This window comes from Maniola hyperantus, chromosome 5 (assembly GCF_902806685.2).
Source record: "Maniola hyperantus chromosome 5, iAphHyp1.2, whole genome shotgun sequence".
NCBI lineage: Eukaryota > Metazoa > Arthropoda > Insecta > Lepidoptera > Nymphalidae > Maniola > Maniola hyperantus.
In genome coordinates, this window is record NC_048540.1 from 16777831 (window position 1) to 16849919 (window position 72089).

Here is a 72089-nt window from a genome sequence, read left to right on the forward strand (position 1 = left end):
AACGGAAATGACAACGGGGACAACGGGATAAGTTTTTAATAATTTTATTCAAATCCCGATGTCCCCGTTAACGGGGATACGGCTAACGGGGACAACGGGACTACATGAAAAAAGTTATGTGTGATTCTGACAATACCTTCTGATACTAAGTATATTATTATTGCACATGTCTTATCGTTTCTATTGTAAATTTTAATGCCAAATGACTACTAGCAATGACTTTCAGAAGTTAGCTCTGGCAAGTCACAGGTAGATACGGTCGGTCTTAGAATTCGAGTAGCAATTCCATACAACAATTGCATCATAAACCCGTCGCACTTATGACCTTTTTCTATAAAGACGCTACACAAACACTCAGATGTGCGCACAACCACGCCGTGCAGTGCAAGTGAATTTGATCATTAAGTTGCTAAGCGAGTTTCGGTCTTTGACTGTACATTGAGTAAACACAAGGATTGAATTAGTTTCTACGAGATCGATTTTGCAAGCTATTGAAAAGTTTATAAGTAACTTCCGCGATTTCTTGCAGGTGGATTACTGGGGCGTTACTTTATGGTATATCAGTTAATCTGCTTTTCAAATGGTAGCTAAAGTAGCATTTTTCATTTAATTTAAATTTTTTTGCGTTCATGAAAGATAATATTCTACAGAACCAACTCAACACAGGCAATCTGCCGTTGGAGGCGTATTATATCTCATTGCAATTTTCAGTTGAGGTGTATGTTTTAGCTTACGACAGGAAATGTTATATGATTTCCTCAAGTTCGTTTAAATATATTTTACTTTACTATAAATTATGAATGACATGTTTAATATATCAAATCGCTTAATACCCTATTTTATATAATGATAAGTAAATCTGATCATATGTATTTCTGTATTTGACTAAGAATGTGGGTATTTAAAAGTTCCCGCCAGCTCTGCTACTACGTTGGTCTCAGGCATTGTTTGCTTAGTGCTGCACGTGAAACATGAAATGTTAAGGTGAGTGCACAATAATTAAAAGCATCGCATCGCGGAAAATTACCGACCATTTCGTAAAACTGAACTTTGATATAGTACTAAAACATGTTTAACAGATAGTTATGGACGTGTAAAAAATACGTAATGGCAGATGTTTAAAAAAAAAAAAGAATATTAGCTATTTTAAATGATTAATATTCCCTTTCCTATCCAACTAAGCATCGAGCTTGTGCTAGGAGTAGGTACGACAATAGTGCAACGGGCGGGGTTTGAACCGTCGTCGACCTTTCGGTTTTCAGTCCACTCCTCTAAGGGAAACGCTGGTATAGTCGTCAGTGTACCGATACCCGTCAGATTGTAAAAAATGGTCAGCTATTAATTTCTAGCAAAAACTAAATGAAAACTTTTTATGGCAACATATTTGTGATAGTATTTTCCATAAATTAGTATAACAACATTTAATCTAAACTATAATAGCGTTGGAGAAAAACGCATTCAAAGTTAGCATTTTCAAAATTTGTGTTTTTAGCCAGGTTTAGTCACTCAATCGTAGTCCTACATGCTAGTATTCGAAGAAAGTTTTGAAACATCTATTGGCCACTCTGGTAAATCTGATTATTTTATACAACAGTCAAGTTAATTTTCTAACGAAATAATCTATAAAACTGTGTTTATTTTATTATTATTTATGATTTAACGCATGTGACATCTATTGGTACTTTGAAATCCCTACTTGACCCAATACTCGTCAAAATTCATACTATTTTGACGGTAACTGAGACACACTAGAAAAATGAACGTAATACCGACACTGTTCAATTTTAAACCTTATTGCAACGTGATAAGAGTTTCAGTTGCGGTACACAGACAGTGACTGTTTTGGACAGTTAATCTGTACTTAAATTGACCTTTAATTTAAAGATGCAATGTTTTTATTTTTTAACCTGACTACGACGAAGTTAAAGTTTTATAATTTTAGCATGCTGTGTAATGTTTATCTGTTCCCGTATATATTTGACCGAGCGAAGTGAGGTCTCTGAGCCTACTTGAGTGAAATTGCACTTGTCCGTCTGTCCGTCAGAGCCTTATAACTTCTGAATTACTGACCGCAATTACTTCAAATTTAAACATAATATGAAAACTGACGGCCTTCAGCCGAATATTACAAAAATACATACAAAAATATAAAAGCTTTATTTCAGCGGGGCTCTCATATGAAATAGGGAGTTTTAAAGAGGCGATTGAATTCGACGCTATATGTCAAAAACGGTGACATATTAGAGATTGAAACGTGTGTATAATTTCAGTTATATCGTGCATGGAGACCAATAATTAATCTATGATATCGTGTAGGTACTTGAACATCAAAAATTAAAATCAGATATATGTTATAAAGAAACGAAATTATTTCATTTTAATGGGCATCAGTATTTTTAATATAACTTTACAATAATCTTAATATTAGGTTGGGGAAAAAGTTTCTTCGCATTTTTAAGAAAATTCAAAAAAAAAGAAATAGTATAGTTTATTTCCATTTAACTAAAGTATGTAGGTACCATTTTGTTCGATAACTTTTTGCCATCTTGTAGGTAGGGACATGATCCCATTGCTATAGAAATTTTGGGACTTCTGATCAAAATACCGCGACAAGTGGTTTTGGCAGTCCTCTAGTGATGTTGTAACCTGACACTGCCTAAAGAATTCTGAAGAAACCGAAACAGCTGGAAATCTGAAGGTGCAAGGTCAGGACTATATGGCGGATGCATTAACACCTCCCAGCCAAACTTTCTTAACTTTTGCTGAGTGGCTAAAGATGTGTGAGGTCTAGCGTTATCATGATGAAAAACCACACCCCTTAACTGTTGATTAATTCCAGCCGCTTTCTCTCAACTTCTTGCTTTAATCTTATCAGTTGTTCGCAGTAGAGTTCAGAATCGATGGTCCTGCCTGGTGATAACAGCTCATAATGAATAATGCCCTTCCAATCCCACCACACAAACAGCATCACCTTGTTGCGAGTTAACCCGGGTTTCACCACAGTCTGTGAAGCCTGACCGGCCTTTGACCACGACTTTCATCGTTAAAGCAAGTGATTTAATGATTTCAAGCTTATTTCGTGGTTTAACGACATATTATTATGTAGATAACGGCTACATTCCACGATTCGTTTATTAATTTTATTTGTCGATATCTCGACCCAATTGCACGATCTTTGCAATTGGGTCTGGGCGATGGAGAGACTCTGAGCTTTTTTATGAAGTTCATAGTTAGCAATTATGTCTCAGAACCATATGTCAACAGGTATACATACCTGCTCGTCTACAATGTCGAGTGCAGAGCTCTTAATGATAACTGGGTGGGGCAGGACATGAGCCTTAGTCATGATTTTTGTCTTACTCATGTCCATTTCTAGGCCCACCTGTTCTGAAGCTCTGCTGTCATTGAGCATTGCATTAAGGTCTTCCAGAGTCTCTGCAATAACGACTATACATTGTCATCGGCAAATCAAAGGTGAGTGATGTACTCCCCATTAGTGTTAATGCCAAGACCGTTCCAATCCTGAAACTTAAAACAGTCTTCTAAAGCAGCGATAAAGGGCTTCGGGGGGGTTACGACTCCTTGCCTGGTCCTCAATGCGGACTGACATCGTGGCGGTTTTCGTACAAGCACTTCAGCACTTGAATATGCCAGTAGTCGATTTGGCACCTCTATGGTGATCTCAATACAGCCTATGTTTCCAAGGAATCTAAGGCTTTTTCATAAAAACATTAAACAAATTGGCCGATTATATTCTTCAGTCTTCTGTATAACCTGCCGCAGCGTGTGGAAGTGATCCAGGTCCTGAAGCCCTTTCGGTATTTTTTGCTATCGAATTGAGTGGAGTTTCAAATGAGAGAGCGAGAAAATTTGGGGCTCATAAATGTAAATATTAAAATATAACAAGCAACAGAAAAACAATTTTAAAAAGATGCCTATTTGACTAGTAGTCATCATCCCTATTTGAACAATATCTAAAAACAACTTGAACAATATAGTAGGTAATGCTACCTAATACTCGTAGGTGGACCCCCCACTACGTGGACGGACGATATCAAACGAGTCGCAAAGAGCCGCTGGATTCAAGTGGCGCAAGACCGTGGCGTGTGGAAGTCCCTACAAAAGACTTATGTCCAGCAGTGGACGTCTATCGGTTGATGATGATGATATATTATAGACAACGTAAACGGCCAAGGACGAGGCGCGGATTTCCCGCCATGGCTTGAAAGCCCAGAATCCAATAGTTTTTCATTTAAAACGACTAGTTAAATTTATATTTTACACATTTTCTCAGCTCGAGTGGCGAGGTAAAAAAAAATCACAACTTGAAAATGAAATTAAAATAAACCTTATGTCTACGGCAATAGAGTTTAAATTATTGTTAAAAATTGACGAGTTCTGGGACACATTGACGATAATTAGGACAAATCTGACGGATACTGGTACAAATCACTCATTTTTGTATTTTTTAATTATTTAATAACATTAATGAAACTTATTAATTCCAAAATTATATTTAATAAATACATTATAATATCTGCTTTCTTGTCATGTAATTTGTTTTGTTCTAAATTCACTAACAGCAACGTGGCAAAGCTGCAAAGTCAGCTAAATTGAGAAACCGACGAGTATTGGGACATTTCCCTTACCCGTTGAGCTATTGAGGCTCTCTATTTTAGTTTTATATACGCATGCGCACATTTTACTTACTTACTTTAAACTCTTGAAAGCTTCGATGTTTCTATAGTTTCAAAGATTAACTAATTTATTCATACAATAAAACTGTAATTTATAAAAGATCAATTTTGAATTAAGAATTTTTGTACTTGATTAACCGTAAAAATAAGTTAAGCAGAGTTATAATTAATATAAATAAGTATATGTATTAAAAATTACCTACTTGTAACTCTTAAAAATGTATCTATTTTTATTCACGCACCTCTAATTTTTCAAAGTTAATTGTGTGTTTGAAGCAATCAAATATAATCACCTGCCTGCCTGAGCGTTCTCCATATGGGTACCTACCTAATATTCTCAAAGGTGTGTGAAGTCTACCAATCCGCACTTGGCCAGGTGGCAGACTACGATCTAAAACTCTACGCCCTTTTCATTTTGAGAGGACACCCGTGCTCAGTAATGGGCCGGTGATGGGTTGATAATGATGATGATGATGATACGGTACACTGGAGAGATATTTTATTCAATACAAAAACAGATAAAAACAAACGTAATGGTGTTTTAAAAGTCAAAGTTGGATAGTTAAACTTTTACTTTGGCAAACGAAATAAGTAGCAGATTAAAAGACAGAATTATCGTAAACATAATTTGTAGTAAAATCTAAACACGCCTTTAAGATGCACTTGATAGCGAATAACTTGACGATTGATCGATCAACCGTGAGGCGTTTAGCAAAAATAAACCAAGAATTTAATAGAAACAACATATTTTCTAACACTTAACTAATATTATAGAAGTTAAATGTTTTTGTACCAAAACCAGCGATTGGTACGGAATTTCGGCTCACTACTGAGCACGGGTTTCCTATCCTCTCAGAATGAGACCCATCTCATGGCCGTAGTCCGTCACGCTGGTCAATTGATTGGCAAACTTCACACACCTTTGAGAACATTATAGGTAGAGGTTTTCTCACGATGTTTTACTTCACTTATATTCATGCAAAAAATCTCGTCAATCCATTCTTCCGTTGCAGCGGCCTGATTGAAGGACAAACCAACAAAAAACAAACTTTTGCATTTATAATATGGGTAGGGTAACGAAGTATGGATGAAACACCAAAAACTTACACTTGGCCAAAATTCATTTATCGATTTAACAATTGATTTTTTTTTCCTAGATTTGAAATCGTGAACCTTAGAAGCAGAGAAGAATCGTGACCCTTGCGTAATAGGGTCGCTAAGTACGAAATGAGTTGTTCTGTGGTTGCCACTACACTGTAACGAATATGTAACCGCTCAAATATGTCCTGCACCGATTGTGTCCAAATCCATCGCTTCATTGTGCCACATTCGTCGAGGCTTGACTTGGTGACAGCTCTTACACTACTCACAGACGAACCAACTCGGCTGCTGCCAAACGCCGACATGGAGCTGCGGTACGGTGTATTCCTCATTGCTGAGGGTCGTGACCCCTTTCCATTTATGACATAATGGTAGGATTTTTTTGGATAATAATGCGGTAAATTCCAAGATTCTTCCGCATGACATTCTACTAAGATTTTATTTTATGAGATTTCGACTTAGGTTTTTTAGTTCCTAGGCAAATGTATGACTGCATATCCATTGTAATAATGGGGAAAATAATTATTTTCAAGTACATTACGTTTTCAACCATGTTTCCTTCTCTTGAGAAGGACACATGGCCGAAAGACCTACCATCTGTCGCAATGTTTTTCAGGAGATGGAGTTTTTATGGATTTCCTTGCAACGACAGATTTTTAGCCGGTAAGAGTCCGGCACTACCCTATTAGGTGTCCATAAGGATTTTCCCCTTCTGTATAAAAAAAAAGTATAGGTACGATTTGATTTTCGTCCCTAACTAACGTACATCTCTAGTAAGTAGCAGTCGGGCTCGGACCAGCTCGTACATCCTCACTGCACATGGGGTAGCAACGTTCACAATATACCAGCAAATTGAAGAGAAGATATGACAGTGATTCGTGTTGCCGGCTATATTCATCTTGCCCTCCCTTCCACGGGCTAAAGCCGACCCTGGCTACCAATTTGCGTTGGGTACATAGGTCGGGTAGTGTGTGTCGGCTCCACGTCGAAGGCTCGCTGTGACGTCAGCAGGATGGGAGGTCGTTCACATCGAAGCAGATTGATGAGCGCGACGTGCCTCAGTTTCCTACTTGGCAACGCGCAGCGACGCGCTGTCGCCTCCGACTTTCAATACAAGCCATTGTCTCTTAAGTCGACCATATATTGTATTGTATGTACTGTGGCTGTTTCAATACTTTAGGAGATACTAGGAAAATGGTTTATTTCAAATAATTTGTGTTAACAGTAACACAAAGAGGTTGGAGCCTTGTTTTAGGAGTACGAGAACTACTCCTGGGTCAGAAGGCTCCGCTCTGCCATAACCATATCAGCATTAGCACGTGTGTGTGTTAACAAGTGTATGTAAACATGTATTTGAGCACTTGAGTGTGTATGTGTGTGTGTGTGTATGAGTGTGAAACAAAGTATGAGCCAAATAATTTATAGTCAGTGTTCACAAACTTGATTTGTCGCCGACTATAATTACAAAAGTTTTTATGCATCTTCATAAATTTTAATATTATGATAGCCTAGTGGTTAAGACGTCGGTCTCCTAGTCAGGGGTGCGGGGTTCGATCCCAGGCATGCACTTCTAACTTTTCGGAGCTATGTGCGTTTTAAGCACTTAAGTAACACTTGCTTTAACAGTGAAGGAAAACCTCGTGAGGAAACCTGCATGCTTGATAGTTCTGCAATATATCCTCATTGGTGTAACTATGGTCTAATCCCTTCTCTATCTGAAAGGAGACCCGTGGTTAGGTATAGTCTGCGACAGATAGAGATGGCAATCGGGGTATGAGGTAGGGAGACACCCTGCATACCCGCACGTCCGCACCGTACCGGGTTAGCGCAGGGACTTTGCGGATGTGCGGGGCGTTCCCTCCCCAATTGTCATCTCGACCTGTCGCGTACTATACTAGCGAGTCGGCGATAGGTTGATCATGATGATGAACTAACCAAATATTTATATCCAATACTGAATACTACAATAATTAGTTGTATTGCTAGCACGTGATAATTGAGTATAATTACAAGTTCTTATGCGCCACGAGATTAGCGTTTAATGGCCGATTAGCCTTTAATTACGCCTCGCATAATTGTCCGCGACACTTGCGGCGGGCGCGGCTCTCTAAACATGCTCATGAATTCATGATATCTCATATCTTGGGACAGCTTGGAAGATTTATTTTGCAGTTTATAAAGCTCGCGGAAGGTTAAATTAGTTACTTTAATACTATATATTTTTTAACAATATTGAAAAGAAAAATATGTAGATACCCTAAATTTAGTTTCGAAAAAGACATCAGAATCGACGCCTTACTAGCTTATTCCCGTGACTTTGTCCGCGTGGACAACACAAATTTCAAACCTCTATTTTACTCCCTTAGGGGTTGTATTTTCAAAAATCCTTTCTTTAAAAAAAAGTATCACTTATTTAATTTGGTGCAGTCGTTAATTTTTATGTATAAGAAGATATTGCTATGATTAATCTTGTTCATTGTTAAAAAGAGCCCATAATTAGGTTATCGCTTATGCGATCAAATAAAGGTTCATTAAAATTTGAGAAACCATATCGTTTAAAATATGTATGTGGACTTTCAACAGAACATAAAATAGAAACTTTTCATTTTTAGGGTTCCGTACACGAAGGGGGCCAATTACTGGACCCTAGTACTACGCCTCCGCTGTCTGTCCACATCTGCGGTCTGTTACAATTGCGGAGAGAGCTGAAATTTTCACAGTGTACTTATTGCTTTTGCCGCTTTAACAACCAATAATAAAAATTTCGAAATTTCCGACATGCAAATTAAAATATAATTAAAAAGTAAGTACACACACAGTACAGAACCCTTGTTGTGCGATTCCAACTCGCACTTGACATAATTTATTATGCGTAAGCGGCCCTCACAAAATCGTTTTCATAAAATTAAACAATTATTATGTTTAATTAACATAATAAATTAGCATTGTGATACTCTCTAAACATATCATATCAGTCACCATTAAATAAAGTATTCACAGTAATTTTAATAAAAAATGATAGCTAAATGCGTCCTAAAAAATTATAATTTACCCAATACAAGAAAAGTTAAGTTTTCAAACTCAAAATATTCGCTCAATAAACAGCTTTATTAATTAGATATTGGAGGCTGTAATCGCTTGAAAGTTCTCTAGTGTAGTGAGTACACTGACATGTAGGTGTATCTCGGAGGTAAGATGAACATTGGGGTCGCACGAGTCAACACATCTTACTTTTCACCTCTTCATGAGGAATCGAGAGCTGCTTCAATCTGCTGATTATTACTGTACATAATATAACTCAGTTTTATATATTGTGGTGTTTTTATAGACGATATAGCGATGTTTTTTTGTAAGCAGTTAAAAATGTAACTCAGAATAATTAAATTAAAACATAAGACTCGCTCAAACTGATGTTATAGCTTAGCTTAGTTATGTGTAGCTTATTTATTTTCTATAAAAGATTACTGCTAATACTTAGCTAAGTATATTTTTATTTTTTAGGGGTCCGTACCTCAAATTTAAAAAAGGAACCTTATATGAAAAAACGTGCATTTTAATTTTTAATACAGGCACTGATTCTGAGCACACCTAAATTTTAGAGTATTCGCATCCTCTTCTTACTAACGTAATATGAAAAGGACAGACACAGTTTGACAGTTTTAAAGTTAATTTAGAGCTGTCAAACGTCGTGACGTTAGCTGCCAGTCGCGAGCCTATTGTTTAAATTTGTAGCGTAGGTACACTAACATTTAGAGTCTATAAATGTAAAATTCATGTTCCGTCCTTTTTAGCTGTATTAAAAAGAAACAATAGGAAACAATACTCTAAATTTAGTTCAGAGAAATACAAGAGAATCGGCGCCACTGTACCTATAAAACAAAACTATTTATAATAATTACTGATAATACTACACCTAAGGTAAGAAGATAAATACCTAAGTGCGAAACATGCTAATAAACAAATAACTGTAATCACATAACGCAATTAAAATCGATTCAACAAAACAATGAGCATTCATTAAATATGCGCATAATCGAGTTTGTACTGCATACATTACGTTTCAATAACCGTGAGTTTATTAATTGTGTTCATAGAAAAGCAGCAATGTATATGATTCTGCACCTAGTTTGCTGGTGTTATAATCTAGCAAGGGTACGCCCGCAATGATTATTATCATATAAATGGCAATTATTGTATAGATTTGAGACTCGTGTTTGAAATTCTATTATCATGCGATCGTTAAGAAATCTCTATAATATTTATGAAATTATGTTTGTTTATGACGAGATATTAAAATAAATAGACCTTTATCTCCTTTTAACTGCTAGTGTTTTCAGAGTCCAGAAAATTTTCATTTTTTTTAACACGTAATATGCTAAAACGCTGTAGCGATGTAGAAGGCTATGCTTGGAGTTTCTCTACGTGATCAAATCAGAAATGAGGAGATCCGTAGGAGCACTACAGTAACCGACATAGTTCAGCGGGTTGCGAAGCTGAAGTGGCTGAAGCTGATCATCCGAGTGGACTACACAAACAAACCTCTATTTTACCCCCTTTGAGGTTAAATTTAAAAAAACGCTTTCATAGCGGATGTCTACGTCATAATAGCTATCTACATGCCAAATTTTAGCCCGATCCGTCCAGTGGTTTACTGTGCGTTGATAGATCAGTCAGTCAGTCAGCATTTCCTTTTATATATGTAACAAGATGAAGCTACACACAACACAACACATACCTACGAATACATGATTTAGATTTATCACTTCGAGCGTAGCCGGATCAAACTTTCCTGTAAAAGAGTTCAACGGGATCCTTAGCTGTTATACTTTTCAGATTGACATTTTAGGTCCTTTGTTGTTTCAGTTATAAGATAGTACCCACTACATTAGTTATTCATATTCAGGTCTAATGATAAGCTTATGAGGTCTCGGATTCGATTCGCGACAGAGAAAATTTTCAAAAAGTGATTTACGTTTCGGTTTAAAATTAAGTGGGTGTTTTCCCGCACGCGGATTCTGTCTGATTGATTTGTGATTCTTGATTTTTTAGTGTGGTAAATATATTCTTTGTGACACATAGTAAAAATAAAATGCTTTGCTTAGCTACTTGGTATTAAAATTTTGTGTTAGGGCTCAGTTCGTGTGGTTCCTTGCAAAAGTTACGCAAAGGTTCGCAGTGGGCCGCATTCCCAAAGGCTTCAAGGCAACCGACTAACTACTCCATAAACTACCTTGTAAACATCGACACGTGGTCTCTTCGCACTGACTACCTCACTAACTAAACAATGTGTTTACTTTAATAACCTCCTGTAGACTTGAATCTTTCTATATTGCTTCTTGCAAAGGTAACGCAACGGTTCGCGTTGAGCCGTATTCTTGAAATCTTCTAAACATCAAGATGGTCTCTTCGCAGTGACTAGCTCACTAAAAACAATTCTTTCTCCAAACTCAGTGATTTGACAACTCGACGATTGACTCGAATGGGGAAATGTGTTATTGATCTGCTGGTTTATGTGAAACGTCCTCCGATCCGATCGGATCAGCTACCAACAGTGGTCGCTAATGGAAATCCCCGACTTGTAAATAACAACAACTAACACCTAGTTTATTTGAGCTGCCTCTCGCTCGAGACATTCATTGTAACACGCTGTATATAAACTCGTAAACTACAGGATGATAATATCTAACTATAATTTTATGTCATACTTAGGTATAGTGTAGGAATTACCTACCTAACTGAGAAAAATCCTACGGAAAAACTGTCTCACTTTTTTATTTGGTCAAGTCGTATCTTTCGATATTTTTCTCGATAAATCAATAACTATTATGCATAAAAATTAAAAAATAAACCTGTTTTAGAATGTACAGTCAAAGCCCTTTCATATGATACCTCACTTGGCATGATAATCTTACTTTGAAAATTGAAAATAAGTAGATACTAATTATTTGTTCATGAATACATTTTTTTTTAGATGTAACCATAAATTCCCAGTTTTAAGACTTTTTCCTTTACTTGTACTATAAGACCTACCTACGTACCAAATTTCATGATTCTAGGTCAACGGAAAGTACCCTGTAGGTTTTATTTTAATGCACGAAAGACCGACAGACAAACAGGCAACAAAATGATCCTATAGGGTTCTTTTTTTCCTTTTGAGGTACGGAACCCTAAAAATGCAAGTATATCATGATACTCGGCAAAGTAACGCCTGCTATCCCACATTTATAACACACTGTACATTCTCAGGTAGCACAGGATTGACACGTTGTTTATGACGCCAGCGTTGCCTTGTTACGCTGATCGCATTGATATGTCTCAACTTGTGATTATTGTCTGATAGCTTATAGCGCTGCCTGATTGACGGCGGACTGATAAGAATTATTATGGTTTTGATATTTGATTAATATACCAGTGCCCACTAAATATACCTACTCTTTTGAACTAAAAACCTACCATGGCACACTTTTTTAAAATAGAGCAGTCCACCGAATCCACTATTCGGTGGACTCATTGGTGACGAAGCGCTGGTCAATTCTCAAAGTTTGGAACTTCGGCGCAAAAGTTGCCTGTCTCTCGGTTTTTTACAGGATAGGTATATTTCGTACCGCATCGCCAAGGTCTGCACCCGTACGTTATTCCAAGGATACGTATGAAGCGATTTGCCTCCTCATTTCTAATTCAAACCACTAAGATTTGAAACACCCATCCAGCATCAGTTTTCCCCTCCAATTATAGTATGGGTACCTTCAAGTCAAGAGTGAATAGGCATCTCCTAGGCAAGCGCGCTCCATCTTAGGTTGCATCATCACTTGCCACCAGGTCTGATTGCAGCCAAGCGCCAGTCTATAAATAAAAAATTAAAATAAAAGTATATGTTTCGTCGGCGAACTCAACGACGAACACAGCGATGAGCATAACAAATCTACTAGTTTGTACGTCCGTCAGCTTCTGTTGTTCTTATCAGTCAATCCTAGTTTTAGTTTGCATATTGTACGACGTGTCTGTGAGAGTTGTGAGTCGGTGATTTATTGTCGTCTTACATCCGACTCGATTGTCATGATTTGAGCTGAGATTAGAACCAAGACACTCTATACAATCCGCGGAAGCTACGCTAACGACCACTCTGGCTCAGCGATTTAAATCCAGCTTCTCTACCGAAAGTTCATAGATTCAATTTTTTTTTTTTTTTTTTTTATTAACTATCAAATATTGAACATTTTACAAATACTTTTAACACAACAAAAAAACCACTATGGTTTAGTATGTTGCTTATCATTCCGTCCATTAATCGATTTTGGGTATAGTGCTTCCATAAATAATATATACTTACATTATGTATAGAAGCACTAGGGAGCGTTACATGATAATAATTTGTTATATTTAATTTTTCAAAAATGGGAATTGTTAATATTTGTTTTGAAAGTATGATTTTAACTTGTGTTTAAAGTTAAATTCGGTTAGTCCTGACCTAAAAGTATTATCTAAACTATTTATTAGGCGAGGGATCATGTACTATTTATTTTTTGCAGAGATGGTAACTAGTTTTTTTTGAGTTACTTTGCGTGTTGTTTGGTTTAATTCGTTGTTTGGTGAATGTAAATATAATAAAAAAATTGTAGGTAGGAAAATTAACTGTTTTGACTTGAGCCAAAAAACCACTGCTAGATTTATATTGTAATGTGAGATGTGTTTTATTTCGTAATCGAATATTGCAGCTGATCTTTATACGGGATTCTAACTTATAGGACTCCCAGTTGTATTTCTTGTAGGTTTTTATGCAGAACAGGTTGCATTTGGAACTCTTGTGTCCTTAGGTTTTACAGTACGCGGCAGAAAGTAGTATCGACCTTTAGAAGGAGATAGCAGATTTGTAGAGCGTTGTCTCTGTTGTTGAGACCGACAAAACGTCATATAGGTATGAGTGACAGAGACAACGCTCTACAAAGCTGAAATGTCATTCTAATGGCCGATGTACATTCTGCCACGTACTGTACGAAAATGTTGAACACCATATACTTACTATGACTACTTTTGTTTTTAAAGGTGATCTTAAAAGCCTGATCTGATTAAAATTGACTTTGACTTTGATAATAAGAAAACATAACTACAAGCATGTTTCTCTTGAAGTTACCAGTCGCTATAAATTGATTATATTCATTAGATCCATAGATCACATGAATATGAATTAACTAGTTCACTTTCGGATACCGGTGTAGTTGTCATAATATAATTTAACATTACATATTATAACATAGCATTTTATATCCCTATCAATCTTAGTCAGCTATTGACATGTCGGCAGGTAGCTGTGCATTAGACGCTCGCTAGATCTTAATCTAGACCTCGCGTGACGTCACCTCCTGCGGTTGGCACCAGGCCTTATATGGTGTTCCTGGTTCAAGTCTGCAAGCAAATACTCATTTTGTATTGATATTTTTATTTACAACAAGGATTTAAAAACATAGTTATAAAATGATGTAGGATAAGTATTTATATAGCAACACTAGGACCTACCGTGGCTGCGCTCGGTAAAACTATATAAATTCTCTCTTTCTCTCTCTCTCTCTATCCTGTGGGAATTTTAAAAAATACCTTGTAATGTCTACATTATAAAGGGAATCTCTGTACAAAATGTCAACTGTCTAGGTCTAAGGGCGGTTATGAACTCATCCGATCCGAGTCCGTGAAAATACGTACGTTCCGAAGTCATAATAGAACTACATATTTGTATGGTAGCTTATGACATATGACGTAGATATTTTTTATATGCGTATTTTCACGGATTCGGATCGGATGAGTGCGTGATCGCTCTAATAGTTTGGGCTGGGCGTTGAGGAGTTTCTACAAGAGACCTATGTCCAGCAGTGGACGTCTGATAACGATGATGACGTGGATAATTAATATTTAGTAAATCTATAAGCTGTGATATCCTAGTGGTTAGGACGTCCGCCTTCTGATCGGAGGTCGGTGGGTTCGATCCCGCACCTCTTACTTTTCGGAGTTATGTGCGTTTTTTAAATCAATAAATATCACTTGCTTTAACGGTGAAGGAAAACATCGTGAAAAAACCTGCATGCTTGAGAGTTCTCCATAATGTTTTCAAAGGTGTGTGAAGTCTACCAATCCGCACTAGGGCAGCGTGGTAGACTATGGCTAAAACCTTCTCACTCTGAGAGGAGACCCGCGCTCTGCAGTGAGCCGGCGATGGGTTGATCATGATGATCAAATGTAAAACCTACTCTACAACACTGTGTTTACTAACAAAACAAGCGCTGAGTAGCGAATCACCTAACACGTAAATAAGGGCAATACACACAACAATAAGTGCAAGTATGCAGGCAGGCAAGCAGCTCTACAACACAAGTATGCAGGCAGGCAAGCAGCTCTACAACACAAGTATGCAGGCAGGCAAGCAGCTCTACAACACAAGTATGCAGGCAGACAAGCAGCTCTACAACACAAGTATGCAGGCAGGCAAGCAGCTCTACAACACAAGTATGCAGGCAGGCAAGCAGCTCTACAACACAAGTATGCAGGCAGACAAGCAGCTCTACAACACAAGTATGCAGGCAGGCAAGCAGCTCTACAACACAAGTATGCAGGCAGGCAAGCAGCTCTACAACACAAGTATGCAGGCAGGCAAGCAGCTCTACAACACAAGTATGCAGGCAGGCAAGCAGCTTTACAACACAAGTATGCAGGCAGGCAAGCAGCTCTACAACACAAGTATGCAGGCAGGCAAGCAGCTCTACAACACAAGTATGCAGGCAGGCAAGCAGCTCTACAACACAAGTATGCAGGCAGGCAAGCAGCTCTACAACACAAGTATGCAGGCAGGCAAGCAGCTCTACAACACAAGTATGCAGGCAGGCAAGCAGCTTTACAACACAAGTATGCAGGCAGGCAAGCAGCTCTACAACACAAGTATGCAGGCAGGCAAGCAGCTCTACAACACAAGTATGCAGGCAGGCAAGCAGCTCTACAACACAAGTATGCAGGCAGGCAAGCAGCTCTACAACACAAGTATGCAGGCAGGCAAGCAGCTCTACAACACAAGTATGCAGGCAGGCAAGCAGCTCTACAACACAAGTATGCAGGCAGGCAAGCAGCTCTACAACACAAGTATGCAGGCAGGCAAGCAGCTCTACAACACAAGTATGCAGGCAGGCAAGCAGCTCTACAACACAAGTATGCAGGCAGGCAAGCAGCTCTACAACACAAGTATGCAGGCAGGCAAGCAGCTCTACAACACAAGTATGCAGGCAGGCAAGCAGCTCTACAACACAAGTATGCAGGCAGGCAAGCAGCTCTACAACACAAGTATGCAGGCAGGCAAGCAGCTCTACAACACAAGTATGCAGGCAGGCAAGCAGCTCTACAACACAAGTATGCAGGCAGGCAAGCAGCTCTACAACACAAGTATGCAGGCAGGCAAGCAGCTTTACAACACAAGTATGCAGGCAGGCAAGCAGCTCTACAACACAAGTATGCAGGCAGGCAAGCAGCTCTACAACACAAGTATGCAGGCAGGCAAGCAGCTCTACAACACAAGTATGCAGGCAGGCAAGCAGCTCTACAACACAAGTATGCAGGCAGGCAAGCAGCTCTACAACACAAGTATGCAGGCAGGCAAGCAGCTCTACAACAGAAGTATGCAGGCAGGCAAGCAGCTCTACAACACAAGTATGCAGGCAGGCAAGCAGCTCTACAACACAAGTATGCAGGCAGGCAAGCAGCTCTACAACACAAGTATGCAGGCAGGCAAGCAGCTCTACAACACAAGTATGCAGGCAGGCAAGCAGCTCTACAACACAAGTATGCAGGCAGGCAAGCAGCTCTACAACAGAAGTATGCAGGCAGGCAAGCAGCTCTACAACACAAGTATGCAGGCAGGCAAGCAGCTCTACAACACAAGTATGCAGGCAGGCAAGCAGCTCTACAACACAAGTATGCAGGCAGGCAAGCAGCTCTACAACACAAGTATGCAGGCAGGCAAGCAGCTCTACAACACAAGTATGCAGGCAGGCAAGCAGCTCTACAACACAAGTATGCAGGCAGGCAAGCAGCTCTACAACACAAGTAGGTATCAGGTAAAGTACACCTTTCTAAGGACGGCCTTGAGCAATCATCGCGGATTAGCGACTCGCGAGCAGATTGTATCGCCACTACTGATATATAAACCTGTTTGTGATAGATGGGATACAGAGACTAAAAGAAAATATAATTGGGCTTTTAAATCTTATCAGTACATCAAAGGAAACCACAGAGCAGAACACAGATAGTTTGGTACAAATAACATAATCTAATTATATAAAAGAGGTGACTGACTGACTGATTGATCTATCAACGCACAGCTCAAACTATTGGACGGATCGGGCTGAAATTTGGCATGCATTATTATGTCGTATGCATCCGCTAAGAAAGGATTTTCGAAAATTCAACCTCTAAGAGAGTGAAATAAGGGTTTGAAATTTGTGTAGTCCACGCGGACGAAGTCGCGAGCATAAGCTAGTCGATTATACTTTGATGTCGTCGGTTCAAGTAGGGGAAGGTCTGCGAATGCTACGCTTTCCATTGCAGGTTCCATTGCGATGCGAACAACTTGAATCGAACTTGAGCATACTTCCAAGAACCGAGAAATGGCCCGAATGTGCTGTCCCAGGGTGCTGGTTGTTAAGTTATAGGTACATTATCCTTTGAAATTACTACCCGTATAATCTAAATATATAAAAGGAAAAGGTGACTGACTGACTGACTGACTGATCTATTAACGCACAGCTCAAACTACTGGACGGATCGGGCTGAAATTTGGCATGCAGATAGCTATTATGACGTAGGCGTCCGCTAAGAAAGGATTTTGGAAAATTCAACCCCTAAGGGAGTGAAATAGGGGTTTGAAATTTGTGTAGTCCACGCGGACGAAGTCGCGAGCATAAGCTAGTTGTAAACATAAAAGTCTGTTTGTGTGTTGGTTTGTCATTCAATCGCACTGCAATTGAGCAACAGATCGCTGTGACTTTGTGCATGGATATAAAGATTTTATCCCGCAAATTAAAGAGTTTCTTCAAGAATTCAGAAACTTAAATCCACGCGATTGAAGTGACGGACATCATCTAGTGTTTCATAATCCGTTCTGTCCTTTAAATCTCTTCGATTTCGACTCCCAGCCTACTCGCGCCTACTTGTCCTCGCCGACCAAAACAACAGGTGTGGCACCTACTAAAACACTTAATGTATTAACTTACTATTTAGTAAATAACCTAAATAAATAACAGGCTCTCAAATGTTCTATGATAGCCTAGTAGTTAAGACGTCCGCCTCCTATTTGGGAGGTCGGAGGTTCGATCCCGGACACTTACCTCTAACTTTTCGAAGTTATATTATGCATCAAGTTATATAAGCAATCACTTAAATATCACTTGCTTTAAAGGCAAAGGAAAAACATCGTGAGAAAACTTGCATGCCTGAGAGTTCTCCATAATGTACTCAAAGTTGTGAAAAGTCCAATCCGCATTTGGCGTGGTAGACTATGTCCAAAACCCCTCTCGTACTAAGAGAACACCTATGCTCTGTAGTGAGCCGGCGATGGATTGATCGTGATGATGATGTAGTAGTAGGTAGTAGTTATTCGTGTTTAATAGAAAATAGTTGCCCCTACTTGCCCCTTCACAAATTATCTCATCCCAGCGTCATCGCTCTTTGTACACCTTTCAAATAATAAATCAAAATATGACAGATTGAGCTGTCAATATTTTAACATCTCCGACGCAACTCTCGTACATCCAAAAAGTAATTTGACCCTTCCCCTCGGTAAAGAGATGTTATACTCATCGTTCCTGTACTGCCAAAGTATCGGACCACTACCAGTTCACTCTGTCGTAGTGGCAAAACTAAAACGTAAGCGCCATCGTATCATCCAATCGTTATTTTCTTCGATTCGTATAGTGCATCAATTCTTGATGCTTTGTTCTGTAGTTTATTGTTATTTATAGTTGAGTTTTCATACACAGATACATATACGATAAAAAAGCTTATTCGGACTGTATATATTCAATCTTACTTGCTTCTAATGATAAGTAAAGAGCGTACTCACAAGACCTTCCAGATTGTGTTTTATTGTCAACTACAAAATCAAAAAATCACTACACCGTTTTGTGTGCAACTGAAAGCTCAGCCAGTAGCGTCTACGCAACTTTGTCACTAAGGAATTTGTCAATTGTATTGTAGCCTCCACTTAAAAAGTGTGTTTTTACACAATGCTTAAATTTGTGAATTGGCAAAAAACTGTTTACGTATCATCACTTCCCCTATTATAAATGCGAAAGTGTATTTGTTTGTTGGTCTGTCCTTCAATCACGTGGCAACGGAGTAACGGATCGATGTGATTTTTTGCATTGGTATAGTTTAAGACCTGGAGAGTGACATAGGCTACTTTTTATTCCGAAAAATCAGAGAGTTCCCACAGGATTTTTAAAACCTAAATCTACGTCATCATCTAGTAATGGTAGTCATCAGCTAGTATAAAAGCAAATACCTACACCAAAATGCTTTATCAAACGAGAGCGCCGCGTCTCCTCGTAGGCGTGTAGCTTGTCAACCCGCAGCCAGAGCGCGGTGAAAGAAATATCACATTAATTATGTACTTAGCCCGCGGCAAGGTAGTATATAATGGAGGAATATCAATACGCGCTCAATAATTAATAATTTCAATTACGTTAGTTACAAGTCATTAAAAAGGCAATAAAAATATTTAGATTTAATCGGTAGTGTGTGCCAGTCGATCGCAAATTGCACCAGTGACCCTCATTTGTAACTGGATGGGAAACAACACTTTGAAGGTCCAAAAAGCTTTTATGATTTCAATGTCATATCATTAACTAGCTGATGCCCGCGACTTCATACGCGTGGATTTAGCTTTTTAAAAATCCTGTGGGAACTCTTCAATTTTCAAATTTCGTCAAAATCGGTTGAACGGTTGAGCCGTGAAAAGCTAGCAGACAGACAGACAGACACACTTTCGCATTTATAATATTAGTATGGATTGGTCGTTCTCATGTAAGTTGACTGGTATATAGGCAGGCGCAGTTGCCCGACCGCCAACGATTAGCGACAAACGAGTTGACTTCAAAACTAGAAACTAATTGCTTTTAATAGGTAAGTAAATATACCTAAGAATTATATCGAGTGGACGAAGTCGCGGGTATCATGTAGTAGTATAATAAGTATAGAGGAAGTGTAATATTTTGTTGGGTGTCGACTGTCGTCGTGCCACGCGGTGGGTTGGTGGTGTGGTGGCGTGGTGGCGTGGTGGCGTGGTGGCGTGGTGGCGTGGTGGCGTGGTGGCGTGGTGGCGTGGTGGGCTCATCAGACCTGATCGATCACTATTGTGACAGCGGCTGGATTCCACGCTTTGTTGGGGTTACGGAGGGTTAGATATCTCGTCAAAATGGAGCTACGAAACTAGTTGACAAAGTTTTTATTTTATTTTGGTTAGCAATATTTTAAATTGACGATTCACTAACACCAATTATTGTTCCTGCAAAAAAAACACTTGAAATGATTAAGTTTTAAGATTAAGCAGGTATTTTAGGATTTTTACACAAAAAATACTCATTGTAGCAATGGGTATTTTTCTTCTGATATTTTTGTTACGGAAAACATAAAAAATCTCATTATTATTATTAACTTAAATCTGAAGTAAGTAGGTATATTATCTCAAAAAAATCCACAAAAACAACTTTATCACGTACCTATTCTTGTGCAGTTACTAAAAAATTATAAAATGTAAGTAACTGCTTTAAAATCTTCCATTTCAATATTGTCATAATATAAAAAAATATATAAGAGCAATTTCTTCAGAATTCATCTTATAACGAATAACTTGTAAAGTGTGTAGAGTGCGTACAAAATGACTTCTAACGCGCCATTTTAACTCTATGGGTCAACTGTCATGTCAAAAGTACCTTTAAAATGAGGTACTAAAATCTTGGATGAATAAATTACCTACCCATGGTACCTACCTACCTACCTAGGTATCTCTATGACTAAAATTGTATTGTTGACATGACATTTGACACAAAGTTAAAATGGCGCATGAGAACTCATTTTTACGCATTATAAAATAGTTGAAGACGGAATATAACTTCACATTGTTTAGATTAGAATAGATAAATGCTTAATTAATATTTTCACTGCCGTATCTAACGTGCAACTACAACACACTATATTTAATTCATTAGATATAATATAGAACACATTAAGTAAACAATAAAATATCCATAAAACAATAAAAAATATAAACAATCGCTTAACTGTGAGTGTCTCGTAAAGAATATGATTTATGTTTATGCTACATTAGCGTAATACATGCAAATGGCCGCCATATTACCATGAACCACCACTTTCATGCTTTACCACGATGATACTATAAAACTAGATATGTTATACAACTTCTGAAAGTATTATCACTAAAGTAGGCTAATTATCTAAATCTGAATATATGTCTGACTGATTAACTGACTGACTGACTGACTGATCTATCAACGCACAGCTCAAACTACTGGACGGATCGGGCTGAAATTTGGCATACAAATAGCTATTATGACGTAGGCATCCGCTAAGAATGAATTTTTGAAAATTCAACCCCTAAGGGGGTGAAATACGGGTTTGAAATTTGTGTAGTCCACGCAGACGAAGCCGCGAGCGCTAGTTCAGTATAAATTAAGAGCACACTAATTTTCTAAAACCAAAAAATAAAAATCTAAAACCAGATAATAATATAATCGCCGGTATCAATTTTTACTATGAGAGATAAATTATACTTACCTATCTATATTTTTTAGAATATCATTAACGTGATAAGTACTTGACTCTTGACTCGTCACGTGGTCATGAATAAGGCACTAATCATTGATTAATCGCCATTTAAATCATTGAATTAAACTAATACATGTATGATGAATAGGTTTTACATGCGTTAACACCTAATTGTGGACAGAAATAGGCATAATCTCCTTAATTAGTGTGTTTTACGTTAAAATACTTCGACTCGAGCCTTTTAAGTTTGTTTTATGGATAGGTAGGTCCCTCAGTCACCAGTATGTCATTGTAAACAAAATATTGTGATTGTAGTCAGACTTATTTACTTTTTGGGTTCTCGATACTTTTCGATTCCTACATTTCATCCCTAAGAAAATTGTAATAAAAATAAAAATACCGTATCCATATTGCGTCGTGACTCCCTATCGCGCGTCCACGCGTGGTGTCGCGAAGTAAAGCCGCGCGACCCGCCATTGTGTCGCGCGACAGTCGCGCGATGGATGGTCGCGGATTACCGACACAATGCGATTATATCGATACACCTTATTTAATTTTGATCCAAGAACGTCCTGTATTACTGCGAGTATGTAGGGTTGACACTTTCAATTTATCATCATCATGATCAATCCAATGCTGGCTCACTACAGCGCACGGGTCTCCTCTCTGAGTGGGAACGGTTTTGACCATAGTCTACCACGCTGGCCAAGTGGGGATTATCAATTTCAAACACCTTTGAGAACATTATGGAGAACTCTCAGGCATGCAGGTTTCCTCACGTTTTCTTTCGCCGTTAAAACAAGTGATATTTTATTACTTAAATCGCTAAATTAGAGGTGCTTGCCCGGGATCGAACTCCTGACCTCTGATTAAAAGGCGGACGTCCTAACCACTTGGCTAACACAGCTTTTTAATAGCTAACTTCGAAATCTATAGAATGTACTCTAACTTTGCTCAGACTTTACTCGACAGAAAATTAAATGATACCAATTCATGTCTCTGATGGGAACTTTGATTTTCCAAGATAAAAAGTAGCTTGTGTCCTTCCCAGGCTGCAAGCTATATCTGTACCAAATTTCGTCAAAATCAGTTGAACGGATGGACCGTGAAAGACTAGCACACAGACAGACACACTTTCGCATTTATAATATTAGTATGGATTTCGTGAACGCTATTGATTAACAATAAATAAATAAATATATTTATCATTCGTTGTTATCAAAATTAGATTGAGGGAGTGAAAATGATTTTGTTTTGTGTTTTTGTATCAGCCCTCGCAGAATGCGGCCAAAGGGTGGACGTGCGGATGATGTATGGCCGTATTGATGACACAGGGCTGTCCCTCTTGAACCAATAAGTAATATGTTATTATCATTTTAAAATAGATGTATCATAGTTATATAGTTAAAAAAATAATTATAAAATCAAAAATATTTATCATAAATATTTGAAAATAGAATAAAAATTCAACAAAGTATTATATAAATACAAATAATATACGTAAAAGTCTATATGTCTAGTGTCTATTATCTATTCAAAAATCAATCACTGGGCCAATTTTGATGAAATTTCGCACAGAACCTAGCTGGAGACTGGAGAGTGACATAGACTACTTTTTATCCTGGAAAATCAAAAAGTTCCCACTGGATTTTTAAGAACCAAACTCCACGCGGAAGAAGTCACGGACATCAGCTAGTTATGAATAATACTTTTTAAAATGAAACACATAGAAAAAGTCACGGGCTAATAATATTTCTATCTCTATAGGTACATTAAAAAAAATTTAACTGGAAAACTCATCAAACTCCTGAGATAAAGTGATATGTAGACTATGCACCACTGTGCGAGTGATATGCACCAGTTTCTTTCCGGGAATCGAACCCGGGACGTCTCACCTACAACGCCACAGCACTAGACAGGTCTCGGTAGGAACGTCGTGGAACGGAAGTGATAAGGCTGCAGTCGTCAAACTTGACAGACGAGTTTTTGTGTTTATTGCAATTACGTAGGTATATCGCTAATTACTAGTTAATTATCTCTACAATTTATTGGCACTAAGTTATGTTTTATGTACGTATGTCTGTCTGGCGAAGGATTAGGTGTCTACACCGGCGTTTATAGCAATTGGAGAATTAGGTATACCTCACTTTTTTTATTACAAGATTACGCGCTTGACGACAATGATGAGGTCTATGTTGGAGAGTACTTGCCTAGAATATGCCTATTCACTCTTGCCATATAGGTAAGTACTTACTTAAGTTATCATCATCATCATCATCAACCGATAGACGTCCACTGCTGGACATTAGGTCTCGTGTAGAGGCTTCCACACGCCACGGTCTTCCGCCGTCTGAATCCAGCAGCTCCGTGCGACTCGTCTGATGTTGTCTGTCACGCACGCAACACTATGCTTTCGGGTGCGAGGTCGCCATTCTAGAACTAGAATTCTAGACTTTGGAATCCCATCATCTTTCTATCGTTTTCGTCCTGCCTATCAACTATGCCATTCGGCTTCATAGCCCGTTGAGCTATTTTGGTTACTCTAGTTTCTCATTCTCGGATCTCCTCATTCCTGATTTGAACACTTCAATCAATACCTAGTACCTAAGTACCTAGTCCATACACAACTCGATTTAGCGGTAAGCAGGTGTTAATGAAGCAACTTTTTCTAATGTCCGATCTAACATCCACATACAATAAGGTTTACCTAATTAGCGTCTAAAAAACCGGATAATAACACGGAAGGCCCGTATAAACGGCTTTTCCTGTCATTCGTACCAATGCCACCCTTCGCAACTCTACACTCTTATTTCTCAAGCGACAAGGTTGAAAATTGAACAACAATTTGTATAATCTTTACTCTTTATTAGATACTCGTGTGTAAAGGAAACACCTTGTGCGACGTCAGAGCCTCAGATATACGCAAGGACATGCTATGTATAGCTAAATGCAGATTGTGCGCGTTTTAAGGCATTTGAGACAATTAATTAGAAATGTGAATTAACATATAAATGACTCTATGTGGCGGTTTGATATGACAACTATGCTATAAATCTTCAAGTAACAAGCTGCAGAATTGTATTTTATAACGCCAAAAGTCACGGATGTGACTCCAATTTACAATAGGTAGGTACGTACATACTCAATTAATTTTTGTCTGTTTTAAACGTATTATACTTAAATTGTAAAGTTATTATGAAATGAAGTAGGTAGGTAGGTACCTATTTAGAACGTTTTTAAGACTTCCATTTCCATTACTTTAAAACTTTTCAGGAATTATCCGGTCTCATTCCTTGTCTACATCATAAAGGGAATCTCTGTACAAAGTTTCATTGATGAATCAGTCAATGAGTGAGTCAGGGCTTTTCTTTTTGTATCTTTATCTATGTACCTATTATTATGTCTATAGCCTCAATAGCTCAACGGTTAAAGGTGCGGACTGAAATTCGAAAGGTCACCGGTTCAAACCCCGCCCGTTGCACTATTGTCGTACTTACTCCTAGCACAAGCTAAAAGCTTCACGCTTAATTGGAGAGGAAAGGGGAATGTTAGTTAAGGGCCGGCTAAACTCTTTGTTGAAAGAAAAAACTTCGATGGTTGACTAAAATGCTGGAATTTTCCAAACTAACGTCTGTATTGAAAACCTCTTCGAGACGTAGACTTTGAAAATAAGAATTGTTTGAAATGAAATAGGTATTGGACATTGTCGTGATGTTTTCAAACGAGCTAGTTATTTCCTTCCTGCTCTTCCGCTTCCTGTCGGCCTCGCGATGGCCGTTGCTCAGCCAGGATATCAGTGTCGTTTCCCATCATCTTATATCGCTATGTGATTCATCGCTCACCTATACTACGAGTTCCATAATATAGTTCCATAGACAATAAAAAAGCATGTTGCACTAGATCGAAGGGTTGCCATTGAAATACCACCGTATTGATGGTTACCTACTTATCGGATTGAAGACTTGGTTGAACAACCAACACCTGCAGTTTAGCTAAACCTTAGACTAGTTCAGTTCATGTTCACATGAGCGAAAAAGGTCATCATCATCATCATTCACAAGCCTTCCCCGGCTCACTACTGAACACGGGTCTCCTCTCAAAATGAGAAGGGTTTGGCCATGGACGCCATGGTCCACCATCGCTGACCAAGTACCGACTGACTTCACACACTCAACGTTATGGAGAACTCTTTGGATATTTAATTGCTTAAAAAGCATATTATAACTTTGAAAAGTCAGAGGTGTGTGATTGGGATCGAACCCCCGACTCTCCTAATATGGCTGATGTCTTACCGCCATGTTACCAGTTACCAGTTACCACCGCTATTGTTGACAAAGGTCAGCGGTCACCAAAGACGTCAAAACAAAAGGTTTATTTACACAGGAAACTTTTCACAAAAAATCTCTCAGCGTTATCTCTCGGCTCGTTTAACATCACCGCAGTCGTATGTATGTCCGTCTGTGAGGTCATTACTACCGAATGGCACGTGGGAAACGATACCAAAACAATAGGCGATCCCGATGAGATAGCGCGATATAAGTACCTATACTCATATTTTAGGTGGATATTTCGAAATCATGAAGCTGTTTAAAAAATTATGTTGATTTATTGTGATAGAGGTAAGATAATTAAGTTTAATTAATTAGTGTCTTTGTACGTTTATAGGGTTCCGTACCTCAAAAGAAAAGAAGGCAACCTCATAGGATCACTTCGTTTTCTGTCTGTCTGTCCGTCTGTCGTGTATTTCAAGAAAACCTATAGGGTAATTCCCGTTGACCTAGAATCCTGAAATTTGGCAGGTTTGTCGATCTTATAGCACAAGTTAAGGAAAATATCCGAAAACCGTGAATTTGTGGTTACATCACAAAAAAATTTAGAATGTGTTCGTGAACAAATAATATTGGTATTTTCAATTGTCAAAGCAAGATAACTATACCAAGTGGGATATCATATGAAAGATATTTACCTGTAAATTCTAAAACAGATTTTTATTTCTTCTTGCGCAGAATGATTTTTGATTTATCGTGAAAAATGTCAAAAAAATTACCCGAGTACGGAACCCTTTGTGCGCGAGTCTGACTCGCACTAGGCTGGTTATTTTTAGGTAAGGAAGGAATAAGCGAAGTGCAACGACGTAAGGATTTGTTTCGTTATTATAAGCACCAGGCACATTTACAGGCACAACATTATCACGGCTCTACAAAACTAGATCCTCAGACCTTTTATGAAACGTCAAAACGCGCGCTTAGTATGCGAGCTACTATGAAATACTGAAATGTGACGTCACAATCATTTGACGTGTTTTTTTAGTTTAATCAATAATTTAAAACGGTGATCACACTTAAAACTAACAAAGATGGATTTTACATATTTTGGAAAACCTTCTATTTAATAGCCACTGAGAAATAATTTATATTTGACACAGGCAAATACCCAATTATGTAAAGAAACTGATAGTAACGCTAGTACGGGTTCCGTACACACAGCCTCCATTGTCCCCCTGTCCCACGGTCCGGGACACGTCTCTAGTTATCTAGATGTGGCCGACCTTCGCGGGTGACCTTTGTTTTTGTTCATTCATAAGTACCTCATTTTGGCTTCCGAGTAAGAACTTACAGGTGCTAGCAACTTCCGTATTCGTACAACTCAAAAAATATTTATTGTGTTTCTACTCAGATGATTGATTGGTAGACATGTAACACCTTTATGCTATGTGTTGATTAAGTAGATAGGTACTGTTGTTGTAAATAAGCTTTAATTAACGACCTCTAGTACCTATTAGGTATGTACTAGACGGGTCATTCCAAGTCTCATCATACTATGTTATGAACCACTAGTTGACCCGCCCTGGGTTTTTTTTTTGTTATGAACCAGTTGACCCGCCCTGGTTTTTTTTTTGTTATGAACCACTAGTTGACCCGCCCTGGTTTTTTTTTTGTTATGAACCACTAGTTGACCCGCCCTGGTTTTTTTTTTTTTTTAATGAACCACTAGTTGACCCGCCCTGGTTTTGTACGGATAGTCTACCTATACCATAGACCCCTAAATGTGTTTAAAAAGTCGTCATAGCCTAGTGGTTAAGACGTCCACTCCTATTCCCGAATAGAGAGTTCAATCCCGGGCACACACTACTAACTTTTCGGAGCTATGTGCGTTTTAAGAAATCACTTGGATTAACGGGCAAGGAAAGCATTCTGAGGAAACCTGCATTGACTTGCCGCTTGGCGGCACGGCTTTGTCGGTAGGGTGGTAACTAGCCACGGCCGTGGCCTCCCACTAGAAATGTTGATCATTATGAGAATACTTGTTATAAATAAGGTTTGACCAACGACCTCTAAGCACTATGCAGTAAGACTAGTTTGAGCCCCTGTTCTGGTCGATGGTATCTTATTGATTGACGAACGAACACCATAAATACGCCATGACAAGCCAAGAATAGCATCGCGTCACCCGCGTCGCGCGTCGAACTAAATCCTCTCAAGTCTCCACAAAATCTATAATCTCAGCTTCCACAATAACGGCGTATTTACAGCACATTGTCACGAGATCTGTGCGATAGACATTGTCGATCCCATGGTGGTAGGTGGTAGGTGGTAGGTACCCACATACAGATCGTCGTTCGAGTTACATGCGCCTTATCACATCTACCATAATCGGATCTAACAACTAACATGCGTTCCCATTGTAGTAGCCCGTCTGCTTTACCGGACCGTTTTAATCTTAAATATATAAAAGGATTGACTGACTGACTGATCTATCAACGCACAGCTCAAACTACTGGACGTATCGGGCTTAAATTTGGCATTCAGATAGCTATTATGACTATCCTTTTGAAAATTCAACCCCTAACGGGGTAAAATAGGGGTTCGAAATTTGTGTTGTCCACGCGGACGAATTCGCGAAGAATAAAATCAAATATTGGCTACTTTTCTCCAATTCAGAAGAAGTAGTATGTGGGTACTGAGAAGAACCAACAATCAATCAATTTATTTATTTAATTGGGTTCGTTTTTATTCATAATATGTCAACAAGAAATTCGAGGGTTAGCCTTTTATCTATGATAGTTTATTTAAATAAAATGACCTGATGAAATGATGACACTTTATGACCTCCTAAAGTCTAAACACTAACTATAAAGAAGCCTGTTTCATTTATAAAAATTCGTAAAATCGAAAACCATCCTTGCTGCAGAAAGAAATTTTTTGAAAAAATATAAACCATTACAAAACGCCGATTAAAAACCTGAATGATATCCTATTACTTCGTAAACAAAATTTAACGCTCCCAGCAAGATTTCTAACAGATCATGATTCATGATACTTAAATCGCCTTAGTAATGGAAACACGCTCTAATACAATTTTGAACGACACATGGTTTAAACCAATTTAAATCCTATTCATATGGTTTTTACGTGTATGTTACTATAACAGGGCAATTCGTGTAACTGTGACACAAGGATTTGTCTGCAGCCTCCACAAATAAACCAGATGCTGATTGTGTTACACAGTAGACTGTTCAAAAGTTGTGTTAAGTCATCTCGATTACCATCTAACATTTAGTTCATACAGCTGTGATAGCCTAGTGGTTAGGACGTCCGCCTTCTAATCGGAGATCGGGGGTTCGATCCCGGGCACGCACCTCTAACTTTTCGGAGTTATGTTTTAAGTCACATTAAAACTTAAAACATAAGTCATTAAATGTCACTTGTTTGAACGGTGAAGGGAAACATCGTGACGAAACCTGCATACCTCAGAGTTCTCCATAATGTTCTCAAAGGTGTGTGAAGTCTACCAATCCGCACATGGCCAGCGTGGTAGACTATGGCCAAAGCCCTTCGCACTCTGAGAGGAGACCCGTGATCTGTAGTGAGCCGGTGATGGGTTGATCATGATGATGATGATGATGGTAGTAGAACTGTTACATATAGCTTTAATGGGCAGCTAGATCGCACTATTAGATAAATTATGTGTTATTTGTGAAATTCGCGCTCGGCCTTGATACAGTTTCGCCGTGTCCGAGTGTCCGACTGTCCAGCCCACGACATAGCCCCCAAACTAGAGCATTGAGCAACCTAGCAAGTAGCAGCCATCCGAGCAGGTTGAGCCTTGGCGCACTTTGTGCAACGTCTTCAACGTGATAGAGATCAACGAAATGTCAACCGGCTATAATTGGTGTGAGGAATTTTATTTTTCAACACCGTTTTTTTTGCTACTTCTCATGATAAAGCCCACATTTAAGAGTTAATACCTTGTTAATACATGTTTAGCCTTTACTTACAATAATTATGTACTGAAAATACTTTTGATCGTGTTTAGGTTTAGTTTCGAATTTCAACTCGTACTTTGCACGCTAGCGAGCAAAATTACCACTTTCCACTCAGATTTCAAAGGGCAAAAGGATTGTTTCCGAGCGAGTGAGATGAAAACAATATTTTTCAGCATTATTCTTATCAGTTCCTTCCTTATAATTTCCACATAGTCTTCGGCTAAAGTGGCCAGAGACTAAAGACAGTATACCTATTACATTACAGTTGTTGACTCGTTGATACACAAACTCTAGTATGGGTACCTCGACTTGTTCTTACGGCTATTACGCACTGCACTTCCGTCATCCGAGTTCTATCCGTCATCCGTGAGAATACCAGCGATTATCTACGATATAATATGTCATAAGCTCCATACAAAACAAAAAGGAACGTATTTTCACGGACTCGGTTCGGATCAGTGCGTAACCGCCGTTAATGTGGATAGAGGAACCTACACGTACTTTTTATGATGAAGTTTCATCTAACTGCATCACGCAAAAAGCTCCGTTCCACAACATGTCAAATAACATCATAAGGGTAGATTATAAAGTCCCCCCCCGGCCCTCCCCCTCGCCCCGGTGCTACAAAAGGAAGGATATGCGTACGTGCCGCACAAAGCCGGTGACGATATTACCCCGGCTTTTTACTTTATGCCTCACGCCGCCAGCGCGCTACGTGTGGACTTATATTGGAACAAAGATTGTCCCTGGTCCCATGCTCCTGGTGTGTTTTATAATCAAGATAGGTGCAAACGGATTCCGTTCTGTTGTGTTGTTCATTTCGTTGAGTTGATTATGAGCTGCACATCCTTATCATCATCATGCTCAACCCATCGCCGGCTCACTACAGAGCACGGGTCTCCTCACAGAGTGAGAAGGATTTGGTCATAGTCTACTACGCTGGCTATGTGCGGATTGATAGACTTCACACACCTTTGAGAATATTATGGAGAACTCTCAGGTATGCAGGTTTCCTCACGATGTTTTCCTTCATCGTTAAAGCAGTGATATTTAATTACTTAAAACGCACATAACTCTGAAAAGTTAGAGGTGCGTGCCCGGGATCGAACCCCCGACATTTGAAAGCGGGCATACTAACCACTAGGCTATCACAGCTTATATCTAAATATATAAAAGGAAAAGGTGACTGACTGATTGACTGATCTATCAACGCACAGCTCAAACTACTGGACGGATCGGGCTGAGATTTGGCATGCTTATAGCTATTATGACGTAGGCATCCGCTAAGAAAGAATTTTTGAAAATTCAACCCCTAAGGGAGTGAAATAGGGGTTTGAAATTTGTGTAGTCCACGCGGACGAAGTCGCGAAGAATGAAATCAAATATTGGCTAGTTTTCTCCAACTCAGAAGAGCTTGCGAGCATAAGCTACTTTAAGTTATACGGCTATAAATAATTAAATTAGTTTTTTAAATAAAACAACCCGCCACGATGTGTTTCATAAAAAATGCAGACGTGCTCGTTCCTGCGACACAGCCCCGTATTATTTCACAAACTCACCTGAGCAGGAAGAAACAAAAAACACAAAGCATATAAAACTACACTTAAGCCTATCATAGCTCGTGAGTGGAATCGAGATGCATGTCATGCCTGCGTGCCTGTGTGTGTGTTGTGTCATTATACACGCGTGTGACGTCACGGGCGCCATTCATGCCTCGCGTCCTGTTCTAGCGAGGTTTAATTAAATCTCATACTGGCCTTTTTAATGCCTCTTTGATAGAAATGTCGTTGCTTATTGACATATTAATGAATGGAAATAGGCAAATAGATCCTTTTATTGATCGATTCAGATCCGATGCTATTATATAATTTCGATAAGTAAACTATTTTTTTGTCTCATTGTTCATTTAATGAATAAAATTAGTTTTTATTTAAAAATACACTGGCTATATTATTGCTCTTGGTTTCACTCATGTAAAACTGAGAAAGATTCGTCTTAGTCTAGGTAGGTATTAGACAGATTTCGATTATTAATATTTACTTTGAGACTACGGTGATTTTTTATTTCAAGGTTTCTAAATTAATTTTGATAATATGTAGGTACTTCTATCTAAAAATGGATTTATAAAAACTTCTTCAAAACAAATGAACAGATCTGTACAGTTTATTAGCATAATAATGATAATAATAGAAAAAACTGTTTTAGCGTCACATTATGTAGGTATATAAAAAAAAACCAGCCAAGTGCGAGTCAGACTCGCGCACCGAAGGCTCCGTACTACTACAGTCGTATTTTTTCGTCATTTTGCATCATAAATCAAAAACTATTATGCATAAAAATCTGTTATACAATGTGCAGGTAAAGCGCTTTCATATGATAACCCCACTTTGGTATATTAATCTTACTTTGAAAGTTAAAAATACTAATTATTTGTTCATGAACACATTTTAATTTTTTTTATGTGACGTAGGTACCACAAATTCTCGGTTTTCGGATTTTTCCCCTTACGTGTGCTATAAGACCTACCTACCGGCCAAATTTCATGATTCTAGGTCAACGGGAAGTACCCCATAGGTTTTTTGACATACACGACTGACAACGAAGTGATCGTAGAGGGTTCCTTTTTCCTTTTGAGATACGGAACCATAAAAATAATTCATGTTCTGTATAATTGATTAAAATTTACATAAGCAATAATTAGCTATGTATGTACCTAGGCAGGAAAAGAGACATAATAAAAAATTAGTTTACGCACAACTTTGTTTCAATAAAAAACTGTTAACAGCTAGTTATATTTGTCTTACTCAATAATTTATAAGATTAATTATTTTATGAATTGTTTAATTCAATTATTCAAATATTATGTGCTGATAAATATAATTGTATATAATTAAAATAATATTCGAACCACGTGCGTGCTTGGAGTACCTAACTAATAAATACCTAAGTGTAATTAAGTAGGTACATGAGCGTGTAGTAACTGATAAGTACCTAGGTAGGTATTAGATCCAATGGCTGCCGACTTAAAGTATCATAGTCTACTGATAGCGTGTACAAAAAATAATTATAACCATTGATAAGCTAATTGCGAACAGCGAAACTTACATACAGATAGAATAGAGATAGAATCGACAGTTTCACACCCAACAAGGGTTTTTTATATCTTACGATACGCTTACGACGAAGGGCTACATGAAAAGAAGCGTTTCTATAAAACAATGATTACCTGATAGGTACTTCAGCTGTATCGTCTTACGGTCAAAATAATTATTTAATCTGTTTGTCTGTCTGTCTAATCATACCTACTTATATTACAAATGTGAAAGTTTACTAACTCAAAATTTAAAAACACTAGATTGTGTTAGATAACATCTGTAACATACCGGGAAGCTCAGCTTAGGACCGATGTATAAATGTACCAAAAAAAATAATTAGCCTCATACTGTGAAACCCGTGGGAGATATGTAGACTTTAAAAATTCGTTTAAAACACCAATGTAACCTTGCAAACAGCTGAACACGGTAATGAACTCGTAAAAACCTCTGTGAACTCAAAGGGCCGAACGTTTGTCAAATAATAGAGACCACGAAAGAATTTATGGCACTAACTATTCGGTACTACATACCTCATTATTCATAGCGTAAGATGATTTAACAAAGGCGCTGTACATGCGTATACTATTCAAATAATGATAAATTACCTACACGCCTCTTTAATAGCTTTAATTGAAATAAAGAGGGTTAACAACTAATGCATAAATTCATAGATGATATCAGCAACAGTTTTGCAGTTTAATGCAGCCTTAAGTTATTAGCGAAGGTGTCGTGTCGTGCGATGTGAGTGGCGCCCACTAACGAGCGATATCAGCGATCTATTCAAATCTCTGTATAAATATTAATATCGCGCATTGAGCTGCATTACGTATTCACGAATTTGTTTAATGGCAACACTCAATTGTTGTCTTGTTTTTGTTGTTCGAGAGTGAATTGCCGTGCATTTGCCTCTGGTCATGTGGGCTACACAGGGTGTTTGGAAAAATTGTACCATCAGTTTCCGAAGACAAATCCTTCCTTCCTTCGATTATTATTTTCTAGCGGATACCCGGTGTGCGCTTCTACGCAAAAAAAGAATGTGCCTAATGCATGATTTTAGTGGTCCAAATCCATTTTCGCATTATTGCCTATTTACTGAAACCGGTTTGGGGCACATCGTTTGGATGGTTAAGTCTCCAGTCCGGACAAAGGTAGAAACATATTTTTTGTGTTTTATATATTTTAGGATAGTCTACGAATCTATGTCATCATCATCATTAATCCATCGCTGGCCTACTACAGAGCACGGGTCTCCTCTCAGAAAGGGAAGGATCCACGACGCTCAGGACAAGTGCGCATTGGCAGGCCTAGGCCTTAGATATCTATATGATAGTAGGTATGTGGTAGTATGATGAGGTAGTTCAAGCAGTAGGTACAGTACGCGGCAGAAAATAATGTACATTCAGAATGACATTTCGGCTTTGTAGAGCGTTGTCTCTGTCACTCATACCTATGTGACGTTTTATCGATAGAGACTACGCTCTACAAAAGCACTATCTCTTTCTAAAGGTCGATCTGAACAAAACTTTTGCGGGCTGCAACTCGATTTGTCTGAATAGCCCTTCTGAAAACAAGTATTAAATTAATTGCATGTGGCTAAGATTAGCAATGCATTTTTGTTTATAGCATATAAGTTCGTAACTCTCAAAATATAGTATATTTGATTTTGAGTAAACTGTCAGTTGTATTAATGTCACAAAAAGTTCTTCTCAACAGCCAATTTGGATATTTACAGTTATTAAAAATACTGTCAAATTTACTTTGTGTGATATCAATCTATTTACCTACTTTTATATGATTTGCATAAATGTGGCAGAACAACAAGCCTGAGGCGCATGATGTCATGCCTACTCTGTCTTTGCCTAACTTCAGAAACAGGTAGTGACACTACCAGTTTATATTTAACACTAAATTGATAACACAAAGGAACTTGTTTATCTGTTCAAGGTTACAAGCGAAAAATGTCACAACATGTTATTTTATTAAATAAGAATTAGGTACTTACTCACCTACTCTATTTTGATGGTTAAAAATATTCTACAAATCTCTTTACGTAACATAATATTTAGAACCAAACCACTACCAAAAGGTAGAAGACAGCTTTATCACTACCCATATTATGAATGCGAAAGTGTGTTTGTTTGTTGGTTTATTGGTTTGTTGGTTTGTTAGCTTGTCCTTAAATCACGTCACAACGGAGCAACGGATCGACAAGATTTTTGGCATGGGTAAAGTTTAAACCTGGAGAGTGACATATGCTACTTTTTATCCCGGGAAATCAAAGAGTTCCCACGGGATTTTTTAAAGCTTGAATCCACGCGGACGAAATCGCGGGCATCAGCTAGTTTATAATAATACTAAGCATGGATTAGTATGGATAGCGTGTGAAACGTATAGGAAGGTGCTAATAATATTGCGTAAGTTGATTTCAATAGAGTGGAGGCATTGGTACTGATTCTGAGCACAACCTAATTTTAGAGTATTTGCATCCTCTTCTTACTAATGTAATATGAAAAGGACAGGCGCAGTTTGAGAGTTTTAAATTTAATTTTTAGATGGTCAAACCCGTGATTTTAGCGCACAGTCGCGAGCCTACTGTTTCAATTTGTAGCGTGCACTAAAATTTAGAGTCTTTAAATGTAAAGTTCATGTTCTGTCCCTTTTTAGCATTGTTAAAAAGAAAAGGATGCAGATACTCTTAGTTTAGAGAAAGACAACGGAATCGGCATTGTTTAGGTATCCCGCAGGCCGCCAGCGTGACGCAAGCGGCGCGGGACGCGTGGGCGCACCCAGCCGCCGTCGCCGCCGGCTCACCTTGAGCGGCTTATTTAGCTCCTATCCTATCGATGGAAAAACTCATATTTTATACCTAACACTACCACTATCATCGATGAATAAAGTTTAAAAAAAGGTAAAGGGTCGGAAAAGGAGCAGCCTGTGGTACTACGCTTACGAGTATTTGTTTTAGTAATGAACATTCCGAGTTTTAAATAATAAAATTTATTCATAAGCCGGCACTTACCATATTTGAGTGCGCGAGCCGTCCATATGTATGAGCGCTAAGATATTCTTATTTATGGTTGTATGTCAAGGCCACGGCTAAGTGCGGTATCATCGCTTTGCATAATATCAAATTATTTATTCGCCGCTCGCCAAAACTGTCTGGCGTGTGTTCAATTTGTAATTCAAATAAATTCTTGGCATTATTCCTCTCGTCATAATTGTAACGTGCGAGATTTTTTACCGATTTGAATGGAGCCTGCGGCGAGCCGTGTGTGTGTACATCTACACTACACTAGCATGGCTGCATCATGGCCGCCACGAGCCTTCCGAGCTCGCTATTCTGTTAAGTAGGTACGCCACTTCCGGAAACGATTGCATCTTCCTCCGTTTACGTTTGTTTATGTTTTACTGCAAAGCAGCACAGCTAGGGCAAAACGTGTGTTTCATTTGTTTTCCACGGCATCCTATTATTGAGAAAAGATAGTAGGACTACGTTTGGTTCCGAAAAATCAGAGTTCCCAGGATGATTGGAAAACCTAAATTTTGATATTTTTTATTCCGATACAAGTTAACCCTTTACTACAATCTCACCTGGTGGTAAGTGAATATGCAGTCTAAGATGGAAGCGGGCTAACCTGGAAGGAGTACCTATGGCAGTTTTTATCAAACCCATACACCTTTGGTTTCTACACGGCATTGTACCGGAACGCTAAATCGCTTGGCGGCACGGCTTTGCCGGTAGGGTGGTAACTAGCTACGGCCGAAGCCAAAGCAAGCCAAAAATTATAAAATTACAAATCTCTGCCGGGAATCAAACCCGGGACCTCCCACTAATAAAACGTCTTGTTTTAACCACTAATAAGGTACTAATAATTAGCGTATAAAACTAGTCACCTAGTTTAATTACTATCAGCCAAAACAAACTTATCATTTAATTTAAACACGTTAGCGAGTTTAAATTTTTTGCAACGGACATCTTTTTGCACGGAACTCGGCTAGATAAAACTACTACGTAATTAACGTTAATTAGCACAAACAAATAATAAGACTATTATATTTTATTAAACTAAAGTTTAGTTTAACCGTTATCATAGACGGAAGACGTTCAGGGCTAACTATTTGTTTATAATTATTTTGAGGTTTCAACAAGCCTGTTTTTTTAAATAGAGATAGCGAGCAAACGAGCAGGCGGGTCACCTGATGTTAAGTGATTACCGCCGCCCATGGACATTTGCAGCACCAGAGGAACCGCCGATGCGTTGCCGGCCTTTTAGGAATTTGTTGGTCCGCCCCTTGAATAACCCCATGTTGTAATCTAGTGGGAACACCGCCGAAGGGAGTTGATTCCACAGTTTGCATGTGCGTGGAGAGAAGGATCTGGCACAACGGGTGGTCGAAGTGCTCCAGAAAGCCAGGTGGTGAGGGTGGAATTGGTTGCAGTGGATCTAACGATGTGTAGGATCCTCTTGCAACATCCTCATATTTTGCCATTCAATCACTCGGATGAAAAACGGAACCCTTATAGGATCACTTTGTTGTCTGTCTGTCTGTCAAGAAGCCTACAGGGTACTTGCCGTTGACCTAGAGTCATGAAATTTGGCAGGTAGCTAGGTCTTATAGCTGACATTCGGGGAAAAATCTGAAAACCGTGAATTTGTGGTTAAATCACACAAAAAAAATTAAATTGTGGTCATGAATTAATAATTAGTATTTTCAATTTTAGAAGAGAGATAACTATAATATCATGTGGGGTATCATAATATGAAAGGTTTTTACCGGTGCATTCTAAAATGTTTTTGAATTATCGAGCAAAATGTCGAAAAAATACGACTGTAGTATGGAACCCTCTTTGCGCGAGTCTGACTCGCACTTGGCCGGTTTTTTTCTACGGAGTCTTGTGGAAAAATTAGTTTAATTTTTTAATTTAGCGTAAGAGAAACTGTAGACGAGACATAGTATCGCTATATGCCGTACAAGGAGCTAGGAGAGGTCAATGGAAGCATACTTTACAGAAGCGTTCCGACATATCGTGTGAAGCCTAAAGGTCACCCGGACTCGGCCAGCCGTGGTTCCGGGGGGCAGAGCTGGGCGCAAAAACTTGTGTCGAACACCGAGTCTACGAACCTTGATGTCTTGGCTTTATAACTCATTTCAGCACCTGTATTGGACCCCAGTAGCTCAATGAATAAAATTGTAACTATAAGCAAAAAGTTACGAATTAGATTTTCATTTTGATCTTTATATAGAAGTAGGTTTGACGTCCTCCCTGGCGCAGTGGTAAGCGCTGTGGTCTTATTATAGAAGGTTCCGGGTTCGATTCCTGACAGGGATTTGGAATTTTATAATTTCTAAATTTCTGGTCTGGTGTGGGAGGCTTCGGCCGTGGCTAGTTACCACCATACCAACAAAGCCGTACCTCCAAGCGATTTAGCGTTCCGGTACGATGCCGTGTAGAAACCAAAGGGGCATGGGTTTATTAAAAACGGCTATAATCCTCCCAGGTTAGCCCGCTTCCATCTTAGACTGCATCGTCACTTACCACCAGGTGAGATTGCAGTCAAGGGCTAACTTGTATCTGAATATAAAAAAGGTACCTACGTGATTCATACCCCGATAGTCGTCTCAACCTTTCGCGTACTTACTATACTAAGAAAACTTTTTCCGTACCTATAAATGAAACTTACATGCAAAACCTCAAGTTTGTAGACCCAACGGTTTAGCTGTACGTTACTATATCAGTCAGTCACGTTCTCCTTTTAAAATATACCTAGATAGATGAAATAGCTACGTTCTAAATAGACACATCGCTAGCTCACGGAGAACGCATAGAACAAATTAAAGACGTATTTTCCCGTTGCAAGCTGCCATCGGAATATACGCGGGCCTTTAACCTCGAACATTATCCCAAATTGTGTCAAACGAGTTGCCAATTGCCATAAATCGTTTATAGTTTCTTTTCAACGGTTAACGTGTTTCACTATTGAGACCATCGCTTTTATATAACACTACACACGGGACCAACCTCCACTACAACTACCTAGTTGTAGTACATACATACCTATGTATAGTCACTAAATACGATACCCTTTCCCCTCCAATTAAGCGTAAAGCTTGAGCTAAGAGAAGGCAAAAGTTTGTCTTTTAGATCTAATTGCTTAATAGGCGATTAGAATAACGTACGTACTAGCTCATATTCAAATTTGAATTCTGTATTTTGCAGAAATATTTTACATTATTGCTATCAGACACACTAGTATAAAAAAACCGGCCAAGTGCGTGGCGGGTCACGCGCAGTGTAGGGTTCCGTAGTCTAAAGTTTGCTGGGTCAGCTAGTATAACAATAACTCAATCTAAACTAAATGAAACGGATAGGATTACGATATCACAATTTTATTTCAGCACTTTGTCGGCGTGATTAATATATTTTATACCCATGCCAAATTACAGATTTCTAGCACTAATAGTCTCTGAGATTAACCGATGACGGACGGACATGGCGAAACTATAAGGGTTCCTTGTTTACTACGGAACCCTAAAAATGTTCTGTGCAGATAAAAAATCGTTTTACGTTATACTAGGTATAGCGTGAGTTACACGATTTTTTATCCAGTCCAGATACGTCACCAAAATGAATTATTTTCACTATGAAGGTTGGAACGGAGTTAGCAGATGCAAGTTGTACCCGTGTGTAGAGCCTGTATCGACGGAATGTTTCTGTAACTGGCAATATATGCAAAATGGGCAATAATCTCAATCGACGGTCAATATGGTCACTTTCTCGTCTGGCTATTTTTTTAAACATCATCTTGAACTAATCAAGCTGCATGGGAATAAAGTTATTATTATTATTAAACTACTTCTAAGATGAGATTGGTTTGACGATGTTATTTGTGCAGCTGATTATAAGTAAGCATTATCACTTCTTCAGACATAATAGCTATCATTATATTGTTATGTATTGTTGTTAGGAATTTATAGAAATAACCCTTTCCCAATTTCTAACAATATTTGATGTTCTAAGGTTTTTATATACAGGATGTAACCAGAACGCTGGCAAAAACGAAGACAGGTGATAGTACTGATGATCAGTGATATGATACCACAAAAAGAAACGAGATAAAACGCGAAAAAAAAATCCTATAGGTATTTTGTAAAATTTCACGATACACCTATTGCAAATAAAACATCTGACTGACGCTAGAGGTCAACGAACGTTCCGTATGTAGGCCACTCGGAGTCAATGCCGCGTCGTAGGCGGGGCATTGACCCGAGTTATAACTTTTCTTTTTATATGTAAGTACTAGTTTATGCCTGCGACTTCTACCCCTTAAGAGATTTTCAAAAATCCTTTCTTAGCGGATGTCTACGTCATAATATCTCCTTGCATGCCAAATTTCAGATTGATCCGTCCAGTGGTTTGAGCTATGCGTTGATAGATCAGTCATTCAGCCTTTTCTTTAATGTATTTAGAAGTTTCTTGTAGTGATAGAATGTAATTTAGAAAGTCTTGTGTAGAGTATGTTCCTGTGTGTTGGAGCGGACACATGTCTGTTATCTGTCGCGCTGGCTGGTCACGGGGCGGTTATCGCCGCGGTCGTAAAGAAGGCTTTTCATGGGCGTCCCGCAGTCGTGTAATTATGTCGCGCCCGCTCTTTCATAATACGGACGTGTTTACGGGACACATACAGACGAGCGGGTTCAACGCTGCTATTAGCTGCGTTTATGCTATTACTTCTCTCTTTCTACCTAATTCCATACGAAACAGAGAGAGCGCTATGCTAACTTCATTCCGCGGATAGAGATTTTTTTAAAGAATATTAGCCATGTTACAAGACTAATATTCCCCTTTCTTCTCTAAGCGTAAAGCTTGTGCTAGGAGTAGGTACGAAAATACTGCAACGGGCGGGGTTTGAACCGTCGACCTTTCGGTTTTCAGTCCACTCCTTTACCCGTTGAGCTATTGAGTTTTAAAAATCTCGTGAACTCTTTGATTTTCCGGAATAAAAAGTTGCCTGTGTCACTATCTCCAAGTCTTCAACTATCAAAAATTCACCTCAATTTGTTGCTTCGTTGCGACGTGATTGAAGGACAATCCAATAAACTAACAAACAAACACACTTTCGTACACTTCAGCTTCAAGCAATTAATGTTGATGCAATCTAAATTGAACTTGCATCATTGTTTTGATCAAGCATAAGAGATCTTAAGTAATAAGTACTGATTCTGAACACAACTTAATTTACACTTACATTAAAGTATTCGTATCCTCAAGACTTACTAATGTAATATGAAAAGGACAGACACAGTTTGACAGTTTTAAATTTAGCTGTCAAACTTCGTGACTTTAGCTGGCAGTCTCGAGCCTATTGTTTAAATTTGTAGCGTGCACTAAAATTTTGAGTCTTTAAATGTAAAATTCATGTTCCGTCCTTTTTAGCAATATTAAAAAGAAAAAAAATGCAGATACTTACTCTAAATTTAGTTTAGAGAAAGGCAACAGAATCAGTGCCACTATTTTGAAAAAAAAAATTCAACTTTACGATTATTTTCAGACTCTCGTGTGGTCTTATTCGCATCGCGTGGCAAGCAGAGGCTATTTGAAAAAGGACGGGTCCGAAACTAGCCGGGCTTACTTCGACTAACCACACAAACGTATATTTATAATATGTCGTTGAACTACGAAACAAGCCTAAAATCATTAAAAGCAACAGACGTTTAAAAGCTGCGTCAAAACGCTCGTCTGCATCAAGCGAGCAGATACCGTTGCGTCTAGTGCGTAGGACCATCAGACGCGATAGGCCGATGTATTTATTGGCTTCAATAAACCCACGGACATACAAACATACACACAGCTATACTGCTCGAACGCACCTGTGATCATGTTACCATCAGATCAAGATAGCTGACCGCTCCGTGAGAAATGTTTATAAAAATCTATTTACTCACTTTTCTTACGAGCACTTGGCTTATAGATTAAACTTGAAGTTTACTTCGTAATTGAATAACATTGGGACTTAGTTGGAGGGGAAAGGGGGAATTCATTCACATTCAAATATTTTATAACTTAAGCCTACCTCTATTATACTCACTTTTTTTTCAGTTTAGTTAAAATAAGCCTTGAAAATGGAAAAGTTTGCAAGATCATCAATAGGTAGGTACAATGGTTTTTATAATAATATCTTAACTTCCTTTCTATATTTTTCTTTCAGGTTTGTCCGAGTAGAGTTAGAGTTCAATTCTGAATAAATGACTTGAGTTTGAGTTTGAGTTAATAACTCGTATTTCAAAATGGTATTTTTTATGTTAATTTTATTTCCATAATTAAGAATCTTGATGATGCCCGCGGCTTCCATATCCACGTGAATTAGGCAAGTTATTTAGAAATCTCGTGAGAACTCTTTGATTTTCCGGGATAAAAAGAAAGTAGTCTATGTCCATCCCCGGGATGAAAACTATCTCTGTACCTACCAAACGTCAAAATTAGTTAAACGGATGGGCCGTGAAGAGTAAGCAGGCAGAGAGACAGACAGATACACTTTCGTATTTATAATATTGTATAATATTAGTATTAGGAATTAGTATGGATATTTTTAATTTTTTGTAAGTAAAAATGTTACAATAAAACTTAAAGCTTTATCTAATTCTGTACAAATCAGATAAAGCCTGCATTTCTGCGTTATGGAAGCGTATGGAAGTTTGTATTGTATTTGGTTAAATATTTCTACTTATTTCTATATTTTCTACTTACAGAAGTCAGTAAGTAAGTACGTACATCAAGTATTGACATAATTGAGGGTTGAAGTCGTCACAGTAAATGTAAATGGGGCCTCAGTTTTTGTGGCCCGTCGCGTGCGCGCCTTAATATCATAATGTCGGTAGTTTGTGGCCAATCGTCGGATAAACGCAACCAAATCGGTAAACACGCCCCGCCCCACAACTCACAAGCTTGCAGCGGCTATAAGTCCCGCTAATTGCTAATGCGCGCGGTCGCCATTTTAGTGACGTCAGCACTAGACTGAAGTTTCGAGCTGATAGTATATTTTTACTTAAATATACAGCAAATGACGTCAACATGACGTCATTTCGATGTTAATGAGACATGGTTCCAGTGCAATACAAATTTGCGAGACTTATACAACTCTTGGTACTTATTCTTACCTAAATATATCAAAAAAAAAGCTGAGCGTCTGATCTTTCAACGCACAGTTCAAACCACTAGTGACTAGACGGATCGGGCATGCAGATAGTTATTATGGCATAGGCATCTGCTAAAAAAGGATTTTAAAAATTCAACCCTAAGGGGGTAACATAGGGGGTCGAAATTTGTGTAGTCCACGCGGACAAGTCGCGGGAATAAGCTAGTATAATATTAGGGGTTAAAGTTTTTTTTTTAAAGAATATTAGCCATGTTAAATGACTAAAATTCCCCTTTCCTCTCCAACTAAGCGTCAGGCTTGTGCTAGGAGTAGACGTACGACAATAGTGCATCGGGCGGGATTTGAACCGTCGACCTTTCGGTTTTCAGTCCACTCCTATACCGGTTGAGCTATTGAGGCTCGTTTATAATAGGTTTTTTATTCCGGAAATTCAAATGATCCCGGAATTATTGTAAAACCTAATTTCCGCACGGATATTATCTAGATCTTAATATTTTAAATAAGGCTATTCGCTCATCGCTTGCACCCGAGGCGCGTAGCGTGACGTCCATATTGTTTTTGCATTCGCAATAATTATTGTTGTTCGATCGATATTTATTTGTTATTCCTTGAAAATCTATCAGGTATTTGAAATTATTGCCTCTACAGTTATCATTAAACTTAGCTGATAAATATATTTTTTTTCATTTTTCTTATAGCTTGCTTTGACTACGAGTCTAATGTAACACTAAAAAACATTTAAGAAACAAGCACTTGACTTAATGTGGATCATCCTTCGGACTTCAATTTAGAGCCTCAATACATTAATCATATCAGTGCCTCAATAGCTTAACGGGTAAAGGAGTGGACTGAAAACCGAAAGGTTGACGGTTCAAACCCCGCCCGTTGCACTATTGTCGTTCCTACTCCTAGCACAAGCCTGACGCTTAGTTGGAGAGGAATTGGGAATATTAGTCATTTAACATGGCTAATATTCTTTTAAAAAAATTAGAAGGCCGACCTTTTAACCACTAAGCTATCACTGCTTTTTATCTTGGGCTTCGTAGTGAACAAAAAAAGCTTAATTATTTAAACCTAGGTAAAGTGGCATTAAAAAAATAGCTTGCCAATTTCCTGTAGAAAATCGATTAGAAAAATATCCGATTCTTTGTAGGATACAAAAAACCGGTCAAATACACAAATGGTTCCGTACCATCGTATAAGAAATAACAATTTTTAATTCTTTCTGCGATGTAACCACATCACCGTAGCCGTAACCAATTCATGGTTTTCGTATTTTCCTTTTTGTCCTAAAACATTGCTACCTACCTGCCAAATTTCATGGTTCTAGGTCAACGGGAATTACCCAATAGGTTTTGAATCCCTTGACGGGTCTCGACAGACAGACGGACAGCGAAGTGATCCTGTAAGGAAAAATAAGGGTGTATTTTTCTTTTGAGATACGGAACTGGGACAACCCTCCACCTCCCATGGCCCCACTAACCTCTCGGTTACATGGGCCGAATCGCGGGAGGACGCCCGTTCGGTACTTGCTCTTGGCGTTTCCCCGGGGCGCCTTCTTGACTCCCTACAAATTATTTTGTGTCTTCCTTGTCCCTTATGCTCACTCTCCCCCCTTGGGAGCTAGACGTCACTAGCACAGCTGAGATCCTCGCTGCTGCTCCCCCGTGGTGCCGGCCTGGCACCTGTACGCTCCGAGCTGCTTCGCCTCTTATGCCAATGGTGCGCGATTCCCGTAGCCGGTTGTAGTTCCCCGCCGATGAGACGAGGTCCGTGTAGAAGACCGGAGATACGGAACTCTAAAAAATATAGAAGGCAAGGTAATCAATAGCAGAGCCAGCTTGATTAATGCGTAGGGCTGTACATAATCATAATCTGTAGCAGGCGCCGCGCGCCATGTGCGACCATATATGGCGATGGCGATACTAGGCTGGACCATATCAGTTATTTATGACTACCCAAAGTAACGCCACCCCTCCCAGAGTGGGAGATATTATACGCGTTTCCTTTTATTAAAGTACAAGACCACTGGGTCATAATAGTCCTAGCTTAGGGAATTAGAAAATACAATTTCTCAAATTTCTCTGTTCTATGATATAAGTATATTCGTCACCATCAACCCATCGCCGGTCCACTAAACTGAGCACGGCTCTCCTCTCAGAATGAGAAGCGTTTAAGAATATCAAGGAGAACATTTCCTCACGATGTTTTCCGTTACCGTCAAAACAAATGATATTTAAATACTTCAAACGCACGAAGGTAACTCAGAGGTGCATGCCCAGGATCAAGCCCCTGACCTCCCAAGAGTTCTACATAATGTTCTCAATGTGGCGGACTATGCCGTTCCTAAGCTCTATGCCTTTGTTAAGCCCTTCTCGTTCTGAGAGGAGATCCGTGCTCAGTACTAGACTGGCGATGGGTTGATCATGATGATGATGTTGAAATACTTAGGTATACCCCAAACACTAGGCGGAGCTTTTTATACTAAATTAAAACACTCTTGTCCTCTTCTCTTAGAAGAAGACAAGCTGTTCTCCTAGAAGAAGACAAGCTGTTCTCCTAGAAGAAGACAAGCTCTTCTCCTAGAGGTGTAGCTTGTTTTCGCAGCATTTTCCCAGCACTGGAGTCGGGCGTGTGGCCACCCATCCGGAACGCGCAAAAACCGCCATCGCATCACGGTCAAATGAAGATATGTAATTAGCTGTTTTTTGTACACTATCACCGTTTTTTAATACCATATACGGATGGCAATGAGCCAACGCCCGTTTGCGTTGGCTTCACTTCAAAATAACGTGAAATTAGCTAAGAAAGCCAAGGTAGAGTTTTTTAATCAACTTACTTGTGTTGTGGCGTTTAACCGATACATTAAAAGTAATATTTATTACACTATAACCTAGTATTTTTCATAATTAGTTAATTATACAAGATAAAACCTTTGAATGCACAAAAAGCTTGCCCATTATTTTAAAATCTTATAGGATACCTACTAGTGTAGAATAGTGTTTTTATAAGGCAATCAACTGATTCCCACGACTTCGTTCATGTGGATTTAGTTTTTAAATTCCCGTAAGAACTGTTGGATTTTCCAGGATCAAAAGTAGCATATGTCACTCTCCAGGTCCAAAAAATCACAACAATCTGTTGCCCCGTTGCGACATTATTGAAGAACAAACCAATAAACCCACAAACAAACATACTTTCGTAATTATAAATTATAATAGGTACCTACTGGTAGGGAATAGTGATACCAGCTGCAAGAAAAATAAAGTTTCTTTTAGAAGGTTCTTTCGGGTTTTCTCCGTGCTTAACTATAAGGGTTCTTTGTTTTACTAGGGAACCTTAAAAAATGAAAGGTAAGTGCAATCTCCGGTATTAAAACCTCACATATTTACGACACCCGCGGCATCTTGAGCGTGAAATTAATCTACATCTTCTCGCCGATGCAAATTAAAAGCTATTATATGCCATCCGCTCTCGGTTACAGTAACACAGTAATTTGATGGAAAAATTCAAAAAAATCCTTTATTGCGGATATTTTTCATCTTTGTACCTATGCATTCAATTCATTTCAAACCTTTGCATTTTGAAAACAGTAAGTAGGTACACTGCTGAGCTTCTTGTCGGCTCTTCTCAGTAGATACTGCTTTCCAGATCGGAAGTAGAGGCCTGGCATGTCATAAGAACCAAAAGATGGCCTACACGAAATAATTCTTTTTAACTGATTTCCTAAAACTTTTATCTCAGTAACGGCTTTGGAGGCATAGGTATTAAATCAAATTCTAGGTATTAAATCAAATTCTAGGTATTAAATCACTACCACACTCTCACTCCCTTATCACGACCCCTATTATAAATGTGAAAGTGTGTTTGTTTGTTGGTTTATCCTTTAATCACGTCGCAACGGATCGACGTGATTTTTTGCATGGGATTTTAAGACATGGAGAGTGACATAGACTATTTTTATCTCGGAGAATTTTGATTCTCCGGGAACTCTCCCGGATTTAGGTTCTTAAAAATAAAAGATTTTTAGAACCTAAGCGTACGAAGCCGCGCGTTTTCAAAAAGTGACATTTCCAAGCGATTGCTGGCATTTTCCACAGCTCTTTAAAACCAACTATTATTTAAATAAACTAACTAAATAACTTAAAACAACATCAAGTTGTCGGAAATACCTTGTTTGCGCTACACATAGTAGCGGCCACAAAATAGAAACGTCATAAAAATAATCATAACCTTGTTTACAAAACACAAAATAATAAAACTGATGAGAATCTGAAAACTCCGCTTTGCAATTTAATAAATAAAGAAATATTTTCGTGTACGTTTTATGCCGGATAAACATATTATAATACACAAAAAAAGTACGGGACAGCGCAGCCTGCAGACAAGACAATCTTGTCTGCTGCAGTAAATTTAAGGAAGTAATTTCTAATGCAGGTGATTCAAAAACGCAAACATTATTAATGCTGAGTTTAGTTTAGTTACATTTAGTGATTTGCGTTTTTGTTTGCATGTTTATGTATCTTGTGTTTTAGTTTAATAAAAAGTTGTGCAATTTCTTTTATTATTTTTTAATCAATCAAAGCAAATCATAACAATATCTTCAAAATACAGACAAAAAAATTATATTAGTTACGTTATTTCAGGCTTAACATGCTAAAAAAGTCAGATAAAATAAAATAAAATATGCAACTTCTAATAAAATCAATTATTTCTTCAATCTAAATAACAATATTTAAATCATTACCCATATTATAAATGTGAAAGTGTGTTTGCTTGTTGGTTAGTCCTTCAATCACGTCGCAACGAAGTGCCAACCGATCTATGTGATTTTTTGCATGGATATAGTTAAAGAACTGGTAGGTGAGTCTACTTTTTATCAGGAATTTAAAGATAAAGAATCGATGAGATAAAATCGATAGAAGATATGATCTTCTATGAGCTAGTACTTCGTAAAACATAGACCTGCATATTGCGACAGTCGTGATATATCGTTCGACTGTATAGTCAAACGTCTGCGGTGGTCAGCACAAAAGATTTATATCTGTTATCTATATAATTTGTGGCTATCTGTGAATTAATCTGGCTATTTCAGTCCAAACGAGCGGAGTTGCCCAAGCCGAAACCTCTGACGTATCGCTGCCACTATCTCCACAGTTTTGAAGGCTTATCAGCACGGCAATGAAGACAAGTGCCCGTGCACTCGGACTTCCTGTTGAGAAAAAAATGTTTAATTGTTTTAAGCTTTAAAAATTATTGTCTCTTCTAATCTTTTTCATGTTGTTTTTTCTGTGACGTCACTCTCCCAGTCTCTCTCGCAACCAAGACGAATTGTTTATTTTATTTTATGCAGATACAAGTTAGCCCTTGGTTGCAATCTTATCTGGTGGTAAGTGATAATGCAGTCCAAGATGGAAGCAGGCTAACCTGGAAATAGTATGTCAGTTATTATTAAACCCATGCTCCTTTGGTTTTTACACGGCATCGTACCGGAACGCTAAATCGCTTGGCAGTACGGCTTTGCCGGTAGGGTGGTAACTAACCACGGCTGAAGCCTCCCACCAGACCAGACATTTAAAATTATAAAACTCCAAACCCCTGCCAGGAATCAAACTCGGGACCTCCCACTAATAAGACCACAGTGCTTATCACTGCGCCAGGTAGGTCCCTGCCTATAGCTACTCTAGCTTCGCAACCCGCTAAGCTCTGGTTCTCTAACGGATCTCCTCATTTCTAATTTGATCACGTAGAGAAACTCCGCACATAGCTGTCTCTATCGCCCGCTGAGTGACACTGAGCTTTCTTATGAGGCCCATAGTTAGTGACCATGTTATGTAATTTTCACCAAGTGTGATTCTATTGGTAAGTTAAATTTCAGTTTAAGGATCTTGCTCCCCTGAGCACGACATATTCATTAAATTCTGAGGAAACCCTCTTAAAAATTTTAGAATATAAAAAAGACCGCAATTAATGATAAAAACGGCTACCATGTAAATTATAAAAAAATAATGGTCATGCGTACATACCTACATACCTACATACGTAAAACATATACATATATAATGAAATCCATACTAATATTATAAATGCGAAAGTGTGTCTATCTGTCAGTCTGCTAGCTTTTCACGCCCCATCGCAATAGTTTTACTGATTTTGATATAATTTGGTACAGAGTTAGGTTACATCCCGTGGAAGGACATAGGCTTTATCCCAGAAAATTAAAAAGTTCCCACGCGATTTTTAAAAAACCTGAATCCACGCGGACGAAATGGCGGGCATCATCTACTAACATACTAAAAACTTTACTCTCCTTTTGCAGTCGGGCGAAAATTGAGGCCCTTCCACGATCCCGCCGGTAGGTACCTGTACCCGTAGTACAAGATTTTACGTCTCACCAAACCAAACCAAATTCGAGAGTCGAAATACTTCCGCGTTACAGTAAAATGGACCTAAATAGCCTTGAATTAAAGTCAAATATTCAATGCCACTGATTTTAGTAGAAGTGTAGACAAACTTGAGCTTTAAAACAAGGCATTTAAGATCCAGTTTACTGTAACGCGGAAGTATTTCGACTCTCGAATTTGGTTTGGTTTGGTGAGACGTAAAATCTTGAACTACGGGTACTGTAGTGGCCCGCTACATTCCGCCCTACAAACGACATCAACGGGCGACTAGCGACACATTCACGACACCAGAGATTGTGCATTCACACATGTACTCTATCTCTAACTACCCACGGTATAGTGATGATTGTATCATCATCATCAACCCATTGCTGGCTCACTACAGAGCCCTTAAAAAAAGCATATTATACAGTGGAAGACTATGTAAATGATAAGAAAGCTTGGATTTGACTCGCTCCAGAAATGCACGGGGCAATTGCTTGTATAGTATGGTATAATAATACCTATTTAAATTATTGATCTCTTGAAAAGAGCAACCGCCAAGTTTCTTGCTGGTTCTTCTCGGTAGGAACGGCATTCCGAACCAGTGGTAAATTAAACTAGTTAACGATTCAAAAGCACTTGTAAGTCTACTTGAATAAAAATATATTCTATTCTACGGGTCTCCTATCAGAGGGAAGGCTTTTGGCCATAGTCTACCACGCTGGCCTTGTGCGGATTGGTAGACATGATACACCTTTGAGAACATTATGGAGAACTCTCTGGCAAACAGGTTTCCTCGCGATGTTTTCCTTCACCGTTAAAGCAAGTGATATTTAATTACATACTTAAAACGCACATAACTCCGAAAAGTTAGAGGTGCGTGCCCGGGATCGAACCCCCGACCTCCGATTAGAAGGCGGACGTCCTGAGCACATGGCTATCACAGCTATGATGGTGTACGCTCAAGTAATAACAAGCAGCACTATGTTTGTTTGTTATTTAAATCCAATGAATTCATTTACACGAGCGACGCGAGCTACGCGAATAAATCTGTATATTTTATTTTATTTTAATACTTAACTACCAGTTTTAAATGTAATTTAAGACTGTTATTATCATTAGAAGTGTGAATTGAGCATTGATTTATGTTTCAATGCAGTTAAGTATGTGTTAGTAATGAAAATATTGGTTCTGTTGTTGAATGATTTACATTTAACTGCGTTCTTTATTGGTTGTATGTAAATGAGGCGTTTAATGATGCCAAGATACCAACTTGGTAGAAGGTAGGTATTGCCGTTACTATTCATTGTACATTTTGATTTGTTTTACATTTAACATTCCTACTGGTCGAGTAACCAAAACTAAAAATAACTGGGTATCCATATAATCCTACTTTGTACATAGTTTATGGAATTGCAATAAATTAAAATTGAAAATACCATAGATGTATGGTATGTTTAGTTTTGGTTACTTATAATATATTTTTTCTTTTTAGGGTTCCGTACTTCAAAAGGAAAAACGGAGCCCTTACACTTAGCACTTCGTTGTCTGTCTGTCTGTCGGTCTGTCAAGATACACAGATTTTTATTTATTTTTATGCATAATAGTTATTCATTTATTGTGCAAAATGTAGAAATAATACGACTGTAGTACGGAACCCTCGGTGCGCTAGTCTTCTCGCACTCGGGTGGTTTTTAACAAGTACGTACACATTCTTTGCTATATCTTCAATCGATCGAACCGCAGACTCTCCGGCTGGGGCTAAGGCGACGTCTTAACCACTAGGCTATGACCTACTTGCTACATTTTAAATGATTGTACCATGCAGTCTTGTGGTACACCGCAATGTCGCATTAAGTTGATCTAGTGTAAATGAAGCGTCAAAACATATTTGTTTATATTTAATATTTAAAAAAAGTTAAGTTGGCACGCGTCGGACGCACGTCGGATCAAATGTTATAATCCTTACGACGTGCGCCTTGACAAAGACACCGACACTAACTTAGTGAATGGTCGGACAAACACTCGTACACACATGAGCCTTAAGACTGCAACACACACAACGCGTGGCGACCGCGCGCCGACACGGCAGGCAGCGTTTCCAATCTTTTATAGAAAACTATCTGACCCGGCCCGACTTCGCTGGAGTTACTATTATGTATTCTGAGCTGGAGTCGTATTTCTAAATATCGATGAGTGGGTGGAATTTCTGAAAAACGTACATCTTCATTATTGCCCGAAAGATCAAATATCAGTTTTTACCGACATAACTTAAAAATTATGGACTTTCATACAAATTTTCATCCATTTTTTAACCTGCTTGGGAGTGGAATTTCTGAAAATGCTAAAACATGTATTTCTGTATTTTTAATTAAAACCCCAAGTATCATATTTTTCATTAATATAACTTGAAAAATGACGGACTTTCATCCCTTATTGAACCCCCTTAGGGGTGGAATTCCCAAAAACCTATTTTCTTAGTGAACACATACGTCATAAAAGAAGCTGGGTCTGTATAAATTTCAAGTTTCTAACTCGAGCGGCTTAGGCAGTACGTTAATCGCAATTGAAGACCCTTCACTTACAACACGCAATTTTGACGTACACCGTACAGTCTCCGCGTCGCGTTCTGTTTGTATCAACCTTTACACATAGTGAACCTTCACATTAGTTCACATTTACATACCAACGGTTTTAAAATTACGAATGCTAGCTAATCTAGATTACAATCATAGTTTTTACGACGTCTAATTATGATTTATGTAAGCGTATATTGTAATTTGAAAGTTTGTAAACTGAAACGAAATGGATAGTTCCTTAACCAAATAAAATGAAATGAATACTTTTATTTATTAATTTTATTTAGTACTGCCCCCTTAGGGGTTGAATTTTCAAAAATCCTTTCTTAGCGGATGTCATAATAGATCAGTCAGTCACCTTTTCCTTTTACATATATTTAGATTTATGTCAAGACTTTAACCTGGACTTTAACCTTAAAAAAGGAACCCTTATAGGATCACTTTGTTGTCTGTTTGTCCGTCTGTCCTTTTGTCCGTCGTGTCTGTCAAGAAAACCTATACCTAAGGTATTTTCCGTTGACCTAGAATCATGAAATTTGGTAGGTCTTATACTTAGCACAAGTAAAGGAATAAATTCGAAAACCGTACATTTGTGGTTACATCACAAAAAAAAATGTGTCTATGAACAAATAATTAGTATTTTCAATTTTCAAAGTAAGATAACTACACCAAGTGGGGTATCATATGAAAGCGTTTTGGTAGTACATTCAAAAATAGATTTTTATTTATTTTTATGCATAATAGTTTTTGATTTATCGTGCAAAATTTTGAAAAAATTTGACTGTAGTACGGGGCCTTCCGTGTAGGAGTCTGACTCTCACTTGGCCGCGTTTGATTCTTAAGAAACGAAGTAACTAGGCAAGTAATTTTTTTGAATTCGATCTTACCGGATATTAAGTTGCGTTAAGATCGATGAAAGATCATCGTACTAGAATGTTAAATCACTTGACGGCATGGCTTTTCTAGTAGGGGGTAACTAGCCACGGCCGAGAACTCCCATAAGACCATACCTGAATACATTTAGACCTAGCCCGAACTCCAGGACCTCACACTTGCTAAAACAAAGCGAACATCACTGCGCCAGGGGGGTCTTCAAACTACCAATTAGTACTCTCTTTAAAACAATGAATAATTAAAGCGAACTGCTCTTCGATAATAATAGGTAGCTAGATGCGCGGACGCAGCCTCTCAGGGCACAGCCTATAAATACAAAATGGCCTGGAACGAAGTGGAAATGAGTGGAGCGGCCCCATTAGCCACGTAACGCGGGAGCCGTCGCCCGCCATTTGCATAGCTCGCCGGCCGCCCACTACTGGTTCTCGATACTGGACTACTGGTCGCTCGATACGCAATTATTATTACCTACTAGCTGATGCCCGCGACTTCGTTCTCGTGGATTTAGGTTTTTGAAAACCCCGTGGGAACTCTTTGACTTTCCGGGATAAAAAGTATGTCCTTCCCCGGGATGCAAGCTATCTCTGTACCAAATTTCGTCAAAATAGGTTGAACGGGTGGGCCGTGAAAGGCTAGCAGACAGACAGACAGACACACGTTCGCATTTATAATATTAGTATGGATTTGCCGCTAATTTGCATTGTTACCGCTTTTCACTTTTTTTTTAATCCTGTTATATTATTACTGGGTCTCGGACAAGGAACCAGGTGAACTAGACAGACGCGTAGGTACACCCGAAAGAGACAAATAGAGATTAGGTATTTCAAAACGCAGGGCTACCAGAACATAAAAAAATTTCGACTGTTATAGCCGATTACACAGCAATGCACCATAATTATGGCTTTCAACTCACCTTCAACAGCTGCGATTGCCTAGTGGTTAGGACGTCCGCCTTCTAATCTGAGGACGCAGGTTCGATCTTGGGCACACACTTCCAACTTACTACTTACTTACTTGTAATAACTATCAAAGAGGCACACGTCAGATTTGTTTGTTGGAGAAAAGGCTAAACTATGACAAAGACAAAAACCGGCCAAGTGCGAATCAGACTCGTGCATTGAGGGTTCCGTACTACAATCGTATTTTATCGACATTTTGCACGATACATCAAATACTACTTACTAGATCTCGTTTTTTAGTTTCAGTTCTAAGTATGGGGAACCCCCAAAATTTATTGTTTTTTTTCTATTTTTGTGTGAATCTTAATGCGGTTCACAGAATACATCTACCAACTTACCAAGTTTCAACAGTATAATAGCTCTTATAGTTTCGGAAAAAAGTGGCTGTGACATACGGACAGACAGACAGACTGACAGACAGACATGACGACTCTATAAGGGTTCCGTTTTTGGCTACGGAACCCTAAAAATGTGTTTTGCGTCGTCGTACCTATATTCGCCAGTAGGAAGGTATATAGGTACCTACGCTACGCCAGATCTCTAAATTCCAATACTGTTGTATATGAAGTGGAAGTAAGTATTAACTTGAATGTTATCGATAGTAACACTATGGCATGCCTAGGCAATACAGAATAATTGTCGCTCAGCGCGCGGCGCGGGCGCACTGCGTGGGGCTGCGCATGTGCACTGCGCATAATTTGTCACTGCGCCCATTTTAATGGCGTCGTAGGCGAAACGATCTTGTAATATCGGAGCATGAACTAGGGCGTCATAGTATTTCGATGGATAAAACTACTTGATTGCGAATAATCTACTAAAACAGGTATAAGTATTTACAGTTTAAAATATTTCAAGGTCGATATGCTGAATGAAAGAGAGCCGGAGCGAGTCTTTCGACTTCGACTCGTCCATCTAAAGAAAACAATCAGTTTGCCAATTAAAAGTTGTCAACTTGCGAAAGAATATCATTTTATCTTAATTAACCTCTAGTGGCAGGATATTTCTTTTCACTAAGCGACCATTACTTCATTACTTTTTTATCACTTCACGATCATGTTGTGCCAAGTGCCAACCCCACATGGCGTGGCGTAAGCACTAAACGAAGAAGATCACTTGTGGCAGGTTAGACATCGCCTCGTTCAAGGCGGAAACAAAATATTGAAAGTGTATGAAAATCATATTATAACAGACCTACTTAGAGCGCAAACACAACAAAGATCAGGTGAACTCGCCGGCAATGGACTTCAAACGCAAACACAATCTAAATATAATATAAAAGGAAAAGGTGACTGACTGACTGATCTATCAACGCACAGCTCAAACTACTGGACGGATCGGGCTGAAAATTGGCATGCAGATAGTTATTATGACGTAGGCATCCGCTAAGAAAGGATTTTTGAAAATTGAACCCCTAAGGGGGTAAAATAGGGGTTTGAAATTTGTGTAGTCGAAGTCAAAAACTGGAACCACAAATTGCACCAATACAAGGTTAGGCAAGAGCTCACTGCGCTTTCAATTATGCGCCTTTCACACCTATGTGCCGTCGAATTAACATGTCATGAATATTATTGAACTTTTTCATCATCGCGCAGTGGTAGCGCCCCGCGCGATGTGTTACTTACTCTAGAATTAAAACTGCAGCAAAAAACGATTAGCGGATCTTTAGCAGATATTAGCATTTATTTAAATACTAATTCGACATTGATATGAAAATCAAAGATAGGCAAGTAAAACAAAGATTGTGTGACCTTTGCGACATTCTTGATGGAAGTTTTTGAACACTTGACGAGCTGATGCCCATACATACATATTACTTTAGCTTAAACTTCTACTTGTGATTAATTTCTGAATCTCATTTATAGTCCAATAACTGTCCTTAGTTTATTCTATTAGAGTACACCACTGCACTTATGCACTTATTAGCCGCAGTTCGAACGATTTGGTCCTTTTTGAGTCTCATTTTAATTTTCATGTTATCTATATCTAGAAACTTAACAGCCCCCAAATTAACATCATGGTAAAGTCGATATTTTTGAGCTTCTGCGTGTTTATGTATGACTAGCTTATGCTCGCGACTGATCTTAGCGGATGCCTACGTCGTAATAGCTATATGCATGCCAAATTTCAGCCCGGTCCGTCCAGTAGTTTGAGCTGCGCGTTGATAGTATAGTATTGCTCGCTCGGTTTAGTACAACCCCCCCCCCCCCCCCCCCCCCTCCACAGTTGTATATTTCTTAATGGGGGTGTTCGTTATAGAAAGAACGTACATTCAGAGTCTCAAGTTTCTAGATTTAGCGATTTAAGCTGTACGTTGATAGGTACCTATGTGAGTCTGTCAATTTCTCTCATAAAAGGTAGATATAGATAGATTCAGCACGTGCCTGCTGTGAGCGGAGAAATTGAGATGACAGCTCGACATTCTAATGAGCTACATGTGAGGCGAGAGGCGAGTGATATCTCGCCGTAAATAACTCATTTGAACGCTCTGACGCACAGGCGGCATGGCTTGGAAAATATTGTACGCCGAGAGACGACTGTCGACACGTAGGTTGAAAAAATATATTGTTTTTGTACATCATATAAAGTACTGACGCTAGTCATCATCATCATCATCATTATTAATTGATAGACGTCAAAACCGTTGGATATAGGTCTCTTGTAGGGACTCCAATCGCCACGGTCTTGCCAGCTGCTCGATTGCGGTAGAATGACAGCTACAATGTCACGGTCGCAATCACCTCTGATTGGTTGACCCCCGCTCGCTATTGGCTACAATGTATTGTTACAACAAGAATCGCACAAATTCAGCCAATCACAACAATTAAGTTTGTATTAATGATTGATGCAGGTTTTACGAAATCGACCTACTGAATCCAGCGGCTCCCTGTCACTCGTTGAATGTCGTCTGTCCACCTAATGGGGGGTCTTCCAACGCTGCCCTTTCCCGTATGAGGTCGATATTCTAGCACCTTGGAACCCCAATGTCTATCGGTTTTTCGAAATGTGCCCTGCCCATTGCCACTTATGCCGATTTCACTGATTCTTCTACAGATCTTCTTATGTCTATAATTTGATTTCGTTGAGAAACTCCGCACATAGTTCTCTCCATTGCCCGCTGAGTGACTCTTAGCTTTCTTATGACCCACAGTTAGCGACCATGTCTCGGATCTTAATGTCATCACTGGCAACACGCAATGTTCGACGAGTTTGGTCTTCTTGCAGCGAGGAATTTTGGATGATAATTACTTCCGAAGCTTCTCGAACGTAGTATGCTGACAAATGACAATTTATTAATTGCTGTTTATATTGATAGAAAATTGCAGCCGGCTCTGGGACTATGAAGAAAGTTTTAAATGAAAACTAAGTTTGGACGGTTGCTTAAATTCGTCGTCAACGGCCCATAAAAATTTCCAAGTTTTTTAACTTATTTTTAATTTGCTTATCGGCCGTTATGTTGGCGCTAGAACCGGCTTTGTCTCGTATTGTGCCAACGAAGTACCTTGAGCACCGCAACAGTTTAGCTATCGTACAGTTTGGCAAAACTATATGATGTTGTAAAATCGTATTTTGTTGGTGAGTGCATACGCTGTGTTTTCATATTTTCCCACATGTGCTTGATTTCACTTTGTTGGAAGTTCCTGAAGAGCCCACTAACTAAATATATTTCTTTAAACTATTGCTAACTATTAAATATTTTTAAAATTGGTTTTTAATCTTAATCCATTTTTTTTGCTTACCAATAAAGCTTCTCTCTTTGGTTAATATGTTCGATGCGGAACTGTATGATAGCTAGGCTGTGGTGGTGCCGGTGTCGACACGGCTTCCTAGCGCGGTAGGCGTGAGAGGCTCTCCTTGGCTGCGCAAATATTAGGCCGCGACTCACTGCCACTTGACTACCCGTGTGACATTGACCCCCTGGCCCTAACCATCCATCATAGCAATAGTAAAGGCGATATTACCTAAAATTCTGTAAATCTTTGATTAGCTAATTAGCTAACATCTACTTAGAGGTTTGTGCGTACCACAAATCACTACCTAATTAATACATATCCATATACTAAATGCCAAAATAGGCAACTTTTTATCCCAGAATAGCAAAGAGTTCCCACGGGATTTTTGAAAAATGAACCTTTTTTCTAGTAAAATATAAAAGTAACACGATTGCTGTCGAAGGGGCGCGGTGCGTATAATTCTGAGGTCAGATTTTTTTTAATTTTTAGACTAGCGCTTGACTTGGTGGCAAGTGATGATGCAGACCAAAATGGAGCGCGCTTGCCTAGAAGATTCACTCTTGACTTGAAAGTCCATAAAATTGGAGGGAGAACTGATATGCTACCAAATCCTGCGTATCCCGCCGATTCTCGCGCCGCCGGCGCTGTACTCATCGTTTAATATAATGCGCTCATACATTATTTACAGCGCAATTAAATATTTATAGCGCTTAATCGTGTTCGTAATGCGATGAATGATGCAGACAGTGTGATTGTGATCTTGAACGAACTCATTTGCAGTTTTCAGCCGCTATCGCTCGTGTTTTCGGGCACGATGCATGCAAAGTATCAGCATATTTCATGGTGATTAGTGTTCTGAAAACAAACATTAATGACCTCCTTAACCGATACTCCCACGCTCCTAGTCTGTTACCTTTTCACGGCCTATCCGTTTAACCGTATCTATTTGACTTTATTTAATTTATAGACTAGCGCTTGGCTGCAATCAGACCTGGCAAGATCATCTTGCCAGGCAGCCTAAGATGGAGCGTGCTTGCCTAGAAGATGCCTATTACTAATTTGACACAGCGCTAACTTTGAAACTCCTGAACATGAAAAGTGAGAGTTGAAAAAATTACCTCGACTGATAATTGGTTGAACAGGTATCTTAAAATCATTATGAGGTTTCTTAGACAGTATTTGGAAAAAAAAACCGGCCAAGTGCGAGTCAGACTCGCGCAATGAGGGTTCCGTACTTCGGTCGTATTTCTTCGACATTTTGCAGGATAATTCAAAAACTATGATATATAAAAATCTGTTTTAGAATGCACAGGTGAAGATCTTTCATATGATACCCCACTTGATATAGTTATCTTACTTAGAAAATTGAAAATACTAACTATTAGTTCATGACCACAATTTAATTTTTTTTAGTGTGATGTAACCACAAATTCACGGTTTTCAGATTTTTCCCCAAATGTCAACTATAAGATCAACCTACCTGCCCATGATTCTAGGTCAACGGGAAGTACCTTGTAAGTTTCTTGACAGACAGACAGACAGACAACAAAGTGATCCTATAAGGGTTCCGTTTTTCCTTTTGAGGTACGGAACCCTAAAAAACTACCGTTTAAGAAGTAATGCCAGTCAAAATTTTTTAGCAACTAAGTAGCAGTAGGTACCTACTACGAACTTCTTATGTGTATTCTGATTTCTGACACACACTTGATTAGTGTTTACACAACTAGACTGTCCAAAAAACAAGTGTAAGTACATAATGTTTTCAGGGTTCAAGATGTAAGTACTAAGTTTGTTTATTCCACCATCAGTACCCTTCATCATACCCTCATCGGTACCCTTATTATAAAAACGAAAGTGTGTTTGTTTGTTGGTTTGTTGGTTTGTCCTTCAATCACGTCGCAACGGTGCAACGGATTGACGTGATTTTTTGCATGGGTATAGATAAAGACCTGGAGAGTGACATAGGCTACTTTTTATCCTGGAAAATCAAAAGTTCCCACGGGATTTTGAAAAACCTAATTCCACGCGGACGAAGTCGCGGGCATCAGCTAGTAACTTCTAAATGAATAAATAGATTTGGATGCATGGGGTATTGTTAAAATCCTTACATCAGAATTACATTTCATTAGTGCTTGCACATAACCTATGTACTTAGGTAGGTAAGGTAAAGATTATTTTTATTCTTATCATCACCAGTGACTTCAATATGGAGACTGTGTGGGCGGCGCTATTTCAAAATGTGAAAATTTTTACTTTTCGGTTCGTTTTTGGCAGAGTAATCGTGTTGTTTAATTTCTTCATTTACAACTGGTTTGAAGTTACATTGTTCCACGAGTCTTACTGCAATTTTTTTTAATTAGTTACCTTTACCTTACATTCTTACCACTCTACCAATATTTTTATAACTAAAAAGTTATTGGTGCGTGAACAAACGGTATGTGCGGAACACGAGTTTTTATGGTTACGACAAACGTCGATATAATCAATAAGCAATCTGTCCACAAAATCGATTCGGTCAATAAATCATCGAGACAAAAAACCAACGCACTGATTAGTGAATAGAAAATTTTGTCGATTCCAACATGTTTTAAACACACTCGTTCCGAAATCGATAGCGACGTGAGTCTGCGGGGCCACGACTTTGTCGTATAAGCAATGAAGAGACGTGAGTAAAGCCACACAGCTCGGGGCGAGTGTGAAAAGTGCGATATTACACAATTGAAGATTATGTGATTAAATGACTTCGATCCTTGTGGTCGTCGTCGAAGCCTTTCCGATGGCTTTACTGTCATTGCTTCCCAAAGCTCCCGCCTCTGCGAGCGAGTCGTGGCCCCGCAGTGAGTGGCGAACTTGTAGCGGCGCAGTCAAGCAGAATGAAGCTCAGTGACAATGTCATTCCGCAACTTCCTACAGCCTTTCCGATGGCTTTACTGTCATTGCTTCCCAAAGCTCCCGCCTCTGCGAGCGAGTCGTGGCCCCGCAGTGAGTGGCGAACTTGTAGCGGCGCAGTCAAGCAGCATGAAGCTCAGTGACAATGTCATTCCGCAACTTCCTACAGCCTTTCCGATGGCTTTACTGTCATTGCTTCCCAAAGCTCCCGCCTCTGCGAGCGAGTCGTGGCCCCGCAGTGAGTGGCGAACTTGTAGCGGCGCAGTCAAGCAGCATGAAGCTCAGTGACAATGTCATTCCGCAACTTCCTACAGCCTTTCCGATGGCTTTACTGTCATTGCTTCCCAAAGCTCCCGCCTCTGCGAGCGAGTCGTGGCCCCGCAGTGAGTGGCGAACTTGTAGCGGCGCAGTCAAGCAGAATGAAGCTCAGTGACAATGTCATTCCGCAACTTCCTACAGCCTTTCCGATGGCTTTACTGTCATTGCTTCCCAAAGCTCCCGCCTCTGCGAGCGAGTCGTGGCCCCGCAGTGAGTGGCGAACTTGTAGCGGCGCAGTCAAGCAGAATGAAGCTCAGTGACAATGTCATTCCGCAACTTCCTACAGCCTTTCCGATGGCTTTACTGTCATTGCTTCCCAAAGCTCCCGCCTCTGCGAGCGAGTCGTGGCCCCGCAGTGAGTGGCGAACTTGTAGCGGCGCAGTCAAGCAGAATGAAGCTCAGTGACAATGTCATTCCGCAACTTCCTACAGCCTTTCCGATGGCTTTACTGTCATTGCTTCCCAAAGCTCCCGCCTCTGCGAGCGAGTCGTGGCCCCGCAGTGAGTGGCGAACTTGTAGCGGCGCAGTCAAGCAGAATGAAGCTCAGTGACAATGTCATTCCGCAACTTCCTACAGCCTTTCCGATGGCTTTACTGTCATTGCTTCCCAAAGTGTGAACACAATGAACAGGCTTAACTTGCTGAAAATAAAACCAGACTAATGAGCCTTAATAGCCTAGTGGTTGAGTGGTCCATCTCCTATTCGGGAGGTCAGAGGTCAGGGTTCGATCCCGGGCACGCACCTCTAACTTTTCGGAGTTAAGTTTTAAGCAATTAAATATCACTTGCTTTTTAATGGTGAAGGTAAACATGCATGCCTAAGAGTTCTCCAAAATGTTATCAAAGATGTGTGAAGTTTGCTAATTCGCACTTGGCCAGCTTGGCGGACTATGGCCTAAACCGATGACGATGGTAATAAATCTGTATGTATACGACATGCAGTACCATAGCAATGTACCGCCCACCCACCACGATAACGATTGGACTAGATAGGTAGGTATTAGGAAAGGAAAAACGGAACCCTTAAATGGGATCACTTTGTTGTCTGTCTGTCTGTCTGTCGGTCGGTCTGTCAAGAAACCTACAGGGTACTTCCCGATGACTTAGAATCATGACATTTGGCAGGTAGGTAGGTCTTCTACCAGACATAAGGGAAAAAATCTGAAAACCGTGAATTTAGGGTTAAATCACACAAAAAAATTAAATTGTGGTCATGAACTAATAGTTAGTATTTTCAATTTTCGAATTAAGATATTGTAACTATATCAAGTGGGGTATCATATGAAAGGGATCTTTACCTGTGCATTCTAAAACGGATTTTTATTCATTTCTATGCATCATAGTTTTTGAATTATCGTGCAAAATGTCGAAAAAATACGACTGTAGTACGGAACCCTCGGTGCGCTAGCCTGACACGCACTTGGCTGGTTTTTTGGCAAAATCGAACGAGAGTTTGACAGCCTCTGGTGTAGATGGACCAATTATTCGAAGCAATAGGTTCTCATGTAACTTTTTATGCTTCCTCGCAAAAAGCCGTTAGCTTCCTCCGATGTGATCTCATGTTAACAAAGTACTATTGATAGCTTAATGTTACTTATCTATGGCGTGACTCCATCCGTGGTGTCGATTACCGCACTATCGTCGATCTAGAGGTCTCAGTGGGCATATTATGTGCATGTTTAACACGGGTATGGTGATAGTCTGGTGGTTAAGACGTCCGCCTGTTATTCGGGAAGTCATGGGTTCGGTCCCGGATACACATCTCTCACTTTTAGAAGTTATGAGTACATGCGTTTAGAGTTAACTAACTAATATCACTTGCTTTAACAATAAAGAAAAATATCCCAAAGAAGCCTTCATGTCATATATTTTCGTATTAATTTTACCACTACAGTATGTCATGTACTTATGTAGTGGTTTAAATGTGTGGCATAAAAAGGTTTATGTTAATCGGTGAGTCAGCTGTTTACTATTCAATAAACATTTTTAATCTGGTTTCAACGCAATTTTTTATCCATTGAATAAAAAATATTTATATTAATATGGTAAATAAGTTCATATAATGTTCTTTGTTAGAATAATTTTGCTTATTTTAGCGTCTCGATAAGCTTGATATTTATATTGTGCAAAGATTAAAAACTTGTCGAAATGTCTAGTGTTTTGTAGCAAATATTTATTAAGTAGGTATAGTTCTTGCATTTTACGAAGGCCACTGACTCATGCTTGTGTTTAAGTCGTATCGGTATACGTAAGGTACACTAATTGTGTGCGTTTGACAGCGCTTGCTCGCTACTGATTGGTCCGACATGCACGCACACTTACGCCATGACCATGTAAACGACGTTACCACAAGTAAAATTCACTAGCCTTCGTGAATTGCAAGAATTGTACCACATTTTGATACGTACTATTGTTGGCGATGACGTCTTTAACAGACAGAAATAAACTTAAATGCAAAATAAACTTTTAGCAGTGTTTATGAATGACTGAATCAACCACTGGCACTGGTTCAGAATGCCGGACAGCATCGAGTTATCAGCCCAATATTCTCAACCTTATTTGGATACAATAATCCCCGTTTTTTATCACTCACCAAGTTACAATGTATACTCAAAGATTTATTGACAGGATAATATTTTTTACATTTATCTCGAACATTTCCGCGCGCAAACCCGTTCGCCTATTGCGCTATAAACTCTAATTAAAAAGACAGTACGGGCTCGAGAGAAACCACTCGCAATATAAATCTGTGGCTAGTTAGTCGGTCAGAATTAATTAGCCGTCACTACTTCACTCGGGTCGTTAAGCCTCCAAACCATATCGAGAGTCGAGACTCCAAAAAATTTTGATCTGTTTTCCAACTACCACTGTGTGTCCATCTACTCGCGTAGCTTTAGTCTAGAGGTGTATTTGCACTGTGTAAAGTTTGTCCGTGTTGTGTGGAGGTTGTGTGCGCGTGAGCAAAACTTTTGACTTTGAGGAATTAATTGGCGTAACGACGGTTTTTAATTACCCGACGTTTTGGAGCAGCGCACTTGTCCGCGACCGAGGCTTTTAGAAACCTGTTGAGATTTTAGATTGCAGGCTTTTGAGACTTGACTAATTAAATTATAAATCGTGGATTCATATAATATATTACATTATAATATCTCTATCGTCATGTTAAAACGCTTCTCAACGTTCGCTTTTTAATAACTTAGCGTGACGCGTGCGCGTACTGCTATACATATTCATTTCATTGACGCATTTCGTATCATAATATTATGACTGAACGGTTTAGTGACGTCTCAATCATCATCAGCAACAACCCATCGCTGGCTCACTACCGAGCCAGGGTCTCCTCTCACAATGAGCATGACCATGTGCAAATTTACAGATTCCACACACCTTTGAGAACATTATCGAAAACTCTCAGGCATCCAAACGATATTTTTCTTCATCGTTACAGCAAGTGACATTTTGCTTTACACGCACGTAACTGCAGTGCGTAAAGGCGCATGCCCGGGATTGCAACACGGACCCCCGACCTTACGATGTGATTTCATACTAGTTTGACATGGTCATAATATTACATATCGATATCTAGGTAGAAGTACCTACCTAAATAACTTTTTCTCGCGACTTCGTCTGCGGTACTTATTATGTAATCTTTAGCCTACTAGCAGATGCCGGCGACTTCGTCCGCATAGATTTAGATTTTAAAATCCCGTAAGAACTTTTTGATTTTCCGAGATAAAAAGTAGGTACTAGGCCTATGCCACTCTCCAATGCCTCTTTATCCTGTGTTATTGAAGGACAAACCAATAAACCAACAAATAAACACACTTTCGCATTTATAATATGGATAGTGATGGATGGGTTGGGCAGCGATGGGAAAATTGAAATTGAATTGAAATTATTTAAGAAACATTGTACCTACTTAAGATGTTAACATAAAATTATTAATTATCCAATATTAGGTATGTAGTAATATATATGAACAATAATTACCTTCTTATATCTATATTGAAACAGATGCAATTTATATTTCATTTCCCATTTCGCCAAATAGTGAAACCGAAGATAACGTTTACGAATAATCTAAGTTGATAACAATAAAACACAAGCTTGCTCGTACATTTCTATTTTTATTGAGCAAATTCGGAATAATATCCAGTTAGCCGTTAGCCGGCCGTTAGTTCCACTTAGTGCTTTATGTTTCTAGTATTATCTCCAAATTTCATCTGCTTCTCTCTTTATACAAAAAATACATGTGAAACCATATAATAACACCTGATACATACTGGTTATTAAACTATCACACATGTCATACTCCGCGGCATTCAGGTCATGCTGCTTACCCTAGTTCTGCACTAATAATAATATTATATTCTAAGCCCTAGTTGAATGATACAGCCTAAGATAGAGTGCGGATGCCTAGAAGTTGCCTATTCACTCTTGATTCGAAGGTATCTATATTAAAAGTGAAGGAGAAACCTGATGCCGAAAGGTTTCATATCCGCGTGGTTCGAACCAGAAACGAGGATCCAAATCGCTTCATACGTATCCTTGGAATTTCGACTTTGTATCGGGTACAATGTATACTACCCTGACAATGTCTTGCGGTACGATAGTAGAAAGGTGAAAGAGGAACCAGGTCAAAAAGTTCTTGGGCACACTCTCCGAAATATATACTTACTGTAGCATATCGATTTGGCCTCTAGAGACACGTTTCTTTGTCCATCTTACCGTGTGCCTAGTACTTAGGTACGTCTCGGATAAAAAAAACCGGCCAAGTGCGAGTCAGACTCGCGCAACGAGGGTTCCGTATTACAGTTGTATTTTTTGGACAGTTTGCATGATCAATCAAAAACTATTATGCATAATGCATTTGTTAAGTTATCTTACTTTGATATTTGAAAAAACTAATATTTATTCATGAACACATTTTAACTTTTTTTGTGATGTAACAACAAATTCACGGTTTTCAGATTTTTTCCCTTACGTCTGCTGTAAGGCCTACCTGCCTGCCAAATTTCATGATTCTAGGTAAACGGGAAGTACCCTCTAGGTTTCTTGACAGACAGAAAGACAGAGAAAAAAGTGATCCTATAAGGGCTCCCTTTTCTCTTTGAGGTACGGAACCCTAAAAAACCTGGTGAAATGTCAAGCATGGTTTAGTGTCGTGCCGCAGTCCCCGGCGGCTGCGTCGCGTGAAATATGTTATGAAGCGGCTCCCGTGCGTGCTGCGTCTAATTAATTTGGCTCGAGGCAAGCTGTATCTTAGGCTCTCTCATCGGCCGGTTCGAGAGAGCAGTGTTAACAGCATGAGACCACTGGCCAGCTATTTCGGTCTTGTACTACAGGATTCCTATGACTTCTGTGATTAATGGACAAGCAGCCCTTATTTATTTGTAAACGGTGGATGTTACAATGTATGTTACAAGAGTTTTAAATTTTTTGTTCGTTAAATTAGCGCTTGGCTGCAAATGCACATAATCATATGTGTCAGTGATGCACTCAGACAGATATGAATGCAATTTGAAAAAGGTAGGTATAAGCAGTGGCGTGCAGGTCATAGAGGCATAAATGCACTGCTTACCCTAGTTGTAATAGCTCAATGCATATTTTTCATTATGACCTGTCAGTAAACAGATTCCTACCTAACTAATGCTTACCCTGGCTTCAAACACTGTGCACGCCACTGGGTATAAGGTGTAATCAACATGAAAAAAAAATTTCAACGAAAATAAAAGAATTACTTACCGCTTAAATAAATACGGCTTTCCACGCATTTCAACCGAGAAAACCACCCCCATTACGTAGCTCCGATAGGCCATTATTTTACGAAGGCGAATTACAATAAAATTAATCTAAAATTACATTTACTAATAATATATTTTCTATGTTAATAATACTTTTCAATTTCCGTTTATCGTGATTGTCATTGTCATTCATGTAATTAACACAATAATTGTAAATGCTAGGTAGGTAACTATTGCACACCATTAAGTATAATGGTAAATACTACACTGTGACCTGACTGCTGTACCACCTATAAAACGTGTATTTGTAATAATAAATTATGATTATGATTATGATAAAAAATAATTGTCTGACCGAAAAACCCGAATGCGGCGCAAAACTGTCCCAAAAAGGGAATCATTAATTAGAGAGACTCAAATCATTAATTAGAGAGACCTTGAGCTATGCCTGCCAGGCACATCCACAGCTGCTGTAACAGAGTAAACACCCTCGGAGGTCAGCTGGGCGTCCTCCACGCACGCACACTTGTGCACACAACGCACGGCTGCCAGCAATGCTTCCGTGATACGACCACGCGTGTTGACAGTGCGCGCACACGCAGAGCTTGCGTCGCCTTTTCCTCATTACTGTACAATTTAACGGGATTTTATAAGTACAGGAGAGCTACGAGCAGGTATGAGCTACTTGTAAGTGAAAGTTAGACTAAAATTCAGTCAAATTCCGCTTGAGTTTCACCGAATTTTTGTGTAATTTATAGGTTAGCCAAAATGCGATAATCGCGATGTAGTATGCAACTATCCTAGTCCCAATTGAAATTTTTGTCACGTGGAGACAGAAAACCTCTTACTAAAGACAGCTGGGTGCCACAGATGCTGAACTGAACTGACTGACTGAAGAGGGATGGAATAAAGGTACAGTCAACAATGAAACGGCGTGTGAACGATGAAAGGTTCACGACCAAACGCAAACGATGCCTAGTCGGACAGGCTTAGTTTTGTTGATTTACTCATTGCAGTACCTACCGGAAAAAACGGCCAGAGAAATTCCGGAGATTTTAGTCCGTAGGTCCTTGAGAGGACCTCAGTAAGTCAGGCATATGAGGATTTCCTTCTGCCCAGGAAAGAAAGAAGCCAATCTGAAAACTTTCATATTGTTTCCTGATGCAATCAGCCAATGCAATACGTTTTCGCCACTAATAAGTATGAAAGGCCATAATTGAAGTCTCCATCCAAACAGACCCAAGTCAAAGAAAAATCTAAGATTTGTAGGTAAGACCTTCTACTTGCACCATTGAAGTCATCCACTAATAGTTCTAACCCTCAAAATTCTCAACAGAATAATGTGAAAAAAGATAAGAAAACCAGTTAATAAATTATTGTTTTCGCGCGGAAATGTTTCGGACTAAGAGCCCGCGAGGGCCAGACCTTCGTTATTTTATAAAAGTAACCCTTGAGGTAGCCATGACACTAAGCGTCTGGCAATGCATGACGTCATTTCTAATACTACTTCCAGAGAAAATATTAAAAAAAATTACTTTGTACTTTGACGTAGGATTTTTGTTAGGTAATACCTGTTATCTCCCAAAGCCACCATGATCCAAACTTCATAGTATTAAATCGTTCCTCCCTGTGTTGGGGACAATACGCAGAGAAACTATCAGCTTTTATAAAATAACGAAGGTCTGGCACTCGCGGGCTCTCTCTCTATTTTCAGTGTGAATGAAAAACGTGGCTGACCTTTGATTGCTTTCGTCAAGAGTGGAAGCAGGAAGGCCGTCATCATCATGTCATCCCAAGGTCCCGTGCAGCTTATTGTTAGGATAATGTACTTACATTGTAATCTCCTTTCTAGGACACATGAGAGAATGTAGTGTGACTGCCACGTCGTTATCATAATTAAATCTTTATTGTCGAACTAATTTTGAGGTCGTAATAGAAAAATGAAGGTATTTTATGTTATGAAATATGGACTCGCGTTTATGATTGTGATACTCATCTTAACATATGAATTGTACAATATTATGTAATACAACTTACCATAAAGATAGTATAAACTTTAGTATAGGTAGGTATAATAAGTTCATTATGGTTATAAAGTAGCCATAAAGTTCTTAATTGGAAAGAAACATGTTTAATTCTTCATTATAATTAAACTAGCTGATGCCCGCGCTTCGTCTCTGTGGACGAGGTTTTCAAAAATCTTGTTGGAACTCCTTGCCACGAGATTAAAGGACAAACCAACACACAAAAGCACTTTTTTTTTTTTATTCAGATACAAGTTAGCCCTTGACTGCAATCTCACCTGATGGTAAGTGATGATGCAGTCTTAGATGATAGCGGGCTAACCTGGAAGGGGTATGGCAGTTTTTATTAAACCCATACCCCTTTGGTTTCTACACGGCATGGTACCGGAACGCTAAATCGCTCGGCGGCACGGCTTTGCCGGTAGGGTGGTAACTAGCCACGGCCGAAGCCTCCCACCAGAGCATTATTTCATTTATAATATGGGGTAGTGAATAGGGTAGATAAGGGAGAGATAGCGTAAGTAAACTTTTTGGAAAGTAATAAGTATTATTATTGTTTACTATATTCATAGCGGGTGTGAAGTGTGTTTCTAGCACTATTCTTCATACCTTGTTCGTTTAAAGCAGTGGTCACTGGTTAGTATGGGTTCACATTCCTAGACATCTAGGTACACTAAACGTAGACAAGTCTAACAAGAGGCGCTCTGTAAGGAACACGTTTTAATCCGGCATTTCTGTGTATCTCGCTTTACAACCTATCCTATACCTACTTATTCAAATTCATATTCAATAATATCGTTTTCGTCTATTAGGTAGATATATACAGTGATGTGATTTACCTACTATAATAAGTCTATGGGTAGGTATATTTTTTTTTTTCAGATACAAATTAGACCTTCACTGCAATCTCACCTGGTGTTAAGTGATGATGCAGTCTAAGATGGATGCGGGCTAACCTAGAAGGGGTATGGCAGTTTTTATTAAACCCATGCCCCTTTGGTTTCTACACGACAGCGTACTGGAACGCTAAATCGCTTGGCGGCACGGCTTTGCCGGTAGGGTAGTAACTAGCCACGGCCGAAGCTTTCCACCAGACCAAACCAGAAGTTTAGAAATTAAAACATGCCAAATCCCTGCCAGGAATCGAACCCGGGACTCTCCACTAATAAGACGACAGTGCTTACCACTGCGCTAGGGAGGTCGTATTTACAGCTAAATATTTTTATTACAATTTTTTACTTCATATTCTCGTCGAATAAAAGGAATAAATACAAAATATAAAACATCGCTTTAACCGTGGTTTAACAAAAACCTCGCGACCATCAACTTATTACTTACTGACTGTTATCTACTAAAACCGGATTTATTAATGAGTTAAATTACTATTGAATTTAAATACAAAATCATATTCAAAGTTAGCCCTATTAAAAAATTGTATGTTTGTTTGTTCGTTCATTCGATACCTGCGCATTCACGCATCGAACATCCGATTGAGTTGAAATTGTGTAGTTGTAATCAAAACTTGCGTCCTGATTTGTGCTTTTTTTCTTGTTTTGTGTGGAACAAAGTTTCCTATCTATCTTAGTAAACTCATGTGTCTTGATCGACATTATTTGAGCACGTTAACTAAACTATTTGTGCCACTTCTTTTGAAGTCGGCTCAGTATTTGCGAGCGCCCACAGTGTTTGGTTTCGCCTAAAACGATCGTTTGTGAGCTAATATTGACTGACGACTGCTCGTTAATATGTTTGGTCAATCCACACACGAGCTCAGTAGTTCTTACGCCAAAGGGTATAAAAAGTTTTTGTAAGTAGGTGCCAAAATCAGCTCACTCCCTTTAAGTTTGTCTGGTGGGAGGTTACGGCAGTGGTTAGGTACCACCCTACCGGTAAGGCCGTGCCGCCAAGCGATTTAGCGTACCGGTACGATGCCGTGTAGAAACCGTTAAGTGTAATAATACTGCCAAACCTCTTCCATGTTAACCCGCTACCATATTAGATTTCATCATCACTTACCATTAGGTGAGATCGCAGTCAAGGGCTAACTTGTAATGGAATAAAAATAAAATAAAGTTTTTGGTGAAACTTTGCTTAGTTCACCCTAACCACAAAGAAGTATACGATTCGATTCTCGTTAAGGCAGTTAAATTCAAATATTTTTTTGCCCATCAACCGCCCAAAACAAGATGCCTAATGTGTTCAGGGTTCATGTAACTATGTGACTTTCTTTATTCCCTCATAACTTCTAAATGCCTGAAAAGATTTGGAAGTATGGGATATGGTTAGAATTCTTACATCATCCAGAGTGACACTGGCTATAATTTTTTTTTTTAATAATAAATTTTAAAAACGTGATTTTTTTTCAATTATTTTTACTTATTAAACACCATACCTGATACAGTGTAAACTGCAGTCAGGTTTTTGAAAACTTTTAAAGTTATTTGTTATTATCGTAATACTAATTTAATGTAATAACCTGCCTCGTACCGCAATAAAGCAATTTGTAGAGAATGTAGAGCAATACATATAAATTGCTCTGTTAGGAGACTTTTAAGTCCTCCGGACATAAAAATTTATTATGATATTTTATGTATTTTAATGTATTATGATATTTTATGTATGCTCAAAAGCATATTTCAATGTACATACCTAATTATCAAAATTGTGCAAAAAAGGGAAGTATTCTTTATGGGTCAATAGAGATCATGTAGACAACTCATAACATATTTTACATGTCAATTGACGAAACATATTGGATAATTATTAATAATACCTATAAATTATGATAACATCTTCAATACAATACAATACATCTTCAGTACAATGTTTCTTGCAAATAAATACATAATTTCAAATTTCAATTTAAAACCGTTTGGCAGACCTCTAAATTTTTAGTTTTTTTTTCAATGTTTCAATGAAATTTATAGCTAGCCTATGGCCTAATGACACGACATACATGATTTATACAGTCATAGAATGATGCCAAGAATGGTTTGACCCTTTGCGCAAATGAGCCAACCCTCACTGGTGAGACAGTTAAATCTTGTTCAATTATAATAACAATTATTAGGTATTATGTTGTATTCAGGTAACAATATGAAATATAATTAACCTTTTCAACATGTTTCGTTGAAAGTTATATGCACAGGTGTGCTGCAGTGTAAATATTAGTACCCAAGTTAAATGTTCTCTTTTAAACAATACACATATACGCATAATTGATATCATTATTGAAGCTCTTGATAACCTCGCGGAAATATTTTTATACTGTTTTCCTTTTTTCGGGAGCTAGAGATCAAATTAATAATGTGGAACCATACATACATATTTGTTTTGAAAGTTTGTGTGTACTGTGTACCTATTTGTGTGGTATCTGTGTGTTTTAATTAAAATGTGCATACGAATTTGTTAAACTGAAATGAAATGAATTTATG

At 38.8% G+C, this 72089-nt stretch overlaps 1 protein-coding gene across 1 annotated transcript; it reads left to right on the top strand.

Annotated features, from left to right (window-relative positions):
• The first annotated feature begins 15130 nt into the window (after positions 1-15130).
• LOC138402398 (extracellular matrix-binding protein ebh-like) lies at positions 15131-35791 on the top strand. Its single transcript, XM_069498699.1, has 2 exons — positions 15131-16877; positions 35709-35791. The coding sequence occupies exons 1-2, from the start codon at positions 15131-15133 to the stop codon at positions 35789-35791; spliced, it is 1830 nt and encodes a 609-aa protein (XP_069354800.1).
• The last annotated feature ends 36298 nt before the right edge of the window (positions 35792-72089 follow it).

Bases quoted from the DNA above. Each gene is read 5' to 3' on its own strand.
- LOC138402398 (XM_069498699.1), top strand. From the start codon at position 15,131: ATGCAGGCAGGCAAGCAGCTCTACAACACAAGTATGCAGGCAGGCAAG. The intron at 16,878-35,708 runs GTAGGTATCAGG...GGCATTGTTTAG, and splicing joins CAAGCAGCTCTACAACACAA to GTATCCCGCAGGCCGCCAGC.